At 39.5% G+C, this 72,089-nt stretch overlaps 1 long non-coding RNA gene across 1 annotated transcript; it reads left to right on the top strand.

Annotated features, from left to right (window-relative positions):
- Window positions 1-17,462: 17,462 nt before the first annotated feature.
- On the top strand, window positions 17,463-40,949 carry LOC122673559. Its single transcript, XR_006334718.1, has 4 exons — window positions 17,463-17,608; window positions 27,500-27,516; window positions 40,600-40,610; window positions 40,939-40,949. It is a non-coding gene; the product is annotated as an uncharacterized LOC122673559 (long non-coding RNA).
- The last annotated feature ends 31,140 nt before the right edge of the window (window positions 40,950-72,089 follow it).

Below are 72,089 nucleotides of genomic sequence, written 5' to 3'. Positions count from 1 at the left end.
TCTTTTCTAAGGGCCCACTGAAGTCCAACAATCAAAGTAGACATTAAAATAAGGAAATAAACATTTAAAAGAAGGACACATTACTTCCTTCCATGCAGGAGATAAAGAAGTTCTATCAGAACTTTTTCTTCCATTCTCAGTCCATTGGAAGTAGATTCTTTTACCAAAAGAGCTCATTTTGTCTCAGAGCTCAAGGAGCGAAGCTTGGGGTAATAAGACAGGTACCTGGAACTGTAGAGTGTGAACTGAAAGTAGGGAGATGGGGAGCCAGGACAACAGCATATACCTTAGGTGACAGAGCATTACCAAAGCAAGCTTTGGATAACAGACCTCTGCTATCGCTGCTGAACTGAGTCTTTTAAATTGAAAGACTGTTTGTTTTTCTTTTTCTATCTTTTTTTTTTTTCCTGGCCATAGAGAATTGCAATTGGAAGTCAGAAAAGCATGTTCATGCTGGCCTTTGAAGAAAGAGAACACCCATCATGTGAAATGCAGACAGCCTCTGGGAGCTGAGAGTGAACCACAGCTGACACCCAGCAAGGAAATGAGGACCTCAATCCTAAAACCATAAGGAATTAAATTCTGCCAATAGCAAGAATAAGCCTGGAGATAAATATTTCTCCAGAGCCTACAGATAAGGACTCAGCCAAGTCAACACCTTCATTTTAACTGTCTGAGAACCTATGCAGATAACCCAGCCTCTCCATTTTCTGATTTATTTCCTTAGAGAACTATGAGCTAACAAATTAAATGGGTATTATACTAAGCTGCAGCAATAGAAAATGATAGAACTGGGAAAGTGACAATGATGATATTAAGAAGCAACTATAAAGAATAGAAAACACACTCAGGCTGGCATTGTATCTCAAGAGTAAAGGCAATATCTTATTAGGACTTAAAAACCCTCTACAGATATGATATTTTAATTTGGCAACTTGGGAGCAGGATTCATAAATAAGGTAGAACATACAAGCAAAATATAATTGAGTTCTGTTGAAGTTGGACTTTTTATGGTGTTATCCAAAACAGTGAGACAGGAGGGAAGAGGGCAGAGCATTAAAAGAATAACATAGCCATTGAGCATATGACAAAAAATTGGTTACAGCCAATCAGGCCCAAGATGGCAGAAGATTCAACTTAAGCCTCATCGCACACTCATTGTAATACATTAGCTAAATGATAAACCCACAGGTACCATGACAGTTCCAAGGCTGACCATAAAATGCTGAAAGGTGGGCAGTGGCCCAATTTCTGTAAATCCCCACTCTTCTCCAAAACAGTTGGAACAATCCTCTCACTGATTAGCACATGATGTTACTCAACCCATAAAAACTACCTACGCCATATTTCAGGACCATTCTTACCTTCTTAGACTGCATTCTGCCTATGGAGTGTGTATCTCTCTAAATTAAACCTGCTTTCACTTTATCATGGCTCACTCTTGAATTCTTTCCTGAGTGAAGCCAAGAACCCTCACTTGAAGGCTTGACCCAGTGACTCAACCGAGACTTGGGACATGACCATCCTCTCATACCCTATTTTCTTGCAAAATTAGAAAAAAATATCTAAAAACAGTGGCTTGATTTTTGTTCCCTGTGACTGAAGAGAAATATTCTATAGAACTGTTACATGTTAGAATTGCCTGCTGCTAAGTCACGTCAGTCGTGTCAGACTCTGTGTGACCCCATAGACGGCAGCCCATGAGGCTCCCATCCCTGGGATTCTCCAACAAGAATACTGGAGTGGGTTGCCATTTCCATCTCCAATGCATGAAAGTGAAAAGTGAAAATGAAGTCACTCAGTTGTGTCCAACTCTTCGCGACCCCATGGGCTGTAGCCTACCAGGCTCCTCTGTCCATGGGATTTCCCAGGCAAGAGTATTAGTGCCGGGACCAGCCGGCAAAGAGAACAAGTCCGATCGCAACAGCACGGAAGCCTGAGAAAAAAGCCGATAGTAAAGAATGGGGTCGAGAGGACTGAAATGCTCTTGAGGCAAGTCAGCAATTTTATTGAGTAAAACAGCTACCTTTATACTAGTACAAGCAGAAAACATAGTTCATAAAAATGCCATCTGGTTTTTGTCACATCAATACAATTCTTTGTCTTAAGTGATTGCAGAAGCTTACATCTTGTTTTTGGCATTCCAAGATAAACTACTAAGTGAAGGTCACTACTATGTTTTTCTCAAGGAAGAACAAAGGAGACCTGGCAAATGTTTTACTACTTTATCAAGGGGCGGCGGGACAGGGAATGGCCTCTTTCAAGGCTTTCCCAGGGCCTTTTTGGGCCTTGAGCAGGCTGGCTCCCCGCATATTAGAGTGGGTTGCCATTGCCTTCTCCCAGAATTGCCTGGGGATCTTTGAATACTTAACAGGTTGAAACTAGTCCCTATTTGAGTTAAATCAGAATCCCCAGTGGTGGGGACCCAGGCATAAACATATTCTTTTGAACTGCCCAGATCTTCCGTCCAACAAACAGTCCAGTTTGGAACCAGTGCTATAAAGCCCATAACTCAAAAAGTGAAGACTTTATATTCAAATTCAGTTTGGAAGGAAATGCAACTGAAAACTAGGATTGGATTTTCATTTAGAAAACAATAATACACCATAAGTACTTTTTATCTACATGTGTTAAGAATTTTGCAAATGTTAACACAATTTATCCATATGAAACAGTTCTATGAAGTGGTGGTTGTGGTTTAGTCGCTAAGTTGTGTCCGACTCTTGTGACCCCATGGACTGTAGCCTGCCAGGCTCCTCTGTTCATGGAATTCTCCAGCAAGAATAGTGGAGTGGGTTGTCATTTCCTTCTCCAGGGGATCTTCCTGACCCATGATTCAAACCCAGATCTCCTGCATTGCAGGCAGATGCTTTACTGACTGAGCTATGAGGGAAGCGCCATTCTATGAAGCAGATATTGTTATTTTCATTGACCTCATTTTCATCTCTGAGAAAACTAAGGAGAAAATAAATGAATAACTTGCTCATTATCACACAGTAAGTGAGGTTACCAACCTAGGAATGGCACTGACTGCCGGCAGTTAGCTGCTAAATCTCTGTTCCATAATGCTTACCTTTAAAGCTTTTATCCAGGATATTATGGCATCTTTTTATCAACTGTAGATGAAAACCAAATAGCATTTTCTGCAGTAGCTCTCTTTCTTCCTAGTCATTTTGTCCCCAGATATGCAGAACAAAACAAGGTTAAATGCTAAATAAACTAGATTCTTTTTTCATCTTTGATTCAAATATTGCTATTAAATAATAGCAATTAATTAAAATATTATTAAAAATAATAGCAATAAGTTCACTAAAGTCCTATAATTAAACAATATAATTCACTTGGGGCCTATAACTAGGCAGGGGGGAGGGCATCTTTCCTTTCCTAGGGTGAGTCAAAGTCTAATAGAAAATATGCAAGGTATTTCCCAAAAAAAATGGTGTAAGAAAACTTGGGTGGTTATCAAACGAAAGAGAGTTACACTTAACTGATTTTTGGGTATGGATGAACACTAGCCTCACTTGCCTTAAACTTTGAGGAAATCTGTGATGGATATTATCTTCTGTAGTAAGCAGTGTTCATTCTGTTACACAACGGTTAAATAGGAACACTTTAAAAGGGAGAGCTGCACCAACAAAACCTGTTAGAAGTGTCCTAATTTCCAAATTTAATAAATTCATCCAACAGACACTATAGACACCTTCTAGGAATAATGTACAGTGTTCATTTTTTACAACATTAATATACTGAAACAGAAAATCCCTCAAAGACTCTGTAGCCTATCTAAGAAGATTTATTCCAACCCAGGAGGAATAAAGGTCTGAGTATTTTTATTTATCTAAGTCACTTCCACATATTGCAAAATCATCACTATGCTTTCTCCTGAATAGAAACCCATGATAATCTATTTTGGCTTTTCATTAATATTTATTTTTTGTTATTAATAATTAAAAGAAGTTCCTTGTGACTTTGCAGTTTCATCCTTAAGCATGTGTCACAAATACAGAGCATGAGGGTTAGAAATAGCTATAAAGTTTTGTCTCCATGCGGTTCACATTTTAGCTGTCTGAGATTTTAATCTTCGACCATCCCAATCACGAACTCTGAGTCTTAGAAAATTACTTGCCTTAAATACATGTTATCTGAAATAGTCCATCTTTCTTTCCATTTCTGAGGCCTAATGAACCTTAAAGAGAACTGACATCCTTTATACTACTAAACAAGAAACAATGGGGAGTTTGACTTTGTAAAGTAACCCAGTAAGTGACAGGACAAGATCAGCGCCAAGAACCCTAGCTTCCCTGGAACTGCGCTGTCTGCGCCTGACCACGCTGCAGTTCTGCTCCTCTCTTCTCTGTCCCCTGGCTGCCCATGTAGATCACCAGGGACACATTCTGAAATTCTTAATAAATCACCCCAGCATTTTTAATTTGCAACAAACGAAATGAGTCACAGTGAGCAAAGGGGGGGGGGATCTATTTTTAGCACTTATTATACCAAATGATTAGTTTTTAACCCCAAAAAGGGACAAGTGAAAAGGGGCAAAGTTACATTTACCCCTGCGTGCATGCGTACTAAGTCACTTCAGGCGTGTCTGGCTCTTTGCAACCCTATGGACTGGAGCCGACGAGGCTTCTCTGTCCATGGGATTCCCCAGGCAAGAAATACTGGAGTGGGTTGCCATGCCCTCCTCCAGGGGATCTTTCTGACCTAGGGTTCGAACCCACGTCTTTGACGTCAACCTGCATTGGCGGGCAGGTTCTTTACCACTAGCGCCACCAGGAAGCCCCTACATTTGCCCCTATATGCTGGAAAACCTGGCAATTCAGCCATAAGAGAGGGCTGCTAACCGCAGGAAGACACAGTTGATGGAGAAAAAAGAAAAAGAAAAGAAAAAAATTAAAAGAAGACGCAAAAGCAAAAAAGCAATTATAAAGGGCAGAAGTAAAAAGATCAGATAGCTTTTGGGTTGCGGAACCTCACAGGGTAAAACAAAGACTTTCATAGAGAGCAACTGATAAATACTAGGTACATAAACATTTAACATGAAAAAAAAATGGTTAAGGAAAAAGTAAGGATGTCCTTTGATAGTTAAACACATTGAAGTGAGAAACAGGAATCCTAATTTGTAAGGGGTGGATGAAGTGAAGTGAAGTCGCTCAGTTGTGTCCGACTCTTTGCGACCCCGTGGACCCACCAGGCTCCTCCGTCCATGGGATTCTCCAGGCAAGATACTGGAGTGGGTTGCCATTTCCTTCTCTAGGGGATCTTCCCGACCCAGGGATTGAACCCAGGTCTCCTGCATTGCAGGCAGACGCTTTAATGTCTGAACCACCAGAGAAGCCCTGGATGACAGAGTCAGAAAAAACTGAGATCAACGGGTTGTTCCTTTTTACAATACATGATTTAGAAATTGATACCAGAATACCGCTAGATGTCTTTTCACTTATTAAATATATTTGTACCAAAATTTGCTATAAAATGAATATCTTTAATATTTCAGCATATGCATTTAGTTTTCAGCATGCTTTTTTAAAAATGTCATCTTATTGAAGTTTGAGGGCTTCCCCGGTGGCTTACTGGTAAAGAATCTACCTGCCAGGGCAGGAGACCCGGGTTGGATTCCTGGGTCGGGAAGATCCCACACACCTTGGGGCAACTAAGCCCATGCGCCACAACCAGGAAGCCTGTGCTCCAGAGCCTGGAACCTGCAACCACTGAGACCACACACCGCAGCTATGGAAGCCCTCACACCCGAGTGCCGGCGCTCAGCAATGGGAGAAGCTGCTGCAGCGAGAAGCCTGTGGACCGCTCTAACTAGAAAGCAGCCCCGACCCTCCGCAACTAGAGAAAAGCCCAGAGAAGGCCCAGCATAACCATAATAAACAAATATAATTACAAAATATGATGATATAAACAAAATTATGAAAATGATTTCTATTTTATAAAAATAGTTCTCACATTTCAAAACTCTCCATGCTACTGTATTTAAAGAATATATTTATGCTTCTCTCTCTTTTCTCAAAAAAGAATTTTGATTACAGAATTATATATAAACTGAAAGGAGAAAATATACAAAATAAAGTTAGATATAGGTAATTATTTCACTTACAGCAGTGTTGCTCAGTGAAAATGAGTGAACAGCATTTATCCTCATAGACTATGACCTTACAAGGGCTTCGGTTTCTTTGGATGTCATTGCATTTTATAACTGATCACCAAACACTGCAATGACTAGCAAAGAAGTTGTTTTTAACTTCCTGAAAATTAGCATTGTATTACATTCACTTGTTAATAGCATGGCTTTCCTCTACTACAGAACCAAGACTTGTGTTTGATTTGTCACTTTATTCCTCAAGCTTGTTATATATTTAGTGAATGAGAAAATGGGGATAGTAAAACTCTTCAAGGGAAATGGAGCAATTGATGCTATGAAGACAACAAGCATATGAAATGCATGGAGTCACAAATTTCAAAGACATTTTGCTGGTTTCAAATCATATTACTGTTGTTATTGTTGTGCTCAGTTGCTCAGTCACATCTGACTCTTTGTGACTCCATGGACTGTAGCGCACAGTCCATGCATGGAAATGCATGGAAAATCACATGGGATTTTCCAGACAAGAATATTGGAATGACATGCCATATCCTACCCAGGGGATTTTCCTGGACCAGGGATCGAACCTGTGTCCCTTGCATCTCCTCCACTGGCAGGTGGATTCTTTTCCACTGAGCCACCTGGGAAACAGGTTTCAAATCATACTATCAAATCATTACTATGAAAGTTTCTGGGAACTGCAAAAAAAAAAAAATCCAGATTTTCAAAAATTAAAAATAACCAGCCCAGGTTGGATGCGTGAGACAAGTGCTCAGGGCTGGTGCACTGGGAAGACCCAGAGGGATCGGGTGGAGAGACAGGTGGGAGGGGGGATCGGGATGGGGAATACATGTAAATCCATGGCTGATTCATGTCAATGTATGGCAAAACCCACTACAATATTGGTAATTAGCCTCCAACTAATTGAAATTTAATATTAAAAATAGAAATGAACTAATCTTATTGAAAAGTATCTAGATTATAAAATAAAAATTAGAAAAACCTAGGTTGGACAAAAAAAACTATCCAGTTCCACAAAGATCAAGTCATTAGCTACTGCAGTCACTGGCCTACAGTACACCCTGAAAGGAATTCAAGATGAAAACCAGGATGAAGTGTTTTGTGTTTTGGATATATAGGCCTGAGATAATTAAAATGCACATCCAAGGAAGAATTTCAATGACCCCAGATTCTTGCATCTTCCCTTACACAGAGAGACACTAAAATCATTAAGAGACCTGTGTTTTGTGACTTTGTTGTGGTTGTTTTGTTGCTAAGATATGTCATGCTTTTTGTGACCCCTTGGACTGTAGTCTGCAATGGCTCCTCTGTCCATGGGATTTCCCTGGCAAGAATACTGGAGTGGTTCACCGTTTATCTTTCCAGGGGCTCTTCTCAGTCCAGGGATTGAACCTGCATCTCCTGCACTGCAGGCAGATTCTTTAGCACTGAGTCAACAGGGAAGCTAAGTTTGTGACTAGTAGCAATCTTTCACCAAAATGTATGCTTGATTACATATATTTCTCAGCACCTGTTCTCCTTGCTCAACCCTGCAGTAAACCTTTCTCTGCTCCAAACTCGATGCTCCAGTTTGCTTGGCCTCTGTGCCTCGGGCACATGAACTTGTGTTCAGTGACAGTCCCTTACATCAAATAGCATGGTATTTGCATACAACCTCTGTAAATCATCTCAAGTACTTTAAACCATCTCTAGATTACTTGTAATATCTAACACAATGTAATTATATGTAAATAGTTGTAAGTACAATGTAAATGCCACATAAACAGTTGCTCAGTTCAGTTCAGTTCAGTCGCTCAGTCGTGTCCAACTCTTTGTGACCCCATGAATCACAGTACGTCAGGCTCCCTGTCCATCACCAACTCCCGGAGTTTACTCAGACTCATGTCCATTGAGTCAGTGTTGCCATCCAACCATCTCATCCTCTGTCATCCCCTTCTCTTCCTGCCCCCAATCCCTCCCAGCATCAGGGTCTTTTCCAGTGAGTCAACTCTTTGCATCAGGTGGCCAAAGTACTGGAGTTTCAGCTTCAGCATCAGTCCTTCAAATGAACACCCAGGACTGATCTCCTTTAGGATGGACTGGTTGGATCTCCTTGCAGTCCAAGGGCCTCTCAAGAGTCTTCTCCAACACCACAGTTCAAATGCATCAATTCTTCGGCGTTCAGCTTTCTTCACCGTCCAACTCTCACATCCATACATGACCACTGGAAAAACCATAGGTTTGACTAGATGAACCTTTGTTGACAAAGTAATGTCTCTGATTTTTAATATGCTCTCTAGGCTGGTCATAACTTTCCTTCCAAGGAGTAAGTGTCTTTTAATTTCATGGCTGCAATCACCATCTGCAGTGATTTTGGAGCCCAAAAAACTGAAGTTTAACAATGTTTCCACTGTTTCCCCATTTATTTGCCATGAAGTGATGGGACCGGATGCCATGATCTTAGTTTTCTGAATGTTGAGTTTTAAGCCATCTTTTTCACTCTCCTCTTTCACTTTCATCAAGAAGTTCTTTAGTTCCTCTTCACTTTCTGCCATAAGGGTGGTATCATCTGCATGTCTGAGGTTATTGATATTTCTCCCGGCAATCTTGATTCCAGCTTGTGCTTCTTCCAGCCCAGCGTTTCTCATGATGTACTCTGCATATAAGTTAAATAAGCAGGGTGACAATATACAGCCTTGACATACTTCTTTTCCTATTTGGAACCAGTCTGTTTTTCCATGTCCAGTTCTAACTGTTGCTTCCTGGCCTGCATACAGATTTCTCAAGAGGCAGGTCAGGTGGTCTGGTATTCCCATCTCTTTCAGAATTTTCCACAGTTTATCATGATCCACATAGTCAAAGGCTTTGGCATAGTCAATAAAGCAGAAATAGATGTTTTTCTGGAACTCTCTTGCTTTTTCAATGATCCAGCAGATGTTGGCAATTTGATCTCTGGTTCCTCTGTCTTTTCTAAAACCAGTCTGAACATCTGGAAGTTCACGGTTCATGTTCTGCTGAAGCCTGGCTTGGAGAATTTGAGCATTACTTTACTAGCGTGTGAGATGAGTGCAATTGTGCGGTAGTTTGAGCATGTGGCAATTTCAAATTTGGCTTTTTGAAATTTTCTGGAATTTATTTTTTAATATTTTCTATCCACAGTCAGCTAAATCCACAAATGTGGAACCTTTAGATATGTAGGGCCAACTGTTTAAAAATATCAATAGAGCCTTCTTCTGGTCAACATGGAACTACATTTACCCCTGTTGGGGGCGGGAAGAGATTTTCCTCTACCCTTCTAGCTTCTTCTGGTTTATCTGGAATGAAAATTGTCAGGATGCAGATTAATAGGAGAAAAACCACACAAAAGTTAATAAGTTGTATACAGAAGAGAGACCCAAGAAAACTGGGTAACACCAAAATGACCAAAGTCTTCAGGTTAAATTCCAGCCTCATCTAAAGACAAAAAGAGAATACTGAGTGTGGGGAGAGTCAGATATAGGAAGTAATCAGGAAACACACAGAAAACAAGGGTAACATTATGACATAAAGTCACTGCCTTCTCCATTGATAAGATTAGTTCTTCCTCTACTTCCAGGTATAGTAGGGGAAATAACCTTACAAGTGGAGATTACTCTTACAAATATAAGTGTTTCACAACTCCTACTCATTTTTGGAGAAGGAAATGGCAACCCACTCCTCCCGTGTTTTTGCCTGGGAAATCCCATGGACAGAGAAGCCTGGCAGGCTATAGTCCATGAGGTTGCAAAGAGTCAGACACAACTGAGCAACCAAACACCAACAATAAACAAAAACTCTTTTTTAGAATTTTCCCAAGTCTGCTGTTTCTTAGAAAATAACCAGTTTAAAATAAATACTGTACCACAGAGACATATTTAGGGTGACAAATTCTGATCCCCTAAACCCTTCTACGTAAAACAAGCAAAAATACATGAAAAATACCTTTCCAAGAAAAGGGCCCAGGCAAGAATGACAATGATCCCTGAAGGGAAGAACACAATACAGGTGATCACCAAGGTTGTCTGAATAAGCCTGGTAGGCTGCAGTCCATGGGGTCGCACACAGCTGGACATGGCTGAAGCGACTCAGCACACATGCGTGAAGGGCCTTAAGAATGCTCCCAGACTGTGTGTGAGGAGGAGTCAGAAGTGAAAAAGACGGAGACAGAAGCTTGGAGGAGTCAGTGCAGCTAGAGTTCATAAGAAAGAGTGTCAGAGCAGACAACAGCACAGAGGGGACACCCCAGAGGTCTGTGGAGGGCCCTTCTCAAGTCTCAGCTGACTACTGCTCATCACATACACTTAAAGAAACCACTCTATTCTGGGAAAGGATAAGAGGGAACAAAGAACATTACTTGGAGACTGCACCCAGCTAAAAATATTTCCTGTTCTCACCAGCCAGAGTAGAACTAAACTGATGGACTTAGGGGAGGAGTACTTAGAAGAGTTTTATCGCAGTGGGGGGAAAATTAGACTGAGTGCTGTTCTGGGCTGCCTAGCAAAGCTCAGGTAAGACCTGAAAGGATAAAGCGAGCTTTTATTCCAGAAATATAAGCTTGCTTTAAAATTTTAAAAGCAATAAAATTTAATGTATAAAATAAATACAGTAAAGAAGGAGAATTACATGATCATTTCAACAGATGTGGAAAACAAAACATTTTTAAAAATTCAATATATACTTCTTTTTTAATTTTATTTATTTATTTTAATTGGAGGCTAATTACTTTACAATATTGTCGTGGCTTTCGCCATATGTCGACACAAATCAGTCATGGGTATACTTCTTAAAAGAACACTAACCAAACTAAGAAAAGAACCTCCCAAACTTGATATTTATCAATATCAATATTTATGAAAACTCTACAGCTAATACAGTTCATGGCAAAAGACTGAACTTGTACCCCCTAAGATCTGGAATAAGGCAAGCATCTCCAATATCATCACTTCCATTCAGCTGCTCTAGAGTCCTGATTAGTGCACTAAATCAAGAAAATAAAATAAAAGACAGATTAGAAAGCAAAATAAAAATCTGACTCTCAGATAACATGATTATTCTATAAAACTGCTATTGAATCTACAAAAATGTCACAAGAACTAAAAAGTTAATTTAAAAAGTTATGGAATACAAGCTCATATAAAAATCTATTGCATATCTGTATAATAATAAGAAATAATCACAAATTTAAATTTTGAAGTTTTCATTTACAAAGCTTCAAAAAGTGATAAAATACTTAGAGATAATCTGGAAAAAACTGTGTAAGATATGCAAACTGAAATCTACAGAATTTAGCCAATGGAAATTAAAGAAGTCAAAAATAAATTGGGAAATACACTGTGTCCATGGGCTAAAGACTCAACTTCATTAAGTTGTTCCTCTCCTCAAAATTGAACTGTGGATACAAAGCAATCCCAATCATAATCTCTGCAGGTTTGTTTGTTTGTTTGTTTGTTTTGTAGAATTGACTAGCTGATTGTAAAATTTATATGGAAATGCAAAGAACCAAAAAAGCCAAAACAACTTTGAGAAAGAATAAAAAATTTGAAGAGTCACACTACCTTACTTCAAGATTCATTATAAGCTACAGTAATCAATACAGTAGTGCTAAGAAAAACAGACTAACTGAACAGCAATGAGATTTCAGAAATATACTCAAACATATATTAACCACTGAATTTTGGCAGAGGTCATTCAATGGAGAAAGAATAGTATTTTCAACAAATAGTTCTGCAAAAGGACTCATAGCCATATGGAAAATCATAAAGTGAAATTTAACCCATATTACACACCATGTACAAAAATGAACCAAGTGGGTCACAGACCAGTATGTACAGCCTCAAACTATAAACTTCTAGGAAAAAAGCAAAAGTAAAATTTAGTTTCAAAAGTTACCTACCTCATAAAAATTCAGGACATCTTTTCTTTGAAAGATACGGTTAAAAGAATGAAAAGATAATACACAGACAAAAGAAACTATTGGCAAATCACATATTAAATCAGGAATTTGTACTGACAAAATTTAAGGAACTCTCTATGACTCCATAATAAGAAAACAAACCACTTAATAAAAACTGGGCAAAATATTTGAAAAGATGCTTTCCAAAAAATGATACATAGACAGCAAATAAGTTTATAAGAAAGATACTCAATATCATTATTCACTGGGTAAATGCAAATTGCACTCATTTCACATGCTAGCAAAGTAATGCTCAAATTCCCTAAGCCAAACTTCAACAGTACCGGTGAATTTCCAGATATTCAAGCTGGATTTAGAAAAGGCAGAGGAACCAGAGATCAAAATTCCAACATCTTTTGGATCATGGAAAAAGAAAGAGAGTTCCAGAAAAAAACATCTACTCTGCTTTACTGACTGCACCAAAGCCTTTGACTGTGTGGAACACAACAAACTGGAAAATTCTGAAAGAGATGGGAATACCAGACCACCTTACTTGCCTCCTGAGAAATCTGTATGTAGGTTAAGAAGCAACAGTTAGAACTAGACATGGAACAACAAAATGGTACCAAATTAGGAAAGGAATATGTCAAGGCTGTATATTGTTACCCTGCTTATTTAACTTATATGCAGAGTACATCGTGCAAAATGCCAGGCTGGATGAAGCACAAGCTGGAATCAAGATTGCAGGAAGAAATACCAATAACCTCAGATACGCAGATGACACCATCCTTATGACAGAAAGAGAAGAGAAACTAAAGAGCCTCTTGATGAAAGCGAAAGAGGAGAATGAAAAAGTTGGCTTAAAACTCAACATTCAGAAAACTAAGATCACGGCGTCTGGTCCCATCACTTCATGGCAAATAGATGGGGAACCGGTGGAAACAGTGACAGACTTTATTTTCTTGGGCTCCACAATCACTGTAGAGTGTGACTACAGCAATGAAATTAAAAGACACTTGCTCCTTGGGAGAAAAGCTATGACCAAACTTGACAGCATATTAAAAATCAGAGAGAGAAAAAAAAAAAATCAGAGACATTACTTTGACAACAAAGATTCTTCTAGTCAAGGTTATAGTTTTTCCAGGAGTCATGTATGGATGTGAGAGTTGGATTATAAAGAAAACTGAGCACCAAAGAATTGATGCTTTTGAACTGTGGTGTTGGAGAAGACTCTTGAGAGTCCCTTGGACTGCAAGGAGATCCAACCAGTCCATCCTAAAGGAGATCAGTCCTGGGTGTTCATTGGAAGGGCTGATGCTGAAGCTGAAACTCCAATACTTTGGCTACCTGATGAGAATAACTGACTCATTGAAAAAGACCGCAATGCTGGGAAAGATTGAAGGCGGAAGGAGAAGGGGAGGACACAGGATGAGATGGTCGGACGGCATCACAAACTTATGATAGGCAAAAGTTTGAGCAAGCTCTGGGAGTTGGTAATGGACAGGGAGGCCTGGTGTGCTGCAGTCCGTGGGGTCACAAAGACTCAGACACGACTGAGCCACTGAACTGAACTGAAATACAAATCAAGTTCGCTTCCATAGTAGCTCTGATGGTACGGAAACCGCCTGCAATGCAGGGGACCAGGGTTGAATCACTGGGACAGGAAGATCTCCTGGAGAAAGGAATGGCAACCAACACCAGTATTCTCACCTGGAGAATTACATGGACAGAGGAGCCTGCAGGCTACAGCCCATGGCATCTCAAAGAGTCAAACACCACTGAGCGACTAACACTTTCACTTTCAAATGTAAATTAAGATCAATAATATACCACTAAGCATCTATAAAATAGTTAAAAAGACTAGCCATACCAACTGTTCCAAGGATGTGAATCAACTGGGACTCTCATACTCTGCAGTGGGGATGTAAAATGGTGCAATCACATTGAAAAATAATTTGACAGGGTCATAAAAATTCCAGTATGTAACTACCACATGACTTAGCCAGTCCTCTCCTGGATTTCTCCTCAAGAAAAATAAAAACATACATGAAATTTTATGTAATCTTATATTTAAGATGTGCTTCTTATGATAAGTCACTCATAAGTTCAGTTCAGTTCAGTCCCTCAGTCATGTCCAACTCTTTGCGACCCCATGGACGGCAGCACGCCAGGACTCCCTGTCTGTTGATCCTTTAATGGACCGGAAGCTGGTGGCCTGGAGAGTAAGAGAGAGAAAGAGGCTGACATCCCCTGGTTCACGCGGAAAGCCAATAGAGCCCTGTTCTTAGGGCTGCGCTGCTGCACGTGGGCACCGGGCGCCCTCTCGAGTGGGTGAAGGCATAGTGCGCCTTCTCCAGAGGGTCTTAGAAGCCTGGGCAAGAAAGTGAGCTCAGCCGGCCTCCGCGCTCCAAGGAATTAGCCAAAAATAGAGAGAGAGAGAGAGAGAAAGACATGGGGACCAAAGCTCTGATGGAGCAAAGGTGTTTTAATCAACATGGCGTGGGCATATATACTGTCTTACAAGGTGGTTATTCTCAGCAAAGACAAAGATTAAAATTCCAGACTTACAAAACATAAGATGATCCCTATCAAAGAGAGAGTTGCAAACAATCACCTTTTACCATATGGCTCATAAAAAGGAAGAGGGTATTTATCACTGTAATGAGAAATGCATGGATTCTTCAGCCCCGGGAAAGGCGTGCCTCTCCTCTTAATTCCTGAATATTCAGGGATCAATAAGGGCCAGAGGATTCCTGACAGATCCAAAACAGCACACAGGAAGCCGCTTGTTAAATGCTTCCTGACACCTGTCCATCACCCAATGCCAGAGTTTGCTCAAACTCATGTCCATTGAGTCAGTGATGCCATCCAACCATCTCATCCTCTGTTGTCCCCTTCTCTTCCTGCCTTCAATCTAGCCCAGCATCACAGTCTTTTTCAATGAATCAGTTCTTCTCATCAGATGACCAATATTGCAGTTTCAGCTTCAGCATCAGTCCTTCAAATGAATATTCAGGACCGATTTAATTTAGGATTGACTGGTTGGATCTCTTTGCAGTCCAAGGGACTCAAGAATCTTCTCCAACACCACAGTTCAAAAGTATCAATTCTTCAGCATTCAGCTTTGTTTATAGTCCAACTCTCTAATCCATACATGACTACTGGAAAAACCATACCTTTCACTAGATGGACCTTTGTTGTCAAAGAAATGTCTCTGATTTTTAATATGCTGTCAAGGTTGGTCATAGCTTTTCTTCCAAGGAGCAAGCCTCTTTTAATTTCTTGACCGCAGTCACCATCTGCAGTGATTTTGGAGCCCAAAAAAATAAAGCTTGTCACTGTCTCCATTGTTTCCCCATCTATTTGCCATGAAGTGTTGGGACCAGATGCCATGATCTTAGTTTTCTGAATGTTGAGCTTTAAGCCAACTTTTTCACTCTTGTCTTTCACTTTCAACAAGAGGCTCTTTAGTTCTTCACTTTCTGCCATAAGGGTGGAGTCATCTGCATATATGAGGTTATTGATATGTCTCCCAGAAATCTTGATTCCAGCTTGTGCTTCATCCAGCCCAGCTTTTCTCATGATTTACTCTGCATATAAGTTAAATAAGCAGGGTGACAATATACAGCCTTGATGTACTACTCCTTTCCTGATTTGGATCCAGTCTGTTGTTCCATGTCTAGTTCCAACTGTTGCTTTTTGACCTGCATACAGATTTCTCAGGAGGCAGATAAGGTGGTCTGGTTATCTCATCTCTTTCAGAATTTTCCACAGTTTATTATGATCCACACAGTCAAAAGCTTTGGCATAATCAATAAAGCAGAAGTAGATGTTTTCTGGAACTCTCGTTTTTTTAATGGTCCACAAGATGTTGGCAATTTGATGTCTGGTTCCTCTGCCTTTTCTAAATCCAGCTTGAACATCTAGAAAGTCATGTAGTATTGACCCCTAGATTGGAGAATTTTGAGCACTCCTTTTCTAGCATGTGAGGTGAGCACAATTGTGCCATAGCTTGAGCATTCTTTGGCATTAGAATGAAAACAGACCTTTTCCATTCCTGTGGCCACTGCTTGGTTTTCCAAATTTGTTGATATATTGAGTGAAGCACTTAACAGCACTATCATTTAAGATTTGAAATAGCTCAAAATCCATTGCCTTCAGTAGTCTTGTCCATAGTGATGCTTCCTAAGGCCCACTTGACTTCACATTCCAGGATGTATGGCTCTAGGTGAGTGATCACACCATTATGGTTATCTGGGTCATGAAGATCTTTTTGGATCATTCTTCTGTGTATTCTTGCCACCTCTTCTTAATATTTTCTGCTTCTGTTAGGTCCATACCATTTTGGTCCTTTACTGATCCCATCTTTGCATGAAATATTCCCTTGGTATCTCTAATTTTCTTGAAGAAATCTCTAGTCTTTCCCATTCTACTGTTTTCCTCTATTTCTTTGCATTGATCTCTAAGGAAGGCTTTCTTATTTCTCCTTGCTATTCTTTGGATCTCTGCATTCAAATGGGTATATGTTTCCTTTTCTCCTTTGCCTTTTGCTTCTCTTCTTTTCTCAGCTATTTGTAAGGCCTCAGACAACCATTTTGCTTTTTTGCATTTCTTTTCTTGGGGATGGTCATGATCCCTACCTCCTGTTCAATGTCACGAACCTCTGTCCATACTTCTTCAGGCACTCTGTTTATCATATCTAATCCCTTGAATCTATTTGTCACTTCCACTGTATCATGGTAAGTGATTTGATTTAGGTCATACCTCAATGGTCTAGTGGTTTTCCCTACTATCTTCAATTTAAGTCTGAATTTGGCAATAAGGAGTTCATGATCTGAGCCACAGTCAGCTCCTGGTCTTGTTTTTGCTGACTACATAGAGCTTCTCCATCTTTGGCTACAAAGAATATAATCAATCTGATTTCGGTGTTGATAATCTGGCGATGTCTATGTGTAGAGTCATCACTTCTGTTGTTGGAAGAGGGTGTTTGCTCTGATGAGTGCATTCTCTTAGGAAAACTCTGTTAGCTGTGGCCCTGCTTCATTTTGTACTTCAAGGCCAAATTTTCCTGTTACTCCAGGTATCTCTTGACTTCCTACTTTTTCATTCCAGTCCCCTATAATGAAGAGGACATTTTTTGGGTGTTAGTTCTAGAAGGTCTTGTAAGTCTTCATAGAACTGTTCAACTTCAGCTTCTTCAGCATTACTGGTTGGGGCATAGACTTGGGTTTCTGTGATATTGAATGGTTTGCCTTGGAAACAAACATAAATAATTCTGTCATTTTTGAGATTGCACCCACGTGCTTTATTTTTGACTCCTTTGTTGACCATGATGGCTACTCCATTTCTTCTAAGGGATTCTTTCCCACAGTGGTAGATATAATGGTCATCTGAGTTAAATTCACCCATTCCAGTCCATTTTAGTTCGCTGATTCCTAAAATGTCGATGTTCACTCTTGCCATCTCCTGTTTGACCACTTTCAATTTGCCTTGATTCGTGGACCTACCATTCCAGGTTCCTATGCAATATTGCTCTTTACAGCATCGGACTTTACTTCCATCACCAGTCACATCCCCAACTGGGTGTTGTGTTTGCTCTGGTTCTATCTCTTTATTCTTTCTGGAGTTATATCTCCATTCTTTTCCAGTAGCATATTGGGCACCTAACAACCTGGGAAACTCATCTTTCAGTATCTGAACTTTTTGCCTTTTCATACTGTTCATGGGGTTCTCAAGCCAAGAATACTGAAGTGGTTTGCCATTCCCTTCTCCAGTGAACCACATTTTGTCAGAACTTTCCACCATGACCCGCCCATCTTGGGTGGCCCTAAACAGCATGGCTCATAGTTTCATTGAGTTACACAAGGCTGTGGTCCCTGTGATCAGTTTGATTAGTTTTCTGTGATTGTGGTTTTTATTTGGGGAGGCTGACGGATGAGTCATTCATTGTTGTCTCTTTAATATGGCCTGATAGTTTTTCTTTCAAATGAAATATTTATTCCATTTTGCTTTAATATTATTACTGATAATATTTCTGCTTAAAGTTTTATTTTTAAAAATTTATTAGTAAAATCAAAACCTGGAAGTAACCTGAATGCCTATGAATGTGTGAATGGATAGAAAAATTATTACATACACTGTTTTTGTTGTTCAATTGCCAAGATATGTCCCACTCTTTTGTGACCCCACTGAGCCTGTCAGGCTTATCTGTACGTGGGATTTCCCAGTCAAGAATACTGGAATGGGTCACCACTTACTTTTCCAGGGGATTTTCCCAACCCAGGGATCAAACCCATGTCTCCTGCATTGCAGGCAGTTTCTTTACCACTGTCACCAGGTAAACCCATTATATTCACTGCTCAATAATAAAGACATACCTCCAACAGCATGCATGAATCCAAAAATATTCACACTAAATGAAAGCAGTCAGACAAAAAAAGAGTATAGGTTGAATACTTATATAAATTTCTAGAAAATGTTCATTAAATCTATAGTGACAGCTGCTGCTGCTGCTGCTGCTAAGTCGCTTCAGTCGTGTCCAACTCTGTGTGACCCCATAGACGGCAGCCCACAAGGCTTTGTCGTTCCTGGGATTCTCCAGGCAAGAACACTGGAGTGGGTTGCCATTTCCTTCTCCAATGCATGAAAGTGAAAAGTGAAGTTGCTCAGTCCTGTCTGCAGATCAGTGTATATAAGGGAAGGGCTAGGATAAGAGGAATGGATTACACGAGGTAGAGAAAAGTTTGGGGGATGCTGGTGTGTTCATTTTCTTTATAGTAGTACAAACAGGTATAAACACATTTCAAAATATTTAAAAGTATACACTTTCTATGCAGCTTGCATGCATGCTTGCATGCTAAGTTGCTTCAGTTGTGTCTGACTCTTTGCTACCCTATAGACTGTAGCCACAAGGTTCTGCTGTCCATGGGATTCTCCAGGTAAGAATCCTGGAGTGGGTTGCCATGTCTTCCTCCAGGGGATCCTCCTGACCCAGGGATCAAACCCATATCTCTCAGGTATCCTGCATTGGCAAGTGGGTTCTTTACCAGTAGCACCACCTGGGAAGCCACTATGCAGCTTATTGTATGGAAATCATAACTTAATACAACCATCAAAAATTTTTAACTGCTAAGTATCAGAATTACATTCTAGATTTTAATACTATGGAAGTATAATTTCAAGTAGCATAGTATTTCTATATGTTTGAAATGAAAAAATTTCTGAGTTTTATTTAGAATATACTTCTTTATCATGACTAACTGGAAAGATTTTGTGCTAAGAATTAATCATAAACTTAATATTCCTTCCCAATCAAGATTCAATCTAAAGCAAACTTTTACAGGAAAACTTCCAAATTCTAAAAAAGAAAAAAAAAGTGTCTATAACTGCAATTTGGGGGCAGAAAAATCATTCAAGTTGAAAATTATCATAATTGTAACCATGCTGTCCAGGTGTATTTTCATTCTAAGGGAGAAGATAATGATCAGCTTGTGAAAGACATTAGTTCCCATCACTTGGTCCACACTTGGAAGAGCTGTCCTACAAGAGGAATAAAAAAATATCCTTTCAACAGCCAACTATCATTCCCATCCTCACCTGACACAAAAAGCTGTGTCATTTATTTTAGAAAGACACAGTTGCTTGATAATATCTGTTACATCCTCATCAGGTAGTTATTAATTGCTTATAGTAGTACTGAGGGGAAAGTCATAGCACCCTGTCAATTATTACACATAAAATACCAAAACAGAGAGGGGTCAGCTGTCACAACTTATGCCCTCCAAAATGTGAAATGAGTATGTGGAATGCCATTTGTTTTGCTCTTCTGAATCATCACCTCCCTTCTTAGAAACATCCTCTGTACGGAGAAGGCAATGGCACCCCACTCCAGTACTCTTGCCTGGGAAATCCCATGGACAGAGGAGCCTGGTAGGCTACAGTCCATGGGGTTGCGAAGAGTCGGACATGACTGAGCGACTTCACTTTCAGTTTTCACTTTTATGCATTGGAGAAGGAAATGGCAACCCACTCCAGTGTTCTTGCCTGGAGAATCCCAGGGTCGGGGGAGCCTGGTGGGCTGCCGTCTATGGGGTCGCACAGAGTCAGACACGACTGAAGCGACTTAGCAGCAGCAGCAGCAATGTGGGTAGAGGTCAAGAAGCGGAATGACAAATGCAGATGATAATAGTGTTCTTACTATTTCTAAGATCCAGTACATTATTTTGACTTTTAAGGTAGCAGTTATCACTTGTTTAGTTGCTAAGTCATGTCCAACTCTTTGGGTTCCCATGGACTGTAGTCCGCCAGGCTCCTCTGTCCATGGAATTATCCAGGCAAGAATACTGGAGTGCATTGCTATTTCCTTCTCCAGGGGATCTTCCCCACCCAGGGGTTGAACCTGTGTCTCCTGCAATGGCAGGCAGATTTTTAACACTAAGGTACCGGGGAAGCCCAGTTATCACTTAACATTTCAGTGATCATTTTTCTATGAGCAGTCTCATAAAGATGTCTCTCTGTGGATTAGTTTATAAATAATACTTTCTAACTCAGTGTCATTGGAAACAAAAAAAAAAAACTCGATGAATTTTTAATCACTTTTTTCAACTATTAAATCATTGATATCATTTTTCCTTTCCCTTGTATTATATGCATTTCTATTCCCAGGTATATATGTAGATGGCTGGTTGAAGAAAAATCAAGGTCCTAAAATTTTGGTTATTTTAATCTAAAAACATTACCAATTGAGTTACAGTGAGTCTGGGGCCAAACACAGTACAGTAACATTAGAGTCATTGAGCTAAGCCAAACAGTACTTTTCTCAAAATGTTTAAGCATGTTGGGACCATTCTTCACTAACACTAATAATAATTGCAGTTACCTATATAGAACTGACTAGATTGAAAATAAGAGTACTACTGAGTTCAGGAAGAGATGGCAAGAATACACAGAAGAACTGCACAAAAAAGATCTTCACGACCCAGATAATCACAATGGTGTCATCACTCACCTAGAGCCAGACATTCTGGAATGTGAAGTCAAGTGGGCCTTAGGAAGCATCACTAGGAACAAAGCTAGTGGAGGTGATGGAATTACAGTTGAGCTATTTCAAATCCTAAAAATGATGCTGAGAAAGTGCTGCACTCAATATGCCAGCAAATTTGGAAAACTCAGCAGTGGCCACAGGACTGGAAAAGGTCAGTTTTCATTCCAATCCCAAAGAAAGGCAATGCCAAAGAATGCTCAAACTACCACACAATTGCACTCATCTCATAAGCTAGTAAAGTAATGCTCGAAATTCTCCAAGCCAGGCTTCAGCAATATGTGAACCGAGAACTTCCAGATGTTCAAGCTGGTTTTGGAAAAGTCAGAGGAACCAGAGATCAAATTGCCAACATCTGCTGGATCATAGAAAAAGCAAGAGAGTTCCAGAAAAACATCTACTTCTGCTATATTGACTAAGCCAAAGCCTTTGACTATGTAGATCACCACAAACTGTGCAAAATTCTGAAAGAGATGGGAATACCAGACCACCTGACCTGCCTCTTGAGAAATCTGTATGCAGGTCAGGAAGCAAAAGTTAGAACTGGACATGGAACAACAGACTGGTTCCAAATAGGAAAGGAGTATGTCAAGGCTGTATATTGTCACCCTGCTTATTTAACTTATATGCAGAGTACATCATGAGAAATGCTGGGCTGGATGAAGCACAAGCTGGAATCAAGATTGCCGGGAGAAATATCAATAACCTCAGATATGCAGATGATACCACCCTTATGGCAGAAAGTGAGGAAGAACTAAAAAGCCTTTTGATGAACGTGAAAGAGGAGAGTGAAAAAGATGGCTTTAAATCTCAACATTCAGAAAACTAAGATCCGGTCTCTTCACTTCATGGCAAATAGATGGGGAAACAGTGGAAACAGTGGCAGACTCTCTTCTTTTGGGCTCCAAAATCACTGCAGATGGTGACTGAAGCCATGAAATTAAAAGATGCTTGCTCCTTGGAAGAAAAGTTATGACCAACATAGACAGCATATTAAAAATAAGAGACATTACTTTGCCCACAAAGGTCCATCTAGTCAAGGCTATGGTTTTTCCAGTGGTCATGTATGGTTGTGACAGTTGGACTATAAAGAAAGCTGAGCACCAAAGAATTGATGCATTTGAACTGTGGTGTTGGAGAAGACTCTTGAGAGTCCCTTGGACTGCAAGGAGATCAAACCAGTTCATTGTAAAGAAAATCAGTCCTTAATATTCATTCGAAGGACTGATGCTGAAGCTGAAACTTTTGCCACCTGATGTGAAGAACTGACTCATTTGAAAAGACCCTAATTCTGGGATAGATTGAGGGCAGGAGGAGAAGGGGATGACAGAGGATGAGATGGCTGGATGGCATCACTGACTCAATGGACATGGGTTTGAGTAAACTCCAGGAGTTGGTGATGGACAGGGAGGCCTGGCATGCTGCAGTCCGTGGGGTCGAAAAGAGTTGGACACAACTGAGCGACTGAACTGAACTGACTGAGTTCAGGAAGTAAAGGCAGCATGTGGTTTCATTTTTGAGTACGATATCTTTACACTATTTGAGAGAAATTCCATGCAATACGAGATCATCTGTACAGGCTCAGAGAACAAGAAACTTTGGGTACCTAGTGGAGTTAGGCAACAAAACCCACTACAGATCTTCCCTGTGTCCTAGACAGACCTACCATGGAATTCATGCATTCATGACAAGGTCTTACAAATGTCTACAAGTCATGAACTAGTCAGGGATATTTCAAATAAAATCTAGGCACTGCTCTAGTTTGTTCAGAGTTCAGAAAGTCAGTGGGAAACAAAATAACCAAGGTGGATTTTGGGAAGGGATGCTCCATGGAAGGCTGGAATAAGAGAATGAGGCAGGGCTCCTGTGAAGCCTCCTGCTGATGAATAGAAAGACGAGACCTGAGTGAACACGGGCCCTGATCCCAGGGGGAGCACTAATGGATGTACAGTGTGACACTGTAACCCTAACTATCCACCTTCAAAATGACTACATCCGGTCCTCGGGGAATCACTACCCCAGATGGATCTCCTGCGCTATGCCCTCAGAACAAAGGCAACTACACCCAAAAGCTGAGCCTACGTGCGTGTAACTGCCAGCATCAGAGATGGACCAGTTCAGGGTGCAGGGGGGATTTTGAGCAATGCAAGTGATTAAAGGAAAAGGAAAATCAATTACCATGTGAAGATATAAATATATACATATATATACGAGTGCAACAGATTCCTGGGTAGAGAAGCGTAATTCCTGGGTACAGTAAGCCACCGGTCTACCCCTGTCCCTCCTGCGTTCCCTCTCACAGCTCTGGAGGTCCTCTCCAGCAAGCAAGCACTGTCCAACGCTGCTCCTGGAGGCTGAGAAACCCAGTGTGGTACTTACATCAGGCACTATTTATGTGTTATAAGGCATCTGTTGAGGAAGGAGAATAGAACACATTTAAGTTGAATTTTCTGATTATTAAAAATCTAGGCAATGGCATGTGGGTCTCCATTTTGTACTTGTGTGCGTGCTAAGCTGCTTTGGTCATGTCCAACTCTTTGTGACCCTGTGGACTATAGCCCGCCAGGCTCCTCTGTCCATGGGATCCTCCAGGCAAGAAAGTGGGGTGGGTTGCCACGTCCTCCTCTGTCAATGGTGCCCATGTCCTCGAATGTCAGAGGCATTCATGGACAATTAGCGCAACAGCTCTGCAGTGGGGGCACCATGTGTACGGTAGGAACCAACACAATGCGGTAAAGCAATTCTCCTCCAGTTAAAAGCAGTGGAGGGGATTTCCCTGCTGGCTTAGAAGGATGAAAAGGAGCCAAGAGCCGGCAATAGAGAAAGCAGAAGAGCAACAAGGGCAAATGACCTCGATGCTGAGACCATACGGAAGTGCAGCAGCAGCCCTACTGGTATGAGACCACTTCATCCACCAGTGACCATACAGGGAAAATGCACTTACCTAAACCCCAAAACCAGGGTGCCTAACAGGAATCTGGGCAACATGTTAACGTGTGTGGGAACTATGTAAAATATCTCAGAGGGGATCCTGCGGAAAGCTCAGAACTTCTGCCAGTTATATAGGTGAGCAGAGCTCAGATTAACAAGGTCTGAGATGCTGCTGAAAACTAGACACACATGTTACCAGGAGGCAAAGGGGAGATAAACCAAAGCATTTGGTTATGACCATAACAAAGATGCATGTTTGTTATGTTTCATAAGAGGAAATCTAAACACTTCACGTGAATGTTTTAGCTAGGATTCACTCTGTCCATGTGAATTAGGATGTTGAGGGGAAAAACACATGCACCATAACTTTTTTTGTTGAAAAGGGTACACTGAAGTCAAAGCAGTTGTCCAAGGGTTCCTGGTCCTTTGTCATGGCAAACTAATATCTCTATTAGATTGTGCTATGTTATCCACATGATTAATTAACTGTACTTTAATTTTTATTAACATTTCCTAGTTTATTTCTTCTGAAACCTACAATGTGGTGAATTGTATATGTGAAAGAATTCTGAAATCCTAAGGTGTGAAAAGTGTCATTACTGACAAAGAGTTTAATAACAGGATACTGTGATTTATGATTTCCTGGCTAATGAATTTAAGATCTGTTTAGTTTTTATTAGGGGCAATAAAAATACTAATAATTTATGAGATTTCAAAATACAGTCAGAAAAATGCAGCTTCATTATTCTGATTCAATACTGCTCCAAATAAAATCAATGTAGCATCTACTATAAAAGAAGAGATTCTAACTGACATTGCTATCATATTTTGTCAAGATTCATCACTATTAATTTGAAAAGATTATATATCTACACAGAGAATTTTTTAAAGACTATCATGTTTACTAGAAAATACTCTTATTTTTAAACACAGCATAATTATAGATAAATTAAGCTGAATAAAATGATTTATTAGGTGTTTTAGCAGAAAATACTCATGTTTCCAGTATTATCCACCTGCTCACTATCTTCAGATAGTCATCAATTTTCAACAACTCTTTTTGGTAACTGAATGAAACTTTAAAATGGAAATCTGAAATCTTGTCACTGTATGACATAGCTTTGTTTTTTATAAACATCACATCAGATGTAGATTTAATTCAAAGAAGAGATGGAAGTAGAAAAGGTCTTGAGTGGGTTGGTTTCACTAAGCATACAAATATTTCACTGAAGACCTAGTAGTGCATACACGCTCTCCACATTAAATTTACGTGACACAGTATAAAAGGTATCATTTTCCCAGTGCAAATTACTTGGTTGACCACTGGTGTTTTTAAATTTTGGCTCGCTTTTCCCATCCCTACATACCAGCTACAAATCATGCCCATAAAAGAAGAGAAAATTTAAAACTTACAAACTTTTCAGGTATAATTCTAATCTTTGTGTTTGGCCTGAGGAAAAAATTAACAGATATGTAATGAGTAAAACTAAAAATAGCAAATCATACCTGACAGCACTGGCTGAAACCGAATAAGCTGACTGCCAGCCTAATTGGTGACAGGACTTCTTCCCAATGAAAGCTTACCTTTTACGTTTTCTTTGAAGATAGAAGGCAGTTCCTAGGATCAGCTCTTACAAGCCACAGGATTAGGCACAGGCTGAAGTGTCCCTAGGGGAGGAAATCACTTCTCAGCCGGCTATCAGTCCTGGGGAACCTATTCTCCACCAGCAGGTCCAAGATTGACTAGGTCGTCAAACTCTATGTAGTCAGTCGTGAGGGGCAGGCTTTACTGAGGCAGAGTTAGGAAGTATATATTGAAATTTAGGAAGGTAATAAAAATAAATTGCAAAATATCATAGGAACTGTTATAATTAAAGTTAATATATTCATATCCAGGCATAATAAGTTTCATAAAATATGCCAATAATTAATATACCACCAAATGCAAACTCCATAAGATTGGAGATTTCTGTCTTTTTTGCTTACTACTTAGATGGAAAGGTAGAGGTCCTCTCAGAAATGCAGAAATAATCACATAAGTTGACTTCAATGACACTGTGAGTACATTTACATACAAATTTCAAGAATAATTCAGAAATACACATATACACCTCTTCAACAGCCAATTCTAATTACTGTGTATTCTATATTTGCAAATTCGTCTACCTGCTAAAATGTATGTAGAACCCCTAAAGCAATACTTGAAGTACTTTCATAGACATGTATAGAGCTCCAAAAAATTTGGATCTGCTTAGTTTCAGCTGAGATCAACCAAGGTGACACTCTGCCATCTTGTTTCAGTTCGCACATGTAAACAAGTAGCTTATTCATGGCTTATCCAGAACCACATATTTTCAAGGTTTTTTGATGATGTGATTTTGTTGATGAGTTTTCTGTTTAAAATGGCCCTATGGTATATTGCTTAAGCATTGTCTAGTGTTCATAAGTGCAAGAAAGCTGTGATGTGCCTTACAGAGAAAATATATGTGTGGGATAAACTTCATTCAGGTATGAATTATAGTGTTCTTAACCATGAGTTCAATGTTAATGAACCAACAATACAATGCATTCTGAAAAAGGAAGCAGAAATTTGCCCATTTGTATGTAGGATGTTCCAAAAAGTGCTAAAATAACATCTATATGTGTGATTAAACTAGGGAAAAACAGATAAATCTGTGAATTTGTGAGCTGATAACTGAATTTAAAGGAAAAAAAAAGCATAGTGGACAGTTTTTGTGAGGCTCAAAGTGAAAGAAAATTATAGTCATGTTACCCAGGAAAATGCTAAGTCCTTCTCCGCTAGCGCTGGCTGTCTCATATTTCAAATGGTGATATGGTAAGGAAAGTGTTAAATACACAGGTAAAACAGGTTCCAATAAGGAGAGTACAGAAGAAATTTTAAAATATCTGCAAGTGATTTACAGAATAGTAGATTTTCAAAGCTGGTAAGACATACAAGGATACTGGCAATTAACCTAGATAACACAAATGGCTTCCATTTGGTTTTAATCCTCTGGTTTTAAATCATTCAAAAATATGCAATGAATTATTTGTAATAAATGCATATTAAATAAGGTATCTGCAAACAGAAGTACACATAAAACAAGGTTATATATTGTTTAATTGATAAAAATTGTGTGAACAGAGGCTCACAGGAACTTAATCCTCTATTTCCCATGCCAGTTTATTCAACGTTCATGACAATTTTATAGAACTTAACTGCCATTAATAAATAGAACTGTGTGTCCATATAGATATATACAGGGCTTCCTAGGTGGCTCAGTGGTAAAGAACATGCCTACCAATGCAGGAGATACAGGAGATATGGGTTCGATCCCTGGATCTGGAAGATCCCCTGGAGTAGGAAATGGCAACGCACTCCAGTATTCCTGTCTGGAAAAGTCTATGGACAGAGGAGCCTGGCGGACTACAATCCATAAGATCACAAATAATCAGAAACAGCTGTATACACACACATACACATATATACAACTGATACTGTATGTTATAGTATACACAGTCTGTGTGTGTGTGTGTGTGTGTGTGTGTGTGTGTGTGTGTGTGTGTTCTCCCCTAGTGGCACAGACAGTAAAGAATTAGCCTGCAACGTGGGAAATCTGGGTTCGATCCCTGGGTTAGGAAGATCCCCTGGAGGAGGGCAAAGCATCCCACTCCAATATTCTTGCCTGAAGAATCCCCTGACAGCCTAGTGGGCTACAGTCCATGGGGTTGCAAAGAGTCAGACATGACCAAGCAATTAAGCACAGCGCACACACACACACACAAACATACACACACACATACATACACACACATACACACAAAAAAAACCACACACATACACACACATATACACATACACAGGCATAAACACACACATACACACACACAAACATACACACACACAGACATAAACACACACAGACATACACACACACAGACATATGCACACACATACACACACAGATATAAACACACACACATACACACAGAGACATATACACACACACATACACACACATACATAAACACACACACATACACACACAGACACACACACATACACACACAGACACAAACGCACACATACACACACACAGACATAAACACACACATACACACACATAAACACACATACATACACATACACGCATATAAACACACATACACAAACACATGCACACACACACAAAGACATACACACACATACACACCCATGAATACACACACACACACATACACATAAACACACATACACACACATAAATGCACACACATGCACACACATGAACACATACATATACACACATGAATATACACACACACATACACACATAAACACACACACACAAACACACATAAATACACATAAACACACACAAACACATACACGACCATACGCACACATGAACATACACACATATACACACATAAACGCACACATGAACATACACACATACACACATGAACATACACACATACACACACAAATACACACATAGACACACACACATACACACACACACACACACACACACACACGGGGCTTCCCTTGTAGCTCAGTCGGTAATGAGTCTGCCTGCAATGCAGGAGACCCAGGTTCAATCCCTGGTTAGGGAAGATCCCCTGGAGAACAAAATGGCAACCCACTCCAGTATTCTTGCCTGGAGAATTCCAGGGACAGAGGAGCCTGGCGGGCTACAGTCCATGGAATTATAAGAGTCAGACATTAATTAACAACTAAACCACCATATATATACATGTAAGTGTGTACACACACCCACACATACATACACACAGACAAACGTTTTGTGTGTGTGTGTGAGAGAGAGACAAATAGGCTCAGGCCAGTAGAACTGGATATTTAAACCACATAAATGATGTTATGATAACTTAATATGTGAAAGAAAAAGAAACTCATCTGTGCATATTTCTTTCTTTGACGTTGGCAATCGTTGGTGAATTCCCAGATATCAGAATCAATCCCCCTTTTTTGTGCTCCTTGAATTCAGGGCTAAACAGGACATGCTTGCTCCTTGAAATGTGTTTGATAAAGCTAGTCAGAGAAATGTTACAAAGTCGACATTACTTGCTACAGGTTCTGCCTTAATCTGTAAAAAGTAATACTTTTGGTGCTGCTATAGATCTTTTTTAATACCCCTTGCACTAGGCACTCAACATGATGTAGAAATTCTATCTGCAATGTGGAAATAAACAAAGATTATCAAATGAGGACAATCAGAGACTATTTCCAGAGCTGGCTATAACAAGGGAGTCAGCCACCATAACTTGCATGTTAGGACAAATAATGACCCCCTACAAAGATCTTACATTAGTCAAGGTCTTCCACAGAAACAAAGCCAATAGAAGATACAGATCGAGCTAGATGGAAAAGTATATAGGCATATAGATAGGTATATAAGTATATATATATATTTACACAGACACACATAGAGAGAAAGATTATGATAAGGAGTTGGATCACTCAGTAAACATGAAGTTACTGTAAAAATTTGGCCAAGAAGCCCCAAGATCTGTAGCTGGCAAGCTAAAGGCCCGAGAGAGCCAATGGCGAAATTTCTAGTCCAAAGACAGAAGGCCAATGTCCCAGCCAAACAATAAGTCCAGCAAAGTTCCTTACTGGGCTCCTTGTTTGATTCAGATTTCCTACTGAATGGATAAGGAACATCCATATTAGGAAAGGCAATCTATTTTACTAAATCTGCTGATTCAAAAGTTACTCTCATCCAAAAACACTCTCATGAACACACACAAAATAATGTTTGGCCACATATTTGGCAACCCCATGACACATGAAATTAACCATCACAGATGTTCACAGCTAATACCTGAGACCTACGAGTATGTTGCCTTTCATGGAAAAATGGACTTTGCAGGTATGTTTAACTTAAGGAACTTGAGATGAAGAAATTAGCTTAGATAATAAAATGGGCTGAATATAATCACAAGAGTCTTTATAAGAGACTCAGAGCAGAAGAGACGCGACAGCAGAGGCAAAGGTCAGAGATATGCAACCACAAGTCAAAACCTGCTGACAGCCCGCAAGAGCTGATAAAGACAAGGAATGCATTCTTCCCTAAAAATTCTAGCTGGACAACTACTCTGCTGACACCTTGATTTTAGGCTCATAAGAGACATTTTGGACTTCTGACTTCCAGAATGCTAAAATAATAAATGTGTGTGTTTTAAGCCAGCAAATGTGTGGTGATTTGTCATGCAGCCATAGGAAACTAAAACAAGTTGCATCTGACATAAGCTCAAAGGCAGGCAGCAAAGTTAGAAGGTTTTACAGCGCACAAAGAGGAAGGCTGTTGGTGAAAGGGGGCATAGGGTAACTCAAAATGGGACATCTTGTGCAATTCATTTGTGAATGTATTTGGCCCCCTTGATTGTTCCTAACTTGGAAACAGGGAAGCTGGCAATCATTGGCCATGTCCATTTTGATCTGGGCTGACTACTGCAGAACTTGTTGCTCCTGGACTAGCTGCTGCAGAAATTGTTGGTCAAGGCTCTGCTATCCTATTTGATTAAGAAAAGAGTTCCTCTGGAACCTTAAGAAACAGATCTTTCCTGTGTACTGTTTATTACATTTTCACTATTTCCAATGAGAAGTAACACCTATTGTTGTTCCACTAAAGGTAACATCTTTTATATCTCGCTCTCATATCTTTTCTTCTGTTTTCTTTTTATCTTCATCTTCACATGTCTGATGACATCTTCATGATGTCTCTACGTGTGGTTAAATTTGTATCTACCTTGTTTAGATTTCACTAACTTTCTTGCATATGTGGGTTAATATCTTTCAAAAATTTTGAGAAGTCTTTATTCTTCATGTGGTCAAATGACCTGGGTTCTCTCTCACCTCTCCTGTGGTACTGCAATTACACATATGTTAGGTCCTCTGATGTCATCCTATAGCTGCTAGTGTTCTGATTGTCCTTCTTATTTATTTGCCTTCAAGTTTTATGAATGGATTCACTAGAAAAGAGAAAATCCAAATGGACACCTAACATATGAAAAAATGTTCAACCTTATAAACATCAGAGAAATTAAATGTAAAGTTAGATACTACTATATACCACCAGAATGGTTAAAATTTAAAAGGACACAAATTATCAACTATTAGTTTTGATGTATAATAACCAAAATACCTTGATCCTATATAATGCCAAGCCTTCTCTTTGAGAACTGGATCCCACCCTCATATTATTCCACCAATTGTCACTATCTCATTATAAAGTTTTCCCTCTCTTCTGGATCATACTAATAATTATAAAGCAAACCAAAACCAAAATTCTTCTCTTAGTCCTAAGTCCCTCTTGTGTAACTACCTCTCTTCTGTGCTTGCATTCATACTCCCTTGGAGATCTCATTTGGTATTATGGTTTTTAAATAATCTGTATCTTGATGACTCACAAACTTATACTTTTAATTCTATCTCCTAAACTTCAAATTCATAAAGCTCTCTCCATTCTACTTGGATGTCTTATAGATATTTGAAACTTAAACTCCTGACATCCACACAATCTTGAATAAAGCTGCTTTTGTTAGTAAATGCAACTTTATCTATCTAATAGCTTAGTCCAAAGACCTTGGAGTGATCTCTGACTCTTCTCTCACACCTCAGCTTATCTTTCCAAACAAAGAGAGTTTTACCTTGAGGATACATCTAAAATGAAGATCACATCTTATCTCTACTATTTCAATCCCGTTTCAAGCAATAGTCACTCACCCTGTTTTCCACCTGAAAGTCCTATAATCTGTTGACAACACAGCACACAGAATAATCTTTTTAAAACCGAAGATTCTGTCACTCATCTTCAGCTCTCCAATGACTTCTCATTTGTGGTTGTCGTTCAGTCACTCAGTCATGTCTGAGTCTTTGAGACCCCATGGACTGCAGCCAAGCAGGCTTCCCTGTCCTACACTATATCCTGGAGTTTGCTCAAACTCATATCTATTGAGTCAGTGATGACATCCAACCATCTAATCCTCTGTATCCCCTTCTCCTCCTGCCCTCAATCTTTCTTAGGCTCAGGGTCACTTCCAATGGGTCCGTTCTTCACTGATGTGAAGTTCTTCACCTGATGGTGGTCAAAGGATTGGAACTTCAGCTTCAGCATCAGTCCTTCCAATGAATATTCAGGGTTGATTTCCTTTAGGATGGACTGGTTTGATCTCCTTGTTGTCAGTGGGACTCTCAAGAGTCTTCTCCAGCACCAAAATTTGAAGCATCACTTCATCACTCAGCCTTCTTCATGGTACAACTCTCACATCCTCACAGGACCATGGAAAAGCCATAGCTTTGACTATCTGGACTTTTGCTGGCAAAGTGATGTCTCTGCTTTTTAATATGCTGTCTAGGTTTGTCAGAGCTTTTCTTCCAAAGAGCAAGAGTCTTTTAATTTTATGGCGGCAGTCACCATCTACAGTGATTTTGGAGTCCAAGAAGATAAAGTCTGTCACTATTTCCATTGTTTCCCCATCTATTTACCATGAAGTGATGGGACCGGATGCCATGATCTTTGTTTTTTGAATTTTTAGTTTTAAGCCAGCTTTTTCACTCTCGTCTTTTACTTTCATCAAGAGGCTCTTTAGTTCCTCTTCATTTTCTGCTGTAAGGGTGGTGTTATCTGCGTATCTGAGGTTATTGATATTTCTCCTGGCAATCTTGATTCCAGCTTGTGCTTCATCCAGCCTGGCATTTTGCATGATATACATACAAGTTACAAGTTAACTAAGCAGTTAACTAAGTTAGTTAACTTAGTTCGTTAGTTACTAATTTAACTAAGCATACAAGTTAACTAAGCAGAGTGACAATATACAGCCTAGACGTACTCCTTTCCTTATTTTGAACCAGTCCGTTGTTCCATGTCCAGTTCTAACTGTTGCTTCTTGACCTGTACATAGGTTTCTCAGGAAGCAGGTCAGGTGGTCTGGTATTCCCATCTCTTTAAGAATGTTCCACAGTTTGTTGTGATCCACACAATCCAAGGCTTCAGCATAGCCAATGAAGCAGATGTTTTTCTGGAAATCCTTTGCTTTTCCTATGATCTAACAGATAGCAATTTGATCTCTGGTTCCTCTACTTTTTCTAAATCCAGCTTGTACATCTGAAAATTCTCAGTTCATGTACTGTTGAAGCCTAGCTTGAAGGATTTTGAACATTACCTTGCTTTCAGAATAAAAGCCAAGGCTCTTACAACTTCTCCCAAATCTCTAATGACCTCATCCTCATCTGTCTGACTCCATCTCCTATATTCACTTTATGTCCTTCATGAGCGTTAAGAATTTTATTATATAAACCCAAACCTCACAAATTTTATTATCCTGAAGTAATAGTAGACAATGGAAAAAATATTATTCTAGTAAAAAGTATTGAATAATTTCAATTATATATTTTACTACTTTTTAAAAATAAGAACTTAGGTTGTTATTGGCCTATATTTAATTTTAATGGTCAAGAATAAAACATTATAAAATGAACTAGCCCATTAGTTACTGTATCTCTAAGCTTCTTTGCAATGTGATTTAAATATAAAATCAGGTCTGAGACTGAAATCTTGCAACTTTAAGTGAACATTGAATCTCCTTTTACAATATTCTCAAGTACTTAATCATTGCTATTTTATAAGGATTATGAATAATATTCACAAAGCATCAAGATTACGTTTTCACTAATATTTGTGGGTAGAATACATAAATTTCCCTATTGGAGAGATTTATCCATTAAAATAAAAGCATTTTAATAATAGTATTTATTTTATAGTATTTCCTCTTAAATCAACTTGTATAAAATGTTTCTCTCTCTCAATGTTCATTTTATGAAGTCTTAACAATAGACTGTTGATCATACTCTACTAAAATAAAATAGTATGTGTGAACTAATAAGAAATATAGTGCTTATTCTTCCAGTTCCTGACAGAGTCCCCTAAAATCCTTGCAATCTCCTGAGTGATAGGGGTAGTAAACTCATCTTGTGTTCTCGTATTTGGACTTTTAAACTCAGTTCCTGATAAAAGATCTTCTAAGACCCTTGGAATCTCCAGAGTGATGTGTCTTTTTGTATGCTAAAAAGATGTGTGGTGACTGGGGGTCCCTATATAAATTGGGGACTGGGGATGGTCACCAAAAAGACCATGCCATTATCAGAAGCTTAAAACTTTCAGCCCTAACCTTCCTCCCCAAGGGAGGAGAGAAGGCTGGAGAATGAGTATTAACTCAGCTAAAGGAACTATGCCTACATGATAGAGCCCCAACAACTTCTAGATTGCACAGGAGGTTCAGAAAGCGTAGAGGCTGATGAACACACTCCTGTCTGAGTGGTAGGACACTCTGTCCCAGAGGCGCCAAAGCTGTGCCAAAGACCCTTCAAGACCTTGCCCTACATGCTTCTTCATCTGGCTGCTCATCTGTATCTTTTATGACAACCTTTGTAATAAACCAGGAAACGGAAGTGTTTCCCTAACTCTGCGAGGTTAATGAGAAGGGGGTGTGGAAATCCCTGGTCTGTGGCCAAGTTGGACAAAAGTTTAGATAACCAAGGACCCACCTCTTATGACTGGCATCTAAAGTGGGGTCTAGACTTATAGGACTGAGGCCCCAACATATGGGACCTGCACTAACTCCAAGTAGCTAATGTCAGAATTGCTCGCTATGGAAAACTACACATTTAATGTCAGAAGTGTTGTGGATAGTACAAAAATAATTTTCCTTTCAGCATGATTACACACTTTCAGAAGTGAAGTTGAGATCTTCTTCAATTTATTCAACTACTGTGAGCCAGACACCACACTGTGTGCACAACCAACACGGGAACCATCCTCTCAGAGCTCACAACAGAGCACAGTCTTACCCTTTTGTGACATTCATACTACCGATCCATCCAACAAACATCTGAAAGACAGAAATGTAATACTGAGAATCTCAAGTAAGAAAGACATACCACATCTTATCCGTTTAAGTCATACTCCATGATTAGCATAGTGCCTAGCCTGTGTTAGACCCTCAATGAATGTACAGTGAGGCAGTTATCATTCTTAAGAGGCAATATCTTGTCTTATTTGTTTATATATGGTAAAGAATTTGCCATAATGGTAAATGGTAAAGAATTTGCCTGTAATGGAGGAGACCAAAGTTCGATCCCTGGATTGGGAAGATCCCCTGGAGAAGGAAATGGCAACCCACTCCTATATCCTTGCCAGGAAAATCACATGGACAGAGGAGCCTAGCGGTCTACAAGTGGGTGGGGTTGCAGAGTCGGACATGAATGAGCACATACGCATGCACACCACAAGCAACTTTACTATTCTTACTTCAAGTTTCATTTCATTACTTTACCACATTTGACAAAGAATATCACTATTAGTAAGGAGAAAGAAGGAACATAATATTTCTTGACCACTTGCTCTGGGCAAGACACTGTAAGAACTCCACGTGCATTATGCCATGAGATTATCATAACATCACAAAGAAATAATCACTTCTACGCCCCATTCTACAGATGGGGGACTAATGATGACAAGGAGTGAACCCAGATTATCTGGCTCTAGAGACAGTACTTTTAAACACTATGATGTCTAATCCTAATGTTCATTATTTGCACAGTCGGTACAAACCGTGTTATTTTCATTCAGTAAGCCTAGTCTCCCCATCTAGATGGATCATAGGTCCCAGTTTTCCCAGTTCACCCAAGTTATACTTGTTACCTGACTTAATTATTAATAGTGCCCCCATTTTACTCTCAAAGGTATCTGAATATTGATGACAAATCATAAGATCGTTTTAACTCTTATTTCATCTACATCTAACTAATCAGCCCTCATAATGGTTTTCCCTGGTGGAGCAACCTCTCCAGAGAATGTTGTTTGGAAAGCCGTCTTTGCCTCTTCCCTAAGTCACTTTCTTTACCTTTCACAGAGAAGAACTTGACTCAAGTTTTCATAGGGACATCTTTAATTAACAACATAGCATAATGGCATTTTTCTTACTTGAAAATCTCTCAGCAATCTAAAATAAGTCTCTTGATTTATTAAGCAGCATTTTTAAACTGTTTATTTTAGTACAATTTTTTTCATTTTATATAATGTGATCTTGGACCGTACACTGTACTGTTCTGTTTGTTCATTTTCTTACCAGCATTATCTTTTTTTCAGGAAATGTTCAAGCCACTTAAAATGAAACATGTGTGCAAAGTTGGTTAGAAAAAAAAACCTGGATAAAAGAGAAAAAACTTGTAAATATGATAAGAGAAATTGTCAAAACACTATTTCTGCTGTGGCAAATTATCACAAATTTGGTTACTTAAAAAACACAAACCTACTCCCATACAGTTCCAGATATTAGAAGTCCAACATGGATCTCAGTGAGCTAAGAGACAACTACCAAATTGGAATTCCAGGAGGAGAAAACAAAGATAGAAAAGAAATATTTGAGCAATCATTAAATAATATTCTAAAATTAATATTAGACACCAAATTAAAACAAAGATAAAAAAATAAAACTGCATCTAGGCATATCATATTCAAACTGCCAAAGAGCAAAGTAAATACAACATCTTGAAAGAAGCCAGAGGATAAGACAATTTATCTACACAAGATTAAAGATAACAACTACACCTGACTTATTCAGGGAAAAAACCCAAGAAAGGAGAATAGAGTGAGACATTTAAAGCATACAGAGAACAAAGCAAAACAAAAACTCCTAGAATTCTGTATTGCAGACATGTTAAAAGAATGACTTCAAAGAGAAGGAAAACAATACAGATCAGAAAATCAAACCTACACAGAAACAAGAACACTGCAGGAGGAACAAGCTAAGATGCAACCTGTACTTTTCTTTTTCTTAACTGATCTAACATTTGTTGAAAATAATAATAGCAATAGTGGATTCAAATACATAAATATATATATTTGAACAGCATGTGTGTGTATATATATATAAAACTATATATATAAACTGCTTCTGCTGCTGCTAAGTCACTTCAGTCGTGTCTGACTCTGTGCAACCCCATAGACGGCAGCCCACCAGGCTCCCCCGTCCCTGGGATTCTCTAGGCAAGAACACTGGAGTGGGTTGCCATTGCCTTCTCCAATGCATGAAAGTGAAAAGTGAAAGTGAAGTCACACATTTGCTTGTCCATCACCAGCTCCCAGAGCTTGTGCAAACTCATGTCCATTATGTTGGTGATGCCATTCAACCATCTCATCCTATGACATCCCCTTCTCCTCTTGCCTTCAATCTTTCCCAGCATCAGGGTCTTTTGCAATGAGTCAACTCTTTGCATCAGGTGGCCAAAGTATTGGAGCTTCAGCTTCAGCATCAGTCCTTCCAATGAATATTCAGTACTGATTTCCTTTAAAATTGACTGGTTTGATCTCCCTGCAGTCCAAGGGACTCTCAAGAGTCTTCTCCAACACCACAGTTCAAAAGCATCAGTTCTTCGGTGCTCAGCTTTCTTTATAGTCCAACTCTCACACCCAAACATGACTACTGGAAAAACCATAGCCTTGACTAGATGTATTGTGCATATAAGTTAAATAAGCAAGGTGACATTATGGAGCCTTAATGTACTCCTTTTCCAATTTGGAACCAATATGTTGTTCCATGTCTTGCTCTAATTGTTGCTTCTTGACTAACATACACATTTCTAAGGAGGTCTGGTATTCCCATCTCTTTAAGAATTTCCCACAGTTTCTTGTGATCCACACAAAGGCTTTAGTGTAGTCAATGAAGCAGAAGTAGACGTATTTCTGGAATTCTCTTGTTTCTCCAATATGCAGATCAGGAAGCAACAGTTAGAACTGGACATGGAACAACAGTTCAGTTCAGTTCAGTCACTCAGTCATGTCCGACTCTTTGCAACCCCATGAACCGCAGCACATCAGGCCTCCCTATCCATCACCAACTCCCAGAGTTTACTCAAACTCATGTCCATCAAGTTGGTGATGCCATCCAGCCATGGAACAACAGACTGGTTCCAAATAGGAAAAGGAGTACATCAAGGCTGTATATTGTCACCCTGCTTCTTTAACTTATATGCAGAGTACATCATGAGAAATGCTGGGCTGGATGAAGCACAAGCTGGAATTAAGATTTCCAGGAGAAATATCAATAACCTCAAGTATGCAGATGACACCACCCTTATGGCAGAAAGTGAAGAGGAACTGAAGAGCCTCTTGATGAAAGTGAAAGAGGAGAGTGAAAGAGTTGGCTTAAAACTCAATATTCAGAAAACTAAGATCATGGCATCCAGTCCCATCACTTCGTGGCAAATAGATGGGAAACAACAGAAACAGTGTCAGACTTTATTTTTGGGGGCTCCAAAATCACTGCAGATGGTGAGTGCAGCCATGAAATTAAAAGACACTTGCTCCTTGGAAGGAAAGTTATGACCAACCTAGACAGCATATTAAAAATAAGAGCCATTACTTTGCCAACAAAGGTCTGTCTAGTCACAGCTGTGGTTTTTCCATTATTCATATATGGATGTGAGAGTTGGACTATAAAGAAACCTGAGCACCAAGGAATTAATGCTTTCGAACTGTGGTGTTGGAGAAGACTCTCTAGAGTCCCTTGAACTGCAAGGAGATCAAACCAGTCAATTCTAAAGGAAATCAGTACTGAATATTCATTGGAAGGACTGATGCTGAAGCTGAAACTCCAATACTTTGGCCACCTGATACAAAGAACTGACTCATTTGAAAAGACTGTGATGCTGGGGAAGATTGAGGGAGAGAGAAGAAGGGGATGACAGAGGATGAGATGGCAGGATGGCATCACCAACTCAATAGACATGAGTTTGAGTAAACTCCAGGAGTTGTCGATGGACAGGGGGGCCTGGTGTGCTACAATCCATGGGGTCGCAAAGAGTTGGACACAACTGAGTGACTAAACTGAACTGATGGTCAGGCCCATGCTCAGTAAATCTTTAATCCAGTCTTCTGTTGATGGTGAGACTGTGTTCCCTCCCTGTAGTTTGATCTCAGGTTAAACTATGGTAGGGGTAATGACTGCAATGGCAACCTGTTTCAAAAGGACTTATACCACACTGGGCCCTGTCTTTTGTATTCAGTACCCCTGACCCTACGCCTCTGCCAGAGACTCCTGGACACTCACAGGCAAGTCTAGCTCAGTCTCTTGTAGGGAACAGGAACTCCCATTTACTGCTAGTAGGAGTGCAAAACTGTACAATCACTATGGTAAACAGTTTGGCAGTTTTTCAAAGCTAAACATAATGATGTGTCAATATAGTTCATTGCAACAAATGTACCTACCACTCTGTTAAGTGATTTTGATAGGTGGGAAGGCTGTGTGTATAGGAATAAAGAATATATAGGAAATCTCTGTATCTTCTACTCAGTTTTGCTGTGAACCTAAAACTACTTTAAAAAATAAAGTCTATTAAAAAATTAAAGTAAAATAATTTTAAAGAAAAGGTCCCAGTGTTTGCTCTAGACAGAAGTTTTGTATCTGGATCAATCTAATAGAATATTTTAGTTTTCACATTTTCATTATAGAAATTTTCAGTATCTATATATTATTCTATAAAATAATTAAAAACAAGCATTGTTTTTGATTTGCATGATATAGGGTTCAGCATTATTCATTATTTTTAGATACCTAGAATTTTAAAAGATAAAAAAACTAAGTAGGGGTAATATATAATAAATATAGGAACAACATAGGGATAAGGGATTAAGAGATACAAACTATTAAGTATAAAATAAGCTATAAGGATATGTTGTACAACAAGGGGAATAAAGCAAATATTTTATAATAACTATAAATGAAGTATAATCTTTAAAAATTGTTAACCAGTATATTATACACCTATAACATATAATTTAAATTTTTTGAGTAAGATATTAAAGGACAAGGGAATTTATAGGTCTCACCTCTCCCTACCCCCTAAAAAGCAGAATTTGCCCAAAGGGCACCTTTTCTTCTACATACTCTTAGAGGATATTCTGGAACATTCTGCAAAGCCATAGAAGGATTTAATAAATATTTTATTCATTAAATGCAAAAGGGATTCACAAATCAAAGAAATGTCATTGCTCTTGAAGACAACATGCTTAGATAAATACTTTGCCCCATCCCAGAAAGGTATATGACCCATTATCAATTAATTATTAAAGCACTTACCTACCAAATGCTCACCCACCATTAACACTGGATGTGATATAAGGACAGACAAGACTTGGCTCTGTTATCTTTCAGGGAAAGAGAAGATATAAAGAAGGCCTTAATAGGGAGATCATATATGAATGGCAGAATGGGTGAAACAGGGAGTAGAGATTTACTAACTTAAATATAATTGTTTTATTGCATTTGTATGTAAAGTTTAAATTAATGACATGACTGTCTTCTCTACCTACCCATAAAGACTCAAGTCACATTTCTTATTACTAATTTCCATAAGCAAAATACTGGTTATAAAATTATCTGTGCTATAAATCCCTTTGCAATATATAGGCACTTACATTTACATTTACATATGAATACATATATATATATATATAATACATCACTGAATATGTGTGAAAAAATAAAAGAATTTTATTGATATTAATAAATATATATGCATAAAATATAGAGGTATGTTAGAAGTCTGAATGTATATATAAAAAACTTCGCAGCATCCCTGGTAGCTCAAGTGGTAAAGAATCTGCCTGCCAGTGCAGGAGATGGATTCGATCCCTGGTCTGGGGAGACCCCACATGGCAACTAAGCCTGCGGGCCTCAACCATCGAGCCTATGCTCTAGAGCCCAGGAGCCACAACTACCAACACCAGCACGCCCTAGACCCACGCTCCACAACAAAAGAAGTCCCTGCAATGAGAAGCCTGCACACTGCAGCAGATAGTCCCCGCTCAGCACCATAGAGAAAAGCCCTCTCAACAAAGACCCAGCAGAGCCAAAAATAAAAGAATTAAGGAAAACAACAACAAAAACTTCAGCAGTGGTTATTCCTAAATAATCGATAAAATTTTGACTGTGGTTCTTCCTATTTTATAGTTTTGTTCTTATTTTCCAGTGACCATGCATTAAATTCAAAATCATGAAAAATAATATGCTCATTTTCTAAAATTTTAAATTTACACAGTAAAACAATCATCGTCCACCATGAAATTTACAGTAGTTTCTTAAAAGGATAAAGGATAAAAAAAGGATAGTAGTTAGGAAAGTAAAAGATTCCAACAAAATACTTTTATCATAGATTCTTTTAAGATCTGAATATACAAACTTGAACTAATTGTAATAATTTTAAAAACCCTGTTATTTAGAATAAAAGATGATTAAGTATATGGTATGAATATAATAACTGTCAATAAAATTGCAGTTTGGGGAAAAACACATGAATTACCTCATTAAGGTTTTTTCTACATGTTTCTGAATACTAAAAATAAAAGAGAAAAAGAGATATTCATATTTAACTATTTTATTTGTAACTCTTCAATGATTAAAGAAATTGATTTTGAACAGAATAATTATAATGAATCATCCCACAGGAGGAAATTAGCCTCTGTGATCTTTTTGGCCCACATTATGAAAATGATTAAGTCATAACTTTTTTGTCCTTATACTTAATAATATTACACATTGCTGTGTTCTCACAAGCAGGGGCTAAATAATAAGGTATATTAACCAAAGCTTCATCTATTTAAAACTCTAAATATTTTGGTTGTTTTCTTAGGGGGTGTGTCTGAGAGAGACAGTGTGTTTAAAGACAGATTAATAGAATAGTCACTCATTTTACTGCAAAATCAATTTAAAAACAAAATCATATCCTTGGTAAAAAGTGCATGTATATATGGTAAAAGGTAAATAAACACATCTAAATAAAATGCATGTGTGTACATTCAGTTCAGTTCAGTTCAGTCGCTCAGTTGTGTCCGCTCTTTGAGACCCCGTGAATTGCAGCACGCCAGGCCTCCCTGTCCATCACCAACTCCCGGAGTTTACTCAGACTCATGTCCGTTGAGTCAGTGATGCCATCCAGCCATCTCATCCTCTGTCATCCCCTTCTCCTCCTGCCCCCAATCCCTCCCAGTATCAGGGTCTTTTCAAATGAGTCAGCTCTTTGCATCAGGTGGCCAAAGTATTGGAGTTTAAGCTTCAGCATCAGTCCTTCCAATGAACACCCAGGACTGATCTCCTTTAGGATGGACTGGTTGGATCTCCTTGCAGTCCAAGGGACTCTCAAGAGTCTTCTCCAACACCACAGTTCAAAAGCATCAATTCTTCAGCACTCAGCTTTCTTCACAGTCCAACTCTCACATCCATACATGACCACTGGAAAAACCATAGCCTTGGCTAGACAGACTTTCGTTGGCAAAGTAATGTCTCTGCTTTTTAATATGCTCTCTAGGTTGGTCATAACTTTCCTTCAAAGGAGTAAGTGTCTTTTAATTTCATGGCTGCAATCACCATCTGCAGTGATTTTGGAGCCCAAAAAACTGAAGTTTAACAATGTTTCCACTGTTTCCCCATCTATTTGCCATGAAGTGATGGGACCAGATGCCATGATCTTAGTTTTCTGAATGTTGAGCTTTAAGCCAACTTTTTCACTCTCCTCTTTCACTTTCATCAAGAGGCTCTTTTAGTTCCCCTTCACTTTCTGCCATAAGGCTGGTGTCATCTGCATACCTGAGGTTATTGATATTTCTCCCGGCAATCTGGATTCCAGCTTGTGCTTCTTCCAGCCCAGCGTTTCTCATGATGTACTCTGCATATAAGTTAAATAAGCAGGGTGACAATATACACATTAGCTCTCTGCAAACTGTTAGTTGCACTTTTAAAACTACAAATAAAAATGTAACTGTAACTCCAAAAACTATTCCAATTCACAGCAGAGATTTTATGCCTCACGAATCAGAACCTTTTTTATTTATCCCTCATACATTTTTATTACTTTATTAGGCATGTAACAGGGTGAAACAGTACATAAGCTGTCGAGCTCTGTTAACAGGCCGTGGTAAGCTTATATCTCAGCTCCATGAGGCTTCTGTAGTTTTGGAGGCTTCTACAGTTTTGGCTCTTTTCAAGCCCTCTGATACTCTGCGCATCACAGACCATATTTCATTAAGAAAAGCATGTTCTTGAACATCTGTCTGTTTAGTTGCATTCAAACTGCCCCTTATGGATACATTTTCTTGGAATCTCTCTATTTTTGATGGATACAAAGGGAAAAACATATACTCTCTAAGGTCACCAGAATTCATTAAATACAGCTGACGATGTTATGTACAGGGGGGAAACAAAATCTTCCCAAGTTTGCATACAACATTACATTCACAAAATATTGGTTTACTCCTAAAGGAATCAAGAGAAATGCCAAGCAAGCGTGGCTATAGATGGTGAGAGATGCCTCTCTGCCAGTGTGGTCCTCTGCAGTCACACCATTCCAGGATGTAAATCAGGTAATCCATCCCTCAGGGCACTGAGCAGAAATCAGATCATGTGGGAGGGCCAAGCAGGATGGATTTAATCAGGAAGACTGCAGAGGAAAATTCACATCATCGCCAAAAATTTTATTTTGCCCAGTTAAGCTCTTGTTATTTTCAGGGCTCACTCACCAATGGGGAAGAGTTCCCAAAAGATTGCCAGAATTTATCTCAACCTCAAAGTAGGACTGGGATCACAGGCATCTAGTCACTAGCGCCGACACTAAACAGGGCTGAAGTAGGTGGAGGTAGCGGTGACGGAAAGAAAAGTCCTCAAACATGCAGGCTCCTTTAAAGGTGTAATGGTTGTGAAGGGATTGTCTTCCAACTAAAATAAATAAATAAACTTTCTAAAAACATGAATAAACGAAGTGCAATGGTAATTTACATGCAGTTTTATGGGACCAGCAGATAATCTTTGAGTACAGGGATAATCTATTTTTTAATTAAATGTCAACTGCTCAGTGATATTTATCATGGAAAACCTATTTAAAATTTTAATTCTGATGCCCCACATCCTGATTTTTAACATTAACTTATTATCTTATACTATATTACTTAAGTGGATTTCCCTGGTGGCTCAGATGGTAAAAATTCTGCCTGCAAGGCAGGGGACTGGGGTTTAATCCCTAGGTCAGGAAGACCTTCTGGAGGAGGGAATGGCAACCCACTGCAGTATTCTGGCCTGGAGAATTCCACGGACAGAGTAGCCTGGCAGGCTACAGTCCCTGGGGTGACAGAGAGACAGGCCCGACAGAGCAACTAATACTTTCACTTTCATCCTCCTTAAGATTTCCCATGTGGCACAGGGGTAAGGAATCTGCCTGTTAACCCAGGAGATGCAAGAGATGCAGGTTTGACCCCTGGGTGGGGAAGATCCCCTGGAGAAGGGAATGGCATCCCACTCCAGTAATCTTGTCTGGAGAATTCCATGGCCAGAGGAGCCTGGTGGGCTACAGTCCGTGGGATCCCAGGGTAGGACACAACTGAGTGCACACACAAGGATTACTAAACATTACATTTTTTAATTATCTTTTCCCTACTGGAATTGTGAATTTCTCTTTCATTTTGTTTACTCGTATATCTTAAGTATTTAAAATAATACCTGACACACAGAAGAGGATCAAAAAAAAAATGTTGTTCAAAGAATAAAACTTCTAAATTTTTAAGAATTTCCCCTTTAGGAAAAAAAAGTTCTAGAGATTTATGAAGTCCAAAGGATACTTTCCCCAGCCATGTATACTAAGCTCTGTGTTCTCATTACATAGGAAACCCTAAGGTCAATGGCTCATCAACTGGACACTAACGATAATCATAGCTGGAAGAACAGGTGTCCTGGGGAAAAACACAATCACAGCAGGGAGAAAATCAAGCTTTATCACTTCATACCTGTGCACATTTACACACACTTCTTAACATGTCCTACCCTCAAATTTCTCAAAATAAGGGTGTCACCTACTTGGCAGATTTACTGTGAGAATGAAATGAGATTACACGTGTAAAGCATTTACCAAAGTACTTGGCACATTCAGAAAACGATCATTCCCTTGCCCTCAAACTCAAAACAAAAATTGAATTCTTAGCCTTTTCAACCACAATTAAGTCCTTGCTTAGAATCTCAATGCCCAAGATTGAAACCTTGACTGCTTAATTGAGTGTCAGCAACCCCACCACCAACCTCCGTGCTATATACCACATGCCACCTTGAGCCTCTTCTCATTCCAAACAGCCAGGGCTCCCCATCAACTGCTTGCTGGCTCTCTGCTCAGGTCAACACACTGCTCATTTCATGGACAGCTTAGAGAATCTCAGCCTCAACTCTTGGGTCACCTGTCCTTCCCTCTAAAGGCTCACTGCTCATTCCTTGGCACTGCCCCATGTTCCTGCACAAGACAAGTGTTTAGTGAAAGAATGACCCTTTCCTGCAGCCCTCCAGGTCTCCCGGCCACCCTCAGCCCAGCCTATCTAAGCACCTCAAGAACCTAGAGTCTAAAAGGACTTTCACTTCAATAAAATGTCCAGTGAATTTTGAAGGAAAAAATTATTTTTGATTTAGGAAGTACACAGCTGGTAGCTTCTGAGATTGATATTTTTTTCTTGGTAAACTGTGAATCACTATATAAATGTCAGGAATTGCCTGATAAACAGTAGCTATTCTGAATTAATTTCATAAGCATGTATTGAGCACCTACTGCAGGCATGAGAGATGACGCTCACAGTCATGGTTTGCGATAAGCAGAGGCAGGCAGGAGAGTTGCAAGGCCTGGAGGCCCACAAGCTCACCCCTTCGTGGAGGGACTCAGGAGGGGGTGCTGGCATTGAAGTGGGAAACTTAGGCCTTGTCTGGGATCTTAACACAGAAAAATTATTCCTTTTGCTTTTAACTACCATGGACTACACAGATATCAGCGACCAGACCCCATGCTAGGAGATGTCCAAGCACCATCTCATGACATTTTCACAACTATCACAGGGGACGGGTTCCTGTTGTATTGTCTGGTTACTCAGGGGTGTCCAACCATTTGTGACCCCATGGACTGTAGCCTGCTACGCTCCTCCATCCATAGGACTTCCCACACAAGAATACTGGGGTGGTTGCCATTTCCTTCTCCAGAGACTGATATTCTAAAAATTAAATTTAGGAAAGAAGCGGAACAAGCAATCACATGGAGCTGGTGGAGCTGAGATGGGGAATCATGTTCATGGGCCCAGGCTAGTAGCATTTCCTAAGTGCTCCTCAAAACCACCAGTCTCACTTGTCATTGCTGCAACCACAGCCTCAGTTTAGGTTCTGGTCATCTCTTGCCTGAGTTACAGTCACTGATGCCTAACTGGGCTCCCTGTAATCAGTCTCATCAGCCTCTGATCCATTCTTTACAGGGACACCAACACCTAAGGTGGTCACCTGACCTTCTGAATGGTTAGAAACCTTAGCAACACCACAGAACAAAGTAAAACACGTAAACCAATAACCATCAGAATGTTAGTCTACCAATTGTTTGTTACTAATTCATCATCAGGAAAGCACAGAATTTGAGAAGATGCAGCTAAATTTTAACAGTAATTTCACATTGCTTAATATCCAAGCATGTGGTTTTATATTTTATAAGCAAATCATCCTATGTCATTTTGAAAATTTTAAAATAATAATAAAATAAAATTGGTCACTCATTATACTTGAGACCCTAGCCCAATCTTCTTACTGAGACGTACAAAATCAATATCTACTAGCGAGACTCTCCAGCTGTGTCTTATTTCCCAAACTAAGATTTTTATCGAGCAATTTCAGTCCACTTATAGTTCACTATAGCCATCAACTAACTACAGCAAAAGACTGTAACAGCAGAGAAGTTAGAGCACAAATATGGGAGTCAAACGGGGTGGGTCTTAGTCTCAGCTCTGTCGCTTACTGGCTCTGTGGCCTTGGGGATTTACTTCAATATTCAGAGTCATAGTTTCCTCACAGAGAGATTTAGAGCAGTAACAGCTGCCTCATGTTTGTTGGGAAGATGAAATCTTTTCAAGTATCGCTTAAAATAGTGCCTGAATCAATAAATGCTGGGTTTCTTTTTAATCTTTTTGTTATTTTAGCCACCATTCCTTGCTTGTGTGTTCCCTCTGCCTCCCTCCAACTTTGCGTTTGGCTTATTTCTAACCTACTTGAAAAGCTGGTCAGACTTCATCTTCTCCGCGAGGCCGTCCTGGGTCTTCCTGGGCTGGTCTGTGTGCTTGTTCTGTGTGGACCTTCCCCCGAACCAACACCTCCCCCACGGCATTTACCATGAGATGTGCTCAGTATATTTTGTGTGTCTGTTTCCTCTCCCATAATGAGGATGGAACAAAAGCGCTTAATCCGTACTCACAGGCTCCATAAACGTACAAACTGAACCGATTCCACTTTGATCCTTAGAAGAACCCATGCTCACGATGTCTTACCATTTCAGTCAAGCACTGATTCCCAAAAGAAAACCTAGATGAGAAGGGGTGCCTCTGGTCCTTGAATAAGATAATTAGATAAGAACTTTTGGTTTGACCTTTGTGCACTTAGCACTGGACTTGGGAGTTTAGACAGAATACATACAAGTTTCAGAGAAACTTGACCACATATTGTCTACATACAACTTGGCCCATGCCTTTTCCCTGAACTGATTCTATGCTATCATTGATATAAATGGTGAAGAGAATGAGATGTAAAGTTTTCTGCATAATTAATCCATTTTTCATGATTCTGACCATAAAAACAATTATTTGGGGAAGAAAAGAAAAGTGTACATTTTAAACTAAACTAAAAAAAGAATCATCCATTAACAATGGTCATATCACTCTGTAATTAGATTCAAAGGTGACAGTATTTTGAAAGATTTTTATTCTCATTACAAGATAAATTAAAAATCCCAATTATCAATGACCATATGGGGAAAAAAAACCTGACATTCAAACACCATTATTAACCACAATGAAATCTCAAATGATCATGCCTCTTCATAATCTTTATTAAATAGAGCCTAAAAGAAAATCAAAGATGAGTCTGGCTATGAATTTCTCAGAAATAGCTAAATACCACGTAAATTACTATATATGAATACTTGCAGGATTATACAGAAATTAGGCCTCTTGAGAAAACAATAAACAAAATGAAAAACACAATCAGCTCAATTGATAGAGTACTTTTAATTACCCAGGATAAAGAAGAAGGAAGGTTAATAGGAGCACTTTAAAATTGCAGACTGTATAAAATATTTTAGCAAATTACTTCATGCTTTCATCACTAATCTACTTTTTAAAGACATGAACAAATAACAGTGCATTTGAGTTTCAGCTCTTTTCTGTGGTCCTATTCAGTGTACGATTAGACAAAGAGCTAGAAGACAACCAAACATGGGAAGAAAGGATGAAGAACACCCCCAAGTCTTCCAGAATCATACTCTAAATCCGAGACTGAAAAGTATGTTTCTACCTATAGGCTCATAGGCTCAAGGTCACGTATACAACATTCTATAATTTCCAAAAGCTTAAAGGGAAGAAAAATACTAGAATTTTTAAAATCATATCTAAAAGATCCTTAATACTATGCACAATTTTAGAAAACATGTTATTTTAATTACTACTTATTTTGAGCAATTTCCATAAAATATTTAATGATGTCCACCTAAAGATGCAAACAGCAAAAACACAAAGTCAAGTCATTCTAACTTCTTACTCTCTGTGCTTATTCACTCAGTCATGTCCGACTCTTTGAGATCCCAGGGACTGTAGCCCGCCAGGCTCCTCTGTCCCTGGGGATTCTCCTGGCAAGAATACTAGAGGGAGCTGCCATGCCCTCCTCCAGGGGATCTTCCCAACCCAGGGATCGAACCCAGGTCTCCCACATTGCAGGCAATTCTTTACCATCTGAGCCACCAGGGAAGCCTAAGAATGCTGCAGTGAGTAGCCTATCACTTCACCAGGGGAACTTCCCGACCCAGGAATTGAACCAGGGTCTCCTGCATTGCAGGTGGCTTCTTTACCACCTGAGCTACCAGGGAAGCCCCCATCTTACTCTTCAACATACAGTAATGAAAAAGTTTAAGTGGTCCAAAGGAAAGGCATCTGAAAACAGGAAAATCTTACAGGTGGTTCTTAAGTCAGAAATTACTCTTCTCTATCAAGTATCTAGCAGTATTTATTAAACTCCTTCCAGGGCAACAAAGGTAAAGAAGAGTTTTGCAAAAGGCACTCTTGGCAATGACTGATGCAGATATTAATCTGTGTTTCAAAATAATCACCTCTCCAGGGTTTTAGCGTATATGAATCTGTGCAGACTCAAATAATATATCATTTAGAGAAATGAGATTGTAGTAGTTGGAAAATGATGAAATCAAATGGAAAAATGTGTACGTTGAAAAGTAAATGCAGAAAGTGTTCAGGTGAAGAGATTATGTATTCAAAAACTTTAGTTTAGCAACCCTAATAGCAGTAAGAAATGATACACTACAGTTATTGGTGTGGAGGAAACCCTCTCTGAGCAGGCCGCTCTCCCCAAATCTCTACATGTTCATCAATTGGAAGCTCTCAGAAACCCATCCTTTGGGGCTTTTATGGAGACACAAATGACTAAATGATTCACCACCGGCAGCTGAACTCACTCTCTACCTCCTCCCCTCCCAGGAAGTCAGGCGGTAGGAGGTCTGGAGATAGAAAGTCCCATCTTGGATCACCTGGTTGGTTCCCCTGGCAACTAGCCTCCTTCCTTAGGTGCTTTCCAAAAGTCCTCTCATTAATATGACAAAAACCTTTACTGCTCTTATCTCAGGAAATTTTAGGAGCTCTATGCTGAAACAGGATAAAAACTAAAAATACACATCTTATAATATCGCAAGCAATGACTCTTGCAGGAGTCCACTGGAATACAGATGGGATAAAGCACTCCTCCTGGATAGTCATAGCTCAGGAAAGTTCTTCCAATTAGGCAGCATCACACTCCATCCTGTTGTATTGATGCCTTGTCTATCTCCCTCATTGGACTGTGACTCTTGGAAGGCAGGGCTATCTCTTTTGTCTCTGATAACAGTGCTTTATATAATGCAAGTTTTCATAAATGCTTTGTGATTTAATTGGAAAGGAGAATAATAAAGAAAGAGGGTCAAGAAAAGAAACTATTTAAGCACCAACATTTAAAGGAAATGTAAAGAAAGAAAACTACAAAAAACCTTAATGACCCAAATAACCACAGTGGTGTGATCACCTAGAGCCAGGCATCCTGGTCTGTGAAGTCAGGTGGGCATCACAACAAACAAAGCTAGTGGAGGTGATGAAATTCCAGCTGAGCTATTTCAAGTTCTAAAAGATAATGCTGTGAAAGTGTTGCACTCAATATGCCAGATAATTTGGAAAACTCAGCAGTGACCACAGGACTGGAAAAGGTCAATTTTCATTCCAATCCCAAAGAAAGGCTATGTCAAAGAGTGCTCAAACTACTGCACAGTGGCACTCATTTCACACGCTAGCAAAGTAATGCTCAAAATTCTCTAAAAGAGAAGTCAACAGTACATGAACTGAGAACTTCCAGATATTCAGGCTGGATTTAGAAAAGGCAGAGGAACCAGAGATCAAATTGCCAACATCTGCTGGATCATCGAAAAAGCAAGAGAGTTCCAGAAAAACATGTACTTCTGCTTTATTAACTATGGCAAAGCCTTTGACTGTGTGGATCACAACAGACTTTGGAAAATTCTTCAAGAGATGGGAATACCAGACCACCTGACCTGCCTCCTGAGAAATCTGTATGCAGGTCAGGAAGCAACAGAACTGGACATGGAAAAATAGACTAGTTCCAAATTGAGAAAGGAATACATCAAGGCTGTATATTGTCACCCTGCTTATTTAACTTATATGCGAGTACATCATGAGAAATGCTGGGCTGGAGGAAGCACAACCTGGAATCAAGATTGCCAGGAGAAATATCAGTAACCCCAGATATGCAGAGGACACCACTCTTATGGTAGAAGGCAAAGAGGAACTAAAGAGCCTCTTGATCAAAGTGAAAGAGGAGACTGAAAAAACTGGCTTAAAGCTCAACATTCAGAAAACTAAGATCATGGAATCTGGTCCCATCACTTCATGGCAAATAGATGGGGAAACAACGGAAACAGTGTCAGATTTTATTTTGGGGGGCTCCAAAATCACTGCAGATGGTGACTGTAGCCATGAAATTAAAAGACACTTCCTCCTTGGGAGAAAAGCTATGACCAACCTAGATAGCATATTTAAAAGCAGAGACATTACCTTGCTGACAAAGGTCCATCTAGTCAAAATTATGGTTTTTCCAGTAATCATGTATGGATGTGAGAGTTGTACCATAAAGAAGACTGAGTACCAAAGAATTGATGCTTTTGAACTGTGGTGTTGGAGAAGACTCTTGAGAGTCCCTTGGACTGCAAGGAGATCAAACCAGTCAATCCTAAATGAAATCAGTCCTGGGTGTTCATTGGAGGGGCTGATGTTGAAGCCAAAACCCCAACACTTTGGCCACCTGATGTGAAGACTGACTCATTGGAAAAAACCCTGATGCTGTGAAAGATTGAAGGTGGGAGGAGAAGGGGATGACAGAGGATGAGATGGTTGGATGGCATCAGCGACTCAATGGACATGAGTCTGGGCAAGATCTTGGAGCTGGTGATGACAGGGAGGTCTGGTCTACTGAGTCCATGGGGTCACAAAGAGTCAGAAACACCTGAGGGACTGAATTGAACGGAGAAGAGAAAAATAGCCTAAGTTGATCAAAAAAAGAGCCCTTAAAGAAGTAAGTGGGCTTCCCTGGTAGCTCAGGTGGTAAAGAATCTGCCTGCAATGCAGGAGACCCCAGTTCAATTCCTGGGTCAGGAAGATCTGCTAGAGAAGGGATAGGCCTCCCACCCCAGTATTCTTGGGCTTCCCTTGTGGCTCAGCTGGTAAAGAATCTGCCCACAATGCAGGAAACCTGGGTACGATCCCTGGGTTGGGAAGATTCCCCCGGAGAAGGGAATGGCTACCCACTCCAATATTCTGGCCTGGAGAATTCCATGGACTGTATAATCTATGGGATCACAAAGAATCAGACATGCAGTCAGTAGAGAGGCAGGAAAGAATACAACTGTGGGATATTAGAGTTTGAAAGCAGAGAAGTAAACACTGTCAAATGCTTTGGAAAGCAGGGGAAAGAAAAAGAAATAAAATTAAGAAAATGGGGAAATTCCAAAAAAGGCCCCAAATAGGGACACTGATCATATTTAATAACCTTGGTTGACTGTGAGGAGCAAAGGCAATTGATGTTTGCAGCACCAGTATCTTGGGACAGGAGGGCAAATTTTTAAAGTATTTTTGTTGTTGTTGTTGTTGTTGTTTTTAATTGCAGCATGCAGGATCTAGGTCCCCTTGTTGTTCAGTCTCTCAGTCATGTCTGACTCTTTGTGAACCCATGGACTGCAGCACGCGAGGCTGCCCTGTCCTTCACCATCTCCAGAGCTTGCGGAAACTCAAGTCCACTGAGCTGGTGATGCCATCCAACCATCTCATCCTCTGCCATCCCCTTCTCCTTCTGCCTTCAATCTTTCCCATTATCAGCATCTTTTCTAATGAACTGGCTCTTCACATCAGGTGGCAAAACTATTAGAGCTTCAGCTTCAGCATCAGTCCTCCCAATGAATATTCAGGATTGATTTCTCTCATTGCAGTTCAAGGGACTCTCAAATGTCTTCTCCAACACCACAGTTCCAAAGCTTCAGTTCTTCAACACTCAGCCTTCTTCATGGTCCAACTCTCACATCCACACACAACTACCGGAAAAACAATAGCTTTGACTATATGGGCCTTTGTTGGCAAAGTAATGTCTCTGATTTTTAATATGCTGTCTAGGTTTGTCATGGCTTTTCCTCCAAGGAGCAAGTGTCTTTTAATTTAGATCCTACCAGGGATCTAATCCATATCCCTGCACTGGGACACATAGTCTTAATCACTGGACTACTAGGGAAGTCCCTACTCCAGTATTCTCGACTGGGAAATTTCATAGACAGAGGAGCTTCACAGGCTACAGTCCATGGGATCACAAAAGAGTTGGACAAACTAAACAATGACAAGTAAGTATTAGAAAAAGATGGAGCTTCAATATGTCTGGCAGTGTTCCTGGACACATTCCTTATCTATGGGGACTTCTATCCCAAGAAAAGTTTATTCATCATCATTATTACTCACTAAGCCCAAACTCATTTTAAAAATAAAATAAAAATTACTACTACTAATAAAGTACAGTACCACAACTACAAAGGATATATTGTATTTGGGAAAACAGGAATATTTTTGAAGAGCTAACTGGAAGCAAATTTGGAAAACTCAGCAGTGGCCACAGGACTGGAAAAGGTCAGCTTTCATCCCAATCCCAAAGAAAGGCAATGCCCAAAGAATGCTCAAAGTACTGCACAATTGCACTCATCTCACATGCTAGTAAAGTAATGCTCAAGATTCGCCAAGCCAGGGTTCAACAATATGTGAACTATGAATTTCCAGATGTTCAAGGTGGATTTAGAAAAGTCAGAGGAACCAGAGATCAAATTGCTAACATCCATTGTATCATCAGAAAGGCAAGAGTTCCAGAAAAACACCTATTTCTGCTTGAATGACGATGCCAAAGCCTTTGACTCTGTGGATCACGATAAACTGTGGAAAATTCTGAAAGAGATGGGAATACCAGACCACCTGACCTGACTCTTGAGAAATTTGTATGCAAGTTAGGAAGCAACAGTTAGAACTGGACATGGAACAACAGACTGGTTCCAAATAGGAAAAGGAGTACATCAAGGTTGTATATTGTCACCCTGCTTATTTAACTTATATGCAGAGTACATCATGAGAAACGCTCGGCTGGAAGAAGCACAAGCTGGAATCAAGATTGCTGGGAGAAATATCAATAACCTCAGATATGCAGAGGACACCAACCTTATGGCAGAAAGTGAAGAACTAAAGAGCCTCTTGATGAAAGTGGAAGAAGAGAGTGAAAAAGTTGGCCTAAAGCTCAACATTCAGAAAACTAAGATCATGGCATCTGGTCCCATCACTTCATGGCAAATAGATGGGGAAACAGTGGAAACAATAGCTGACATTTTTTTTTGGCTCCAAAATCACTGCAGATGGTGATTGCAGCCATGAAATTAAAAGACGCTTACTCCTTGGAAGGAAAGTTATGACCAACCTAGACAGCATATTAAAAAGCAGAGACATTACTTTACCAACAAAGGCCCGTCTAGTCAAGGCTATGGTTTTTCCAGTAGTCATGTATGGATGTGAGAGTTGGACTATAAAGAAAGCTGAGTGTCGAAGAATTGATGCTTTTGAACTGTAGTGTTGGAGAAGACTCTTGAGAGAACCTTGGACTGCAAGGAGATCCAACCAGTCCATCCTAAAGGAGGTCAGTCCTGGGTGTTCATTGGAAGGACTGATGCTGAAGCTGAAACTCCAATACTTTGGCCACCTGATGCAAAGAGCTGACTCATTTGAAAAGACCCTGATGTTGGAAAAAATTGAAGGCAGGAGGAGAAGGGGACAACAGAGGATGAGATGGTTGGATGGCTCCACCGACTCAATGGGCATGGGTTTGAGTAAACTCCGGGAGTTGGTGATGGACAGGGAGGCCTGGCGTGCTGCAGTCCATGGGGTCACAAAGAGTCAGACACGACTGAGCAACTGAACTGAAAGATAAATTTATATAAAACTTCACTTATTTATTCATAATTCTAAATACGCATATGAATACAAATAGTACTTTATAAAGGTAATGTGATCATTTTCTTTATATGTAACAGCATTATAGTCTCCCTGCAGAAGATAAGTTGAAAAACCACAACACAAATGTAAATCCTCATAGGGAATTATCCCTGATCAGAAAAATTGGTTCTGCTAGACAAATGTATAAAATTACTCTAATTATTAAGTTTCACATTTTGTTGACAAGAATGTCTCATTTAGAAATGCAGCTTTATAAAAACTGGAGTACTACTATGTATGGTACAGAAAACCACGTTGATATATCTCCCTATACTACAAATTCTAAAAATCAGAACTTTCACCCTAAAGACTAGTACATTATTATTAAAATAAAAATCGCTTTTACCCTCCTTTTAGGAAGAGCATAATTCAGAGACCATCATTTAGTTTCTAATAAACACTGTCACTTATGGTTGAATTCTAAAGGTGAAAGCCTCCATATACCATCTCCAGGCTCTTCAGCATTCTGGGCCCCCTTCATTCTCTGTAGCACAGTCTGTTCTACCCAAGTACAGCACAGCTTGGTGTAACTCGGTCATCTGTCATCTATGGTAAGAAATACTAATCATAAAGAACCTTTTATCCTTAGTGTCAGCCAGGAAAGCTTACTACAGATACAAATAAGCTAGATCTCTGTATTCAATGTCTTAATAGTCCAATGATTAAGTTTCATATTTTGGGGGGGGGAAGGAAAAAATATTTTTGAAAAAATGGAAAAAAAAAAGGCTGGTGAATAAAAACTAAAAAAACACAATAATTCCTCTCAAATTATCAAACCACACAAACACATTGCTAAGCAATCCATATTCAAAATTGTTTTGAGATTATTTTATATTTGTCTTATGCCTCTATAATGTTACCAATTTGCAAATGAAGAAAAAATTCAGAAAACAAATTTTAAAACAATTGTTTTGATGACATGTTAGGTATTTTAAAAACTGACTGGTAGTCTAATTGTTTCATTATTTCCTATAGCATATTTTCCAGTTATAGTATCACTCTTTCAACATTTTCTTTTTATTTTTTTAATAAACTTTAATTTTACAGCAGTTTTAGGTTCAAAGCAAAACTGAATGGAGCTTTGTGAGATTGATGTGACCAGCCTGAATCTTTTTCTAGCTGGGGAGAGTTTCAAAATTGTGCTTTCTTAAAAGAAAATGGAAAAAAAGAGCCATTTTGCCTGTGTTTTTTTTTTTTTTTTAATTATTATTATTCCCAGGTTTAGATCTTGCTTGAAATGGTCAATTTTCTTACTGTCAACACATTACACGGTTTCCTGGAATCAAAGAAACTGGAGAACCTTAGGGAGAATTGTCATGAAGGTTCTTTCTGCGTTTTTTCTTATGGAGCTCAGGCAACAACACTTATAGAGCAATAACTCTCTTCCCTTAGAGGATTAGGCTGCTATTGAAGAGTAGCAATGCCAAATCCTCATGGAATTTTACTGAAATAACTTGTGTCATAGCGCCACTGGAAATAAGAATACGCTGACATCTCCCCATTCCCGGCCTTTCACTTAATTGAAGGGACATTGGAGCAAAGGGAACCATTCAGTAAGACCAAAATGGAATGAAAAAGAAATATGAGGAAACATACAGATTTGGACTGTGGACACCAAGGACAAAAGGCGTTTTGGTGAAGGAAAGAAAATTTGGTTAAGACAAGTTAAATCAAATTAAAAGTAAGCTTTAAGAGATTATTAGCTTTGTCGTCAATAACTTCTGTGTGAAACAGTGAATAAATACATGAGAAAGTAAGGTGAAAACTAAAGGAGATCAATGTGGAGAACTGAGTGTGTGTTCTTCTGTTTCCTCTGAAGAAATTTTTAAGTGAATTAACTCACAAAGACAACCTTTTACACAAGAGAAAGCATATGGAGGATGGAGGACCAATGTAGTGCAGAGAAAGCTGAGACAGAAGCGCCCAGAGCAAGGGGTGACCAGGTGAATAACACTGTCCAGGCTGCAGAGAGCCTCCTCAAAGTTCAGATTGGAGCCGTAGGAATGGCAGGGGATGAATGAAAGTTACCTCAGTTTAAAGTCCACATAGAAGTTAGGTCATTCAACTTCCTCTCTCATCCTCCACAGACAACAAATATCACTCCCCAACCAGGCAAGAGATGGAGGGTTTATTCCCCAACAAAAATAAAACAAAAGCTCCAAGTCTCAGAAACTCAAAAAGAAACACAAATTAAAGCTCCAATGTGTTTTCAGTTCAGTTCAGTTCAGTTCAGTCACTCAGTCGTGTCCGACTCTTTGCAATGTGCATTACAATTGATGTGTAATGACACATCAATTACAAGTGAAAAAGGACTGACGATATCATGTGTTGCTGAGGAACCCTGAACTCTCAGACATTATGGGAGCATTTAATGTTACAACTTTGAGAAACAATTTGATTGTTTCTATAAAAGTAAATGTATGCTATCTGACTCCGCCCCAGCAATTCTACACCTAAATATTTACCCAAAAGAAAGAAAAACATATATCCACACAAACACTTGCATAAGAATATTTGTAGTAGTTTTGTTCATAATAGCCCAACTTGGAGACAATTCAAATATACAACAATTCAATGTATAAGCAAACTATGATATAATAATACAGTGGAATAATAGTAATAAAAAGGAGTATGCTAACAACACACACGACTGAATGGATGAATCTGAAAGTATACTAAGAAAAAGAGGGAAGACACAAACAGTATATAGTATGTGATTCCATTTAAGTGACAATTTTTTAAAAGGCAGGACTACTCTAGAGACTGGAGAAGGAAATGGCAACCCATCCCAACATTCTTGCCCACAGAACTCCATGGACAGAGGAGCCTGGTGGGCTACAGTCTGTGGGTCGAAAGAGTTGGACACAACTGAGCAACTAACACCACAGAGACAGAAGCAGATACATGGCACTGTCTCTGGCAAAATTTGAGATGAGGACTGACTGCGGATGGGCGTGAGGGACTTTTTTATGTGGTAATGTAAGTCTTGAATATGGTGGTGGTTGCACCGTATATTCCTATAGACATACATGCCTGTCACGAAAACTAAGCTGTGAATAAAATCAGTGCATTTTATTATGCATAAATTATAATTCACTAATGAACATTTTAAAAAAATAGGTCAGATTAAGTTATATAGCACACAATATGTATTTGCTTTGTGACAGAGAATATGTAAATATATTTAAAGACCAAAGGAAAAATACTACTAGGAAACATGCTGGTATGAGCTAATGGAGGGAAAACTGATGGAGCGCGGTCTTGGATTTGATGGGAAAGTTCAAAATCAAAGGTAGATGGGTTCACTTCATACTAGCAATCTCTTCAGTCACCACTCAGTTTGTGCCAGACCCTGTTCTCAGCACCTACACACAATATCTCAATTCATCACTAATTTACTCTCATAATACAGGTATTATGGTTTCCACATTATAGATAATAAACCTAGATTCATAAAGATTAATAGCTTCCTCAAGGTTAACACATTTCCTAGTAGGGCTATTTCTATTACTTTAAGAATCACATTTTAATAGGAAAAAAATATGTTATTTGCTGCTTTTCTCCTTTTTTCTGTACTTTCAGTAATGGTTCCCAACAATCTTATTTCCAATCAACTCTAGATTGTATTCCCCATATAAACATGATCTGATCTACAATTTCAACAAACTAATTGTTATTGACAGAGTTAAAGTGGAGCCATTTTCCATTTTCCAAATTTTATACTAACAAAGTAAAAATAATTAATGTGCATCCAGGTACTCAGATCCCAAATGTCAAGCAAAAATGTTTTGTTAGATAGCTTGATTGGAAGGATAATATAGAAGCGGGAAGACACCCAGTTAGTAGAAAAACAGAAATTTGGAATTTACAGATAGTGATTGCAAAAGACAGGTCTAATGTTACCCTATTAATTTTGGGATGACAAATTTTGTCTAGTCCCAGGGTAGATAAGTAAACAAAGATGAACGCCTAGAGATATAGTTGACTATAATTGTGTAACTAGATTTAGAACCAATTCACAAAAGAGAAATAGCCTATAGAATGGGTTTGTCCTCAAGACTTAAAACACTTAAAGCCATATATGGTGAACACTGATGCTTCTGTACCTTTTAATGGGTGCCTTGAAATAAGGTTTTGATACTAGCTGGCGGCTCACACTATGTGACTATGAACATGGTGGATGTTTAGACAACTGCAACTTGCTCAGAGGTAGGTAGAAAAAGTTATGGAGATAATTAGAAAATTATAATGTTGCTTCTTTATAGTTATACAGGGAAGAGATTGCAAGAGCAAATACAAACTTAAAGACACTCAATTCTTTCTTTCTGAAAATAAGAGACTCTCCCTTCCCTCCTTTCTTTAGGGCATTTACTTTAGAAAACTTGTAATGTCTTTTTTGTTGTTGTTCTTTTTTAAATGTATGTAAATCTCTTTAAAAGTTAAATAAGCTTCTTGGGAACTTTACGACGCAGGTAAGGGTTTCCCAAGGACCCAGGAACCATTCTGAAATGTAAACATGAAGGGAGGGACAGCGCCCCTGTCCCAGCCTCTGCGATGTAGGAGCCTGACTAAATGGGCGTCTTTCTCCGAGCTTGTCATAAACATGCAAGACATTCATTTTTCCTCTGGTTAAGTCAGTTAGCTAACAGAGATGGTTACCCCAGGTAACAGGTGAGACTAGGATGAACACTGTGTGACAAATGGTACTATTAAATCCTTTTACTTGAAAACTAGTTAATGTGTATCTTAAGACCACATAAGCAATAACTGTATCTGCCTGCCTATGTATTAATAAAAGTGTAAGGTCTCTTTCCATCTGTAATCTCTTAGTAAATTCCCTATGGTGCACATCAAAACCTAGTTAAAACCTTATCCAATTTTTTAAAAATTGCTTTCTTTCCCTTGTACCTTTGTGTAGAGTTTTTCTGATTTGGAAGAATTTTCCCTTGACAGCAGGTCATGGCATCTCTGTTTTCCATATATGATGGTGCACTGGGAAGATCCAGAGGAATCGGGTGGAGAGGGAGGTGGGAGGGGGGATCGGGATGGGGAATATGTGTAACTCTATGGCTGATTCATATCAATGTATGACAAAACCCACTGAAATGTTGTGAAGTAATTAGCCTCCAACTAATAAAAAATAAATAAATAAATAAATAAAAAATCAACCTTGAAATGACAAAGAATTAGACATATGTAACAGGACCTGGCTTTAACATTAGCCTCTGGCCCAATTTTGTGGTTGAGGCTTTATTGCCTGTAGAATTAGGGAACACCCATATTAAACTGACTTGTCCATTAGTTAAAACTAAAGGTCAATAAACAAGGTAGAAAAGTTAAAAAAAATATATTAATTTATGATTTTCCTGAATTTCCAGTCAGCTAAAGCAAGCATTTCTTTTTTTTTTTTTTTCATTTATTTTTATTAGTTGGAGGCTAATTACTTTACAATATTGTAGTGGTTTTTGTCATACATTGACATGAATCAGCCTTGGATTTACATGTGTTCCCCATCCCAATCCCCCCTCCCGCCCCCCTCCCCATCCCATCCCTCTGGGTCTTCCCAGTGCACCAGCCCTGAGCACTTGTCTCATGCATCCAACCTGGACTGGCGATCTGTTTCACCCTTGATAGTATACTTGCTTCAATGCTCTTCTCTCAGAACATCCCACCCTCGCCTTCTTCCACAGAGTCCAAAAGTCTGTTCTGTACCTCTGTGTCTCTTTTTCTGTTTTGCATATAGGGTTATTGTTACCATCTTTTAAAATTCCATATATATGCATTAGTATACTGTATTGGTGTTTATCTTTCTGGCTTACTTCACTCTGTATAATGGGCTCCAGTTTCATCCATCTCATTAGAACTGATTCAAATGAATTCTTTTAATGGCTGAGTAATATTCCATGGTGTATACATACCACATCTTCCTTATCCATTCGTCTGCTGATGGGCATCTAGGTTGCTTCCATGTCCTGGCTATTATAAACAGTTCCGCGATGAACATTGGGGTGCACATGTCTCTTTCAGATCTGGTTTCCTCAGTGTGTATGCTCAGAAGTGGGATTGCTGGGTCATATGGCAGTTCTATTTCCAGTTTTTTAAGGAATCTCCACACTGTTCTCCATAGTGGCTGTACTAGTTTGCATTCCCACCAACAGTGTAAGAGGGTTCCCTTTTCTCCACACCCTCTCCAGCATTTATTGCTTGTAGACTTTTGGATAGCAGTCATCCTGACTGGCGTGTAATGGTACCTCATTGTGGTTTTGATTTGCATTTCTCTAATAATGAGTGATGTTGAGCATCTTTTCATGTGTTTGTTAGCCATCTGTAAGTCTTCTTTGGAGAAATGTCTGTTTAGTTCTTTGGCCCATTTTTTGATTGGGTCATTTATTTTTCTGGAATTGAGCTTCAGGAGTTGCTTGTATATTTTTGAGAGTAATCCTTTGTTTCTTCATTTGCTATTATTTTCTCCCATTCTGAAGGCTGTCTTTTCACCTTGCTTATAGTTTCCTTTGTTGTGCAAAAGCTTTTAAGTTTAATTAGGTCCCATTTGTTTATTTTTGTAAAACAAGCATTTCTATTTAAATCCATTTTCTTATATAGAGAGAGAAAAGATGGAACAAAAATCCAGGGGCTGGGAAGGAACAAAATGTTTGACATGTTGCCCCTTTGATAGTAACCAGATGATGTTTCTGCTCATACCTCGCCTGCCTGGCATTCGTCTGATGGAACCTTTTACAATACTCACCCCTTCATGCTATGGCTATTTACTCCAAATATTTAACAACTGTTCAGTTCAGTTCAGTTCAGTCTCTCAGTCGTGTCCAACTCTTTGCGACCCCATGAATCGCAGCATGCCAGGCCTCCCTGTCCATCACAAACTCCCGGAGTTTACTCAAACTCATGCCCATCGAGTTGGTGATGCCATCCAGCCATCTCATCCTCTGTCGTCCCCTTCTCCTCCTGCCCCCAATCCCTCCCAGCATCAGGGTCTTTTCCAATGAGTCAACTCTTCGCATGAGGTGGCCAAAGTACTGGAGTTTCAGCTTCAGCATCAGTCCTTCCAATGAACACCCAGGACTGATCTCCTTTAGGATGGACTGGTTGGATCTCCTTGCAGTCCAAAGGACTCTCAAGAGTCTTTTCCAACACCATAGTTCAAAAGTATCGATTTTTTGGTGCTTGGCTTTCTTCACAGTCCAACTGACCACTCACATCCATACATGACCACTGGAAAAACCATAGCCCTGACTAGAGGGACCTTTGTTGGCAAAGTAATGTCTCTGCTTTTTGATATGCTATTTAGGTTGGTCATAACTTTCCTTCCAAGGAGTAAGCGTCTTTTAATTTCATGGCTGCAATCACCATCTTCAGTGATTTTGGAGCCCCAAAAAATAAAGTGTTCACTTCCCCTTAATTTTTTCTCAAGTGTCAACACAATGAAGAATGAACCTACACAATCCACTAAAGATTGAAGCTATGTAAAACATAGCTGATAAGTTATTTGACATCTGAAATGAACTCTTTCTTTGTCTCTGACTCATGGTGTGTAGATTGTATCTACTCAGTATTGATGAATTAACACCTTTTATAAGTGAATGAAGAAACAAGGATTAATAGGCTACATACACACATGCACAAAACTGGCAAGAACTACACTTTAAGTTCTCTGCTTCTGAGATACCTGCCATATTCAGTTCAGTTCAGTCACTCAGTCCTGTCCAACTCTTTGTGACCCCATGAACTGCATGCAGCACACCAGGCTTGCCTGTCCATCACCAACTCCTGGAGCTTACTCAAACTCATGTCCATCAAGTTGGTGATGCCATCCAACCATCTTCTCCTCTGTCGTCCACTTCTACTCCCGCCTTCAATCTTTCCCAGCATCAGGGTCTTTTCAAATGAGTCAGCTCTTCGTATCAGGTGATCAAAGTATTAGAGCTTCAACATCAGTCCTTGCAATGAATATTCAGGACTGATTTCCTTTAGGATGGACTGGTTGGATCTCCTTGCAGTCCAAGGGACTCTCAAGAGTCTTATCCATCACCACAATTCAAAAGCATCAGTTCTTTGGTGATCAGCCTTCTTTATGGTCCAACTCTCACATACATACATGATTACTGGAAAAAACAAAGCTTTGACTAGATGGACCTAGCTGGCAATGGTAATGCCAATGGTAATGTTTCTGCTTTTTAATATGCTGTCTAGGTTAGTCATAACTTTTCTTCCAAGGAGCAAGCGTCTTTTAAATTCATGGCTGCAGTCACCATCTGCAGTGATTTTGTAGCCCAATAAAATAGTCTCTCAGTGTTTCCATTGTTTGCCCATCTATATGCCATGAAGTGATGGGACTGGATGCCATGATCTTAGTTTTCTGAATGTTGAGTTTTAAGTCAGCTTTTTCACTCTCCTCTTTCACTTTCATCAAGAAGCTCTTTAGTTCCTCTTCACTTTCTGCCATAAGGGTGGTGTCACCTGCATATCTGAGGTTACTGATATTTCTCCCAGAAATCTTGATTCCAGGTCGTGCTTCCTCCAGCCCAGCGTTTCTCATGATGTACTCTGCATATAAGTTAAATAAGCAGGGTGACAATATACAGCATTGATGTACTCCTTTTCCTATTTGGAACCAGTCTGTTGTTCCATGTCCAGTTCTAACTGTTGCTTCCTGACCTGCATACAGGTTTCTCTGGACATAGGTCAGGTGGTCTGGTATTCCCATCTCTTGAAGAATTTTCCACAATTTGTTGTGATCCACACAGTCAAAGGCTTTGACATAGTCAATGAAGCAGAAGTAGATGTTTTTCTGGAATTCTCTTGCTTTTTCAATGATCCAATGGATGTTGGCAATTTGATCTCTGGCTTTCCTAAATCCAGCTTGAACATCTGGAAGTTCTCACGTCATGTACTATTGAAGCCTAGCTTGAAGAATTTTCAGCATTATTTTGCTAGCATGTGAGACGAGTGCAATTGTGTGGTAGTTTGAACATTCTCTGTCATTTACTTTCTTTGGAATTGGAATGAAAGCTGACCTTTTCCAGTCCTGTGGTCACTGCTGAGTTTTCCAAGTTTTCTGGCATATTGAGTGTAGCACTTTAACACCATCATCTTTTCGGATTTGAAATAGCTCAACTGGAATTCCATCACCTCCACTAGTTTGGTTCAATGCAATTAAATTTTTGCCATCAGTCACAGCTTTAATAAACAGATTTGGTTTATGCAGTACACAGTGACCATTTACTGACATTACAAAAATTATTATGGAACCATAGGCATATGCAGCTGGTACTAACGATGAATCTAAATCCTAGCTTTTAATCCAGCCCTGGAAAATGACTCTTGGCTTTGGATTAGTATCAGTAGCCACTCACAATAGGAAAAAAAGAAATGTGTATAAAATGTAATTATACCTGAATATTAGGAATTGCCTTTCTAGCTCTGCAGGTAGAACCTGCTGCCTGGGCTGAGATCACCAATCTGTCTGGCAACATAAAACCAGTAACCTCAGGGAAGTTAGAACCAACTCAGCCTGGTGCTTCCTGTGGAAAAGAGGCTGAGCTGGAACATCTCACGGCTCTGTGTCAGCTTTTCATTTCACTAAATTACACATTCTCCTTCTCCTTTCTCACACTGAATGAAGTGAGAGCCATGTGGAGTTGTCAGACATCTGGGACTTGGCCATTCATTAGACAAGAAGTGTTGTACCCCATAAGTGACTTTGATTGCCTGACAATGACCTGCAGCCTGAGGTCACCAAGGAGGGTGCCACCCATCCCCGTTCTAGACCACTTAACACAAGGCCAGGTTTCACCACAATGACTATCCATCCACTCCTGCACTCTGGGCTTTCCTCTCGGAGTATGCATGCTCCTCTGGGTGTCTGTGTATGTGTTCGTGTTTCCATGTTTAAAAGTTCACTCTCAAACAAAATTCAAAAGAAAAACCTCCCACATCTCAGCAAAAGGAAAGTATCGAATGAAAAAGACTACATGGCGAAAAATTGTTCTTGGCAGAGAAACAATTCATTGTGCTTTTTTGTTCGTGATTCATAATCATTTACTTATGTTTCTAAGAACCTAAGTTCCTGGGTGAACGTCCTTCACCAAGAGAAACAATAAAAGCTGTTGGCAAAGTTACCTGCCATATGGTAATGAAATGGACAAGTATGAATGGCTACTAAAATACACTTTGTAAAATTAAAATACAGTTTACTAGATATTTCCAATCATGCTTCCTTCTAATACACCTCAAAACATTAGAACTGGGCTTCCCTGGCGGCTCAGTGGTGGAGAATCTGCCTACCAATGCAGGGGACATGGTTTCAGTCCCTGGTCCAGGAAGATCCCGACTGCCACGGAGCAACTAAAGGCCATGTGCCACAATTACTGAGCTACAATCTAGGACGACTGAGCCCACGCGCTGCAGCTACTAAAGCCCACGCACCACAAAAGCAGCCACCACAGTGAGACGCCTGCACAACGCAATTAGAGAGTAGCTCCTTCTCCCTGCAGAAAGAGAAAGATCATGCAACAACGAAGACCAACTGCAGCCAAAATAAATAAATAAAGCAACTGAATTCTTATTTATATTGAAACATCAGACATTCATATTAAAACTGAATCTTCACTTTAGTACACAAAAAGCTAATGTACTGCTGGGACAGATAAAATAATTAAGCTAACTTACTGATTTTTCTCCTTTACTAACTACCTTCATAGGAATCATCCCTTGATTCACCTTGGGAATGAGTAAGAAACAGGATTTCTGGTGACCTTTTCACATATTCAAAAACTGCAGACCAACAGTTGAAGATCATTTTTGGCCAACAAGTTGCTATATTTTTAAAACACTTCTTATTTTTTAGAGTAGTTTTAGCTTCAAGGAAAAATAAAGCAGAAAGCCAGAGATTTCCCATAAACCTCTCCCCACACATGTACAGCCTCCCCCATTATCTACATCTTCCACCAGAGTGACGCATTTATTACAACTGATGGACCTATTTTAACACATCATTATCACCCAGAGTCTACAGAGCTCATTGCCATTTACTCTTAGTGTTATACATGCTATGGGTTTGGACAAATTTACCTTCTGCTGGTTTTAAAGAGGGAAGATGGAATTGTAATGACAAAATTACTACTCCCAGGGTCTTCTCAGTGGGGCTGCCTCTGACATGTCCCTAACATATCTCCATCAGCGATTCATTTGGGGACCACAAAACCAGTGTACATAGCACTATGAAAGACTGCCCAGGAGACAAGAATACCAATGATTCTTTTCTCTGGTGTGAAGTTGTATGTGCATTCAGTACAGAGATGTGGAATCTGTCCTCATGCAGATTTTTTCACCCAATAATTATTGAAAACCTATTATGTGCTCACTTTGTGAGCATCTTTGCACATATTAGTCATCTGTGAATGATCATGACACAAAGATAGAGAAAAAAATCATTATAATATGCTGTGATAAGTGTTTTGATAGATATAAGCTTAGGGATAATAAAGCAGTCCCTTCCTCTCAGGAATTATGTGTTTCTAGTCATAGTCTGCACTCTAGACCCTGCTTCAATCCAAACAAGCTCTTGGAATAGAGCAACCTTACCTCTCTTAGGTTCTCTGTGTGTGTGTTAGTCACTCAGTCGTGTCTGACTCTTTGTGACCCTATGGACTGTAGCCCACCAGGCTCCTCTGTCCATGGGATTCTCCAGGCAACAATACTGGAGTGGGTGACTATTCTCTTCTCCAGGGGAATCTTCCTGACCTAGGGATTGAACCTGGGTCTCCTGCATTGCAGGCAGATTCTTTACCATCTGAGACCTCACTGTAACCTTGGGAATAGGATTTCATACAAGGCTGTGTCCACCGTTCTGCCCCTAAGTCACTGCTTACATGCAAATGTAGTCACACTGTACCCATCGCACAAACACTGTCAGAAATCTGATACCAAAAATGCCGTCTTGATGCTGCATGCTTGCCTTCATTAAGACTTTCCATTTCCGTTTTTTTTTTTTTCAATCACAACCCAGGACTAATTCAAACTGTGATCGCCTATGTTCTTACATCAGCAACATCTGTCACCAAAAATAAATATTCTGCAATCAAAACTTAACTGGCCTAGCAATTTTCCTGGTGATGCATGAGGCAGAACAGAATTCAGCTTCATTCTTTCTCTGCTAAATTGGCTTTGCAGCACTAAGAGTAGGAAAGATTTATGTGTTAGTAAATTAAGCAGAGGCAGCCCAGAGAAAACAAAAGATACAAATACATGCAAGCCCACAGTATTCTTTAATATTCAGTTTTGCTCTCACATAATGTAATATATTTTAACAAGTTGAAAAACATAGAGAAAAGACAATGCTCCTAGTTAAAATGAAATTTGAATTTTAGATGTAAACTGTTTAAACAGCTGAACAATGTGATTTGTAGTCTTATTAAATCAAGAAAAAATTGCATACCCTTATTAAACATTGGTAAACAGTAGTAATTATAAAATCCCTAGCATATTTTCCACTCCTTAAATAAATTATACTCACTGCTTCTGTTACAGCATTTCAGTTTACAAAGGAATTTCATACATATTACCTCATTTAATCTTTAAAACAACACTTTTCAGACAAGAATTATTATTCTTATTAAACAAATGGAGAAACTGTAGCCTAGAAGTTAAATCCAATATAACAAACCTAAGAATTGCATTGAGAGGCTAGATAAAAATTATTTTTTTCTTCTTATTCTTGACCCCATATAGTCAGTTCTCATTAATCATAGTAATTATATTCTATAAGGTTTCCATGAACATGGATTCACAAATACTGAGCCACTACTCTTAGGGGAAATATAGGGCTAAGTTCCTGTGAGCCTCTAGTAACAAGAGTTTCATCAGCCAATGAATACGCAATCTTGTTTCACATGAGTTCTTGTTTAAAGCCACCTTATTTTTTATATATATGTATATATACATATTATACACACACACACACACACACACACACACACACGTGGGCTTCGCCAGTGGCTCAGTGGCATAGAATCCACCTGCAATGCAGGAGATGCAGCTTCGATCCCTGGGTGAGGAAGATCCCCTGGAGGAGGGCACGGCAACCCACTCCAGTATTCTTGCCTGGAGAATCCCATGGACAGAGGAGCCTGGTGGGCTACAGTCCTTGGGGTTGCAAAGAGTCACACATGACTGAAGTGACTTAGCACATACGCAGGCATGCAAATACACACACACACACACACATATATAGTTGACTGAACCCATGACCAATCCATGCCTGAATAAAACATATGAAACACACTTACATTCTTCATAAGGCACATCACAGCCTCCTTGTACTTAGAAACACTAGAGAGGACTTCGGAACTATACTTGGGGGCCATTTAAAACCGTGGAATAACAAAAAGCACAGAAACTCCAAAGAAAAAATAAAACAGGGTACTATACAGATCACAAGAGAACACTTGTTTACAATATTGCTACTGAACCTAACAGGCTATCTCACCAGACATGCAACAAAGCTCATCTACTGACAACAGACTGTAGTGAATGAAAATACAGTGTTTATTTGCAGACGCCAAGCAAGAAAAATAAGCAGCTAATGCTGAAAACTTCCCAGTGGCTGTCAGGTAGGGTTTTTAAAGGCAACATTAGGGGAGAGCATTTCAGGGTGTGTGATCAGCTCATGGACATCCTTCTGACTGGCTGGTGGTGATGGTTTTGGGAATCTTAATTATCAAACTTCAGGTTCCAACCAGTATGAGATCTATGTACTTGCGGATAGCATGTAATCAACATCCTTCCTGGATGGGGGTCTTAGTTTCTGCAGAACAGCTCAAAGGTATGCATCAGATTGTTATCCATACACCTTCAGGAAGAATTAGGAGTCTGTGACTCTATTGTTCAAGTTATTATTACTTTTCTTACTTGACTACTGTCCTTTGTTCATGCATTTTCTACTTCTCTAAGGATTAATTGTTTGAGTCTGTTCTTTGAAACTTGAGGAAGGCCTAGGATACAACAGCTCTTTCTACAAACAAGAAGCAAGAACACGGAGGGGATGGTACCCAGGAGGGCCCCACAGGATGCTGCTTATTTTCAAATTGAGACCAGAAATAAGGCAAAGCGCTTTTTTGTTCAGCCTCAGAATATGTGTACTGGTTGGGTGACCAAAATTGTTTGCCACTCTCCACATATCTACACCTGTCTTCAAACGATTCAGAAAGCACTGTGAGTACTGACTTGGGGTTTACAAATTCATTTTGTAAAGCAAAAGGTCAGTTTTCATTCCAATCCCAAAGAAAGGCAATGCCAAAGAATGCTCACTACTGTACAACTGCACTAATCTCACATGCTAGCAAGGTAATTCTCAAAGTCCTTCAAGCTAGGCTTCAAGAGTATGTGAACCAAGAACTTTTAGATGTGAGCTGGATTTAGAAAAGCCAGATGAAGTAGAGATCAAATTGCCAACATACACTGGATCACAGAAAAACCAAGGGAATTCCAGAAAAACATCTACTTCTGCTTCATTGACTATGCTAAAGCCTTTGACTGTGTGGATCACAACAAGTTGGGGAAATTTTTTAAAGAGATGGGGTTACCAAACTGCCTTACCTGCCTCCCAAGAAACCTATATGCAGGTCAAGAAGCAACAGTTAGAACCAGACATGGAACAATGAACTGGTTCAAAATTGGGAAAAGAGTATGTCAGGCTGTATGTGGTCACCCTGCTTATTTAACTTATATGCAGAGTACATCATGAGAAACACTGGGCTGGATGAATCAGAAGCTGGAATCAATATTGCCAAGAGAAACATCAACAACCTCAGATATGTAGATAATACCACTCTAATGGCAGAAAGCAAAGAGGAACTAAAGAGTTTATTGATGACTGTGAAAGAGGAGAGGGAAAAGCTGGTTTAAAACTTAATATTCAAAAGTCTAAGATCATGGCTTCCAGTCCTAGCACTTCATGGCAAATAGATGGGGAAAAAAGTGAAACAGTGACAGATTTTATACTCTTGGGCTCCAAAATCACTGCAGATGGTGACTGCAGCCACAAAATTAAAAGACACTTGCCCCTTGCAAGAAAAGCTATGACAAACCTAGACAGCATATTAAAAAACAGAGACGTCACTTTGCCAACAAATGTCCATATAGTCAAAACTATTGTTTTTCCAGTAGTTATGTACGGATGTGAGAGTTGGACCATAAAGAAGGCTGAATGATTTCAAAAAGAATCATAAAGAATTGATGCTTTCAAACTGTGGTGCTGGAGAAGACTTTTGAGAGGGAGCCCCTTGGACAGCTAGGAAGTCTAACCAGTCAATCCTAAAGGAAATCACCCTTGAATTGGGAGGACTGATGCTGAAGCTGAAGTTCCAATACTTCGGCTACCTGATGTGAAGAGCCAACTCATAGGAAAAGACCCTGATGCCAGGAAAGATTGAGGGCAGGAGGAGAAGGGGGCAACAGAGGACAAGATGGTTGGATGACTTCACCAACTCAACGGACATGAATTTGAGCAAACTCTGAGAGATGTGAAAGATCGGGAAGCCTGGCGTGCTGCAGTCCATGTGGCCACAAAGGGTCAGGCGTGACTTAGCAACTGAACAGCAACAATTCATTTAGTGAGAGGGCAAATTTGTCAATATAAAAGGCCACTAATAATGATAATTGATTGTGTATTACCAGTTCATGTCTTCTAAAGCTGTTTGTATACCCATCTTAAACAAGTAACTTAGAGAAAGAGGGGAAAGGGTGAAATATGTTCAGTGTCTAACTTTAAATGTGAAGAGCAATGCTCTAGTGATGATCTAGAGCACAGATGAGGGATGAGGACTGCTCGCGAAGATGTTGCATGTCTTTAACCCCTCTCTGGACATGGGACTGTTTCATGCTGAGGGAATCCTGGTGAGAAAACACGTGCGAAGGGATGCATGGAGATGGAAGTGTTTGGATTTTAGGTTTACCCAACTTCACTCTGACTAAGCTGCTGAGGAACACAGTCTAAAGAAAATGATTATGTATCAGTGTGAGTTCTCCAGAGAAGCAGAATCAACAGGAATATATACATTCCAGGAACTGCAGTGGGCAAGCTGGAAACTCAGGAAAGCCGGTGGTGTGGTGTCAGTCTGAGGCTCTGAGAACCAGGAGCGCCAATGGTGTAATTGCCAATGTGAGTCTCTCTACTACAAATTATCACTTGCCAAGAGCATTTGCCAGTGATTGAACAGCAACAAGGGCATTTGTCACCTGCCTGTGCTGCCGCAGCTGCTGACCTCTAACACTCCTTGAAGGAAATTCAGGATGGAGAGCAAGGCACTCTGTGCTCCAGGGAAGCTGGGGAAACAGGTCTTTAGACAGGTAGATATCTTTAGAAAATGATTTCATGATCCCAATCCTTGCATCTCCTCATATCTAGAAAAGCACTAAATCCCTTCATGGTGGCATCAGCTCTTCCTGACTAGCAGAAAATCTTTTGTAAAGTAAGAACTTGATCGCATTGAACATGCCCTCCACTAAAACTTTATATGTTGACCTTACCCCCCACTGTCTCTTTGTAGCAGTCTCTCCTAGCTATCTGAGGTGCTGTCTCCTAGGCTGCAGTTCTTATTTTGCCCCCAATAAAATTTAACTTGCAACTTTTATGTTGTGCATCATTTTTTAGTTGATAAGTCTGCTGCTGCTATGTCACTTCAGTCGTGTCTGTCTCTGTGCAACCCCATCCCTGGGATTCTCCTGGCAAGAACACTGGGGTGGGTTGCCATTTCCTTCTCCAATGCATAAAAGTGAAAGTGAAGTCGCTCAGTCATGTCTGACTCTTCAGGACCCCATGGACTGCAGCCCACCAGGCTCCTCCATCCATGGGATTTTTCAGGCAAGAGTACTGGAGTGGCGTGCCATTGCCTTCTCCAGTTGACAAGTCTAAAGGGGAGCAAATATGCCACTGAAAAATATATCTCTTTGACATAAGGTTTATCTTGATATGATTATTTTCAAGAAACAGTAGATACAGAAGACGCTCTGGAAACTGAAATAGAAGTTACCCTCCTGTAAGGGACATTTACATTTATAAGGGAAATCTCCATTTGTAAGAGCGTCTCCCTCTCTGTCCCAAGGAGAGAAAGAAAACTAAAACTCTAGAAACTCTTACCCATGAAGAAAGCATGGACTTAAATCTATGTAACAACCATGCCCTTGTTTGCTGTGCTTTTTCTGATAACCTCCAACAACTGGCTCCCTAACCCTGCCACCAACCAACATTTTCTTTTGTCTTTAGTTGGAGATGGTCTTTAAGGTGGTGGCTTGGACCACTCTGGAGAGTTACTTAGTTTTATTCAGTCTCTCCCATGTACATAGGAGGTA

Source organism: Cervus elaphus, chromosome 17 (genome assembly GCF_910594005.1).
Source record: "Cervus elaphus chromosome 17, mCerEla1.1, whole genome shotgun sequence".
In the NCBI taxonomy this organism is placed as follows: Eukaryota; Metazoa; Chordata; class Mammalia; order Artiodactyla; family Cervidae; genus Cervus; species Cervus elaphus.
Note: the sequence above shows the minus strand (reverse complement) of the source record. Positions and strands in the feature narration are given on the sequence as shown.